At 45.1% G+C, this 70,619-nt stretch overlaps 4 long non-coding RNA genes across 4 annotated transcripts; all 4 read left to right on the top strand.

Annotated features, from left to right (window-relative positions):
- Positions 1-12,617: 12,617 nt before the first annotated feature.
- On the top strand, positions 12,618-13,345 carry LOC132071421 (uncharacterized). Its single transcript, XR_009418110.1, has 2 exons — positions 12,618-13,159; positions 13,294-13,345. It is a non-coding gene; the product is annotated as an uncharacterized LOC132071421 (long non-coding RNA).
- Positions 13,346-33,619: 20,274 nt separating this feature from the next.
- Positions 33,620-36,226, top strand: LOC132071647 (uncharacterized). The gene is made up of 5 exons (XR_009418160.1): positions 33,620-33,799; positions 34,328-34,392; positions 35,014-35,077; positions 35,770-35,845; positions 35,963-36,226. It is a non-coding gene; the product is annotated as an uncharacterized LOC132071647 (long non-coding RNA).
- A 13,512-nt stretch (positions 36,227-49,738) lies between these two features.
- Positions 49,739-52,487, top strand: LOC132071417 (uncharacterized). The gene is made up of 5 exons (XR_009418106.1): positions 49,739-49,921; positions 50,450-50,514; positions 51,136-51,199; positions 51,892-51,967; positions 52,085-52,487. It is a non-coding gene; the product is annotated as an uncharacterized LOC132071417 (long non-coding RNA).
- Positions 52,488-65,857: 13,370 nt separating this feature from the next.
- On the top strand, positions 65,858-68,419 carry LOC132071849 (uncharacterized). The gene is made up of 5 exons (XR_009418214.1): positions 65,858-66,040; positions 66,569-66,633; positions 67,255-67,318; positions 68,010-68,085; positions 68,203-68,419. It is a non-coding gene; the product is annotated as an uncharacterized LOC132071849 (long non-coding RNA).
- Positions 68,420-70,619: the final 2,200 nt, after the last annotated feature.

Below are 70,619 nucleotides of genomic sequence, written 5' to 3'. Positions count from 1 at the left end.
GGAGGGGGTTTGCAGGCAGCAGGGTGAGTAAGGGTGTTTATTTGTTTATTTGAGGGCCCCCCCCCAAGGCTGTTCAGAAGCCTAGCAGAGGCATTGCCATGTCTTAGAGCACACAAGGTGATCCACTGCACTCACAGGAATGCCATTTAACTTTGCCTTTCTCTAAGCCAGGTGCCACTCCTAATGAAGGCCACAGCCTTGGAATCAGGATGAAGCTGGAGCCTGAAGGAGCCAGGCACACTCAGGGGAGGGCAAGTAGCTGCCTTGGTGGAATTTGGCCCACATAACTCTGGACTCACACTTTGGTTTTCGTTTTCTTTATTGCAGCTGACCGAGAGGCTCCCAGGCCATCACGAGGCCCTCCGAGGCAGACTCATTTCAGGTGCAATGTGGATTCCTCTCACCGATCATCCAAAAGATAAGTCGGGGGCCCTTGGCCTGGAGATGGTGGAGTATCAGGTTGGGCGTTCTTGCGCCAGGTGTAAAAATTGGCAGTGGGAAAAGCAATCTTCTGCAAGGGCCTCTTAGGACAGCTAAAGGGAGAGGCTCTACTTTTGATGGCAGCTTTGAGGCGGGCAGTGCAGAACAGCTCCGGTCTGTCTGGTGTTGTCTCGTGTGCCATGTTACCTGGTGTGTCTTTGGGGTCCCTTTTCCCTTCTCCCCTCGAGACCCTCACCACAAGCATGCTGTGTCGTGTTTCATGTCCCCCTGTTTGCCACGTTCTGTGTCACGGGTGTGTGCACACATTTTTTGCCGCAGCTGTTCTGCCCTGCTGCATGGCCTGCTGCAATAGGACAAGCCTTGGGGAGTTGAAATTTGTAATGTGGGCTGTACTTGGGCTCTAGATGCTGTTCCTAGATTGACATCAGGTGTTTGCAGCTTGTGAGTTACCCTGGTGGTGTTTGGCATATGTTCTAACTTTCTTTCAGGTGCAGATGCATTCCATTTGTGGCAGAGGGTCAGGGTTAGGAGGTGCCGGGCCTTCTTAGGAGCGCGGTGAGTAGCAGAGTGGTGGGGTTTTGGCCGATGCGGTGCCAAGATCAGGCACTGATGTTTGGTTCTCTTTACTCTAGCTGTCTGAGAGACACCAGCCCGGTGCCAGCAGGACCTTCCCAGCTGACGAGGGGCCTTTCTTTGCTCCTGACAGGGACCAGCATCCCCAGATGTCTGCGAGATAAGTAGACGGCTGTGACCCACAGAGGGGATGAAGGCATGGTGCTGGTTTGGGAATTACTGGGAAGGGTTTTTGAGTCCAGTTTGGAGGTGGGGGTGTGTTCATGAAGTGGCCCCTTAGGCCCCACAAAAGCCAAGTCTCACTTTTCCTCACAGTGCTGAGGTGTGCAGCAGGGCAGAGCAGTCCCGGTGTGTCTCGTGTCACTTGTCTGTTGTGCATTATGTGTTGTTTGTGTTTCTCCTGTCTTTTACCTTAGGACTTTGAGGGCCCTGTCAGTACCCCTGGCATCATCGTTAGCATCAGTGATCTCTGCATTCCCTGGTCTGGCACACGGGCCACAGAATTTTTGACTCGGGAGCTCAGACAGGCATCAGACTCTCTTCTCTCTTTGGAAGCATCCAGTCAGGTGTCTTGTCAGGTCTTCTTGTGAGCTGTATGGACAGCTGTGCCCCACCTGGATCCATTATGGTGGATTAGGACTTGCAATAATATGAGGTTAGGTGCAGCATTCTGACCGTAGGATTCCTAGGCATCCATCTTTGCTGTCCTTGGAATTAATCATTCAGTTATCATCTTCTTCTTCCAGGGTTCTCTGAGCCTCATCAGCTCACCATCGGTCTCAGCTCGGTCATCTCCTTTTGCATTCTCTCAGTCCTTGCAGCCATTTTCCTTGCCAAGAGATTTCTGTCTGTGTCTTGTGCCCATTGTTTGTCACGTCCTGTCCTGTGTCACGGGTGTCTGCACACATTTGGGACGGGGCTGCTCTGCCGTGCTGCACAGCCTGGTGCGTCAGGAGAAGTCTTGGAGACTTGGAATTTGTAATGTGGGGTGTAGTTGGACTCTAGATGGGATTTGTAGATGGACACGAGATATCTGGAGCTCTTCAGTTATCCTGCAACAGTGTGACTGTTGTCCTCACTTTTTTTTCAGATTGAGATGGATTAAATCTGTGCCAGAGGGCCCCATCCTGGGTGAGGGTATTCCCCCGAGCAGGTGAGGCCCCATTTGTCTCTGCAGCAGAAGTGTGTATGGTGACGGTGTTACAGCTCTGGTCTTTGTCTTTCTTTTAGAAAGTAAATCTGGATGTCAGCAGTCAAGGTGAGCAGCGGGGAGAAGTGGTTGTTATTGCTCATCTCTCAAGCACAACAATTTTTCAGCAGATTTATCGTGTCACAAGAGGGATCTGCCCAGTGTCAAGGATGATGTTTGAGATTGAGGCTTCAGGTGAGTTGAGGATTGTGACTGGGAGAGGGAGGGTGAGCAGGTATCCAGTTAGGAGTTCTTAGGAGGGGGTTTGCAGGCAGCAGGGTGAGTAAGGGTGTTTATTTGTTTATTTGAGGGCCCCCCCCCAAGGCTGTTCAGAAGCCTAGCAGAGGCATTGCCATGTCTTAGAGCACACAAGGTGATCCACTGCACTCACAGGAATGCCATTTAACTTTGCCTTTCTCTAAGCCAGGTGCCACTCCTAATGAAGGCCACAGCCTTGGAATCAGGATGAAGCTGGAGCCTGAAGGAGCCAGGCACACTCAGGAGAGGGCAAGTAGCTGCCTTGCAGGGATTTGGCCCACATAACTCTGGACTCACACTTTGGTTTTCGTTTTCTTTATTGCAGCTGACCGAGAGGCTCCCAGGCCATCACGAGGCCCTCCGAGGCAGACTCATTTCAGGTGCAATGTGGATTCCTCTCACCGATCATCCAAAAGATAAGTCGGGGGCCCTTGGCCTGGAGATGGTGGAGTATCAGGTTGGGCGTTCTTGCGCCAGGTGTAAAAATTGGCAGTGGGAAAAGCAATCTTCTGCAAGGGCCTCTTAGGACAGCTAAAGGGAGAGGCTCTACTTTTGATGGCAGCTTTGAGGCGGGCAGTGCAGAACAGCTCCGGTCTGTCTGGTGTTGTCTCGTGTGCCATGTTACCTGGTGTGTCTTTGGGGTCCCTTTTCCCTTCTCCCCTCGAGACCCTCACCACAAGCATGCTGTGTCGTGTTTCATGTCCCCCTGTTTGCCACGTTCTGTGTCACGGGTGTGTGCACACATTTTTTGCCGGAGCTGTTCTGCCCTGCTGCATGGCCTGCTGCAATAGGACAAGCCTTGGGGAGTTGAAATTTGTAATGTGGGCTGTACTTGGGCTCTAGATGCTGTTCCTAGATTGACATCAGGTGTTTGCAGCTTGTGAGTTACCCTGGTGGTGTTTGGCATATGTTCTAACTTTCTTTCAGGTGCAGATGCATTCCATTTGTGGCAGAGGGTCAGGGTTAGGAGGTGCCGGGCCTTCTTAGGAGCGCGGTGAGTAGCAGAGTGGTGGGGTTTTGGCCGATGCGGTGCCAAGATCAGGCACTGATGTTTGGTTCTCTTTACTCTAGCTGTCTGAGAGACACCAGCCCGGTGCCAGCAGGACCTTCCCAGCTGACGAGGGGCCTTTCTTTGCTCCTGACAGGGACCAGCATCCCCAGATGTCTGCGAGATAAGTAGACGGCTGTGACCCACAGAGGGGATGAAGGCATGGTGCTGGTTTGGGAATTACTGGGAAGGGTTTTTGAGTCCAGTTTGGAGGTGGGGGTGTGTTCATGAAGTGGCCCCTTAGGCCCCACAAAAGCCAAGTCTCACTTTTCCTCACAGTGCTGAGGTGTGCAGCAGGGCAGAGCAGTCCCGGTGTGTCTCGTGTCACTTGTCTGTTGTGCATTATGTGTTGTTTGTGTTTCTCCTGTCTTTTACCTTAGGACTTTGAGGGCCCTGTCAGTACCCCTGGCATCATCGTTAGCATCAGTGATCTCTGCATTCCCTGGTCTGGCACACGGGCCACAGAATTTTTGACTCGGGAGCTCAGACAGGCATCAGACTCTCTTCTCTCTTTGGAAGCATCCAGTCAGGTGTCTTGTCAGGTCTTCTTGTGAGCTGTATGGACAGCTGTGCCCCACCTGGATCCATTATGGTGGATTAGGACTTGCAATAATATGAGGTTAGGTGCAGCATTCTGACCGTAGGATTCCTAGGCATCCATCTTTGCTGTCCTTGGAATTAATCATTCAGTTATCATCTTCTTCTTCCAGGGTTCTCTGAGCCTCATCAGCTCACCATCGGTCTCAGCTCGGTCATCTCCTTTTGCATTCTCTCAGTCCTTGCAGCCATTTTCCTTGCCAAGAGATTTCTGTCTGTGTCTTGTGCCCATTGTTTGTCACGTCCTGTCCTGTGTCACGGGTGTCTGCACACATTTGGGACGGGGCTGCTCTGCCGTGCTGCACAGCCTGGTGCGTCAGGAGAAGTCTTGGAGACTTGGAATTTGTAATGTGGGGTGTAGATGGACTCTAGATGGGATTTGTAGATGGACACAGGATATCTGGAGCTCTTCAGTTATCCTGCAACAGTGTGACTGTTGTCCTCACTTTTTTTTCAGATTGAGATGGATTAAATCTGTGCCAGAGGGCCCCATCCTGGGTGAGGGTATTCCCCCGAGCAGGTGAGGCCCCATTTGTCTCTGCAGCAGAAGTGTGTATGGTGACGGTGTTACAGCTCTGGTCTTTGTCTTTCTTTTAGAAAGTAAATCTGGATGTCAGCAGTCAAGGTGAGCAGCGGGGAGAAGTGGTTGTTATTGCTCATCTCTCAAGCACAACAATTTTTCAGCAGATTTATCGTGTCACAAGAGGGATCTGCCCAGTGTCCAAGATGATGTTTGAGATTGAGGCTTCAGGTGAGTTGAGGATTGTGACTGGGAGAGGGAGGGTGAGCAGGTATCCAGTTAGGAGTTCTTAGGAGGGGGTTTGCAGGCAGCAGGGTGAGTAAGGGTGTTTATTTGTTTATTTGAGGGCCCCCCCCCCCAAGGCTGTTCAGAAGCCTAGCAGAGGCATTGCCATGTCTTAGAGCACACAAGGTGATCCACTGCACTCACAGGAATGCCATTTAACTTTGCCTTTCTCTAAGCCAGGTGCCACTCCTAATGAAGGCCACAGCCTTGGAATCAGGATGAAGCTGGAGCCTGAAGGAGCCAGGCACACTCAGGAGAGGGCAAGTAGCTGCCTTGCAGGGATTTGGCCCACATAACTCTGGACTCACACTTTGGTTTTCGTTTTCTTTATTGCAGCTGACCGAGAGGCTCCCAGGCCATCACGAGGCCCTCTGAGGCAGACTCATTTCAGGTGCAATGTGGATTCCTCTCACCGATCATCCAAAAGATAAGTCGGGGGCCCTTGGCCTGGAGATGGTGGAGTATCAGGTTGGGCGTTCTTGCGCCAGGTGTAAAAATTGGCAGTGGGAAAAGCAATCTTCTGCAAGGGCCTCTTAGGACAGCTAAAGGGAGAGGCTCTACTTTTGATGGCAGCTTTGAGGCGGGCAGTGCAGAACAGCTCCGGTCTGTCTGGTGTTGTCTCGTGTGCCATGTTACCTGGTGTGTCTTTGGGGTCCCTTTTCCCTTCTCCCCTCGAGACCCTCACCACAAGCATGCTGTGTCGTGTTTCATGTCCCCCTGTTTGCCACGTTCTGTGTCACGGGTGTGTGCACACATTTTTTGCCGGAGCTGTTCTGCCCTGCTGCATGGCCTGCTGCAATAGGACAAGCCTTGGGGAGTTGAAATTTGTAATGTGGGCTGTACTTGGGCTCTAGATGCTGTTCCTAGATTGACATCAGGTGTTTGCAGCTTGTGAGTTACCCTGGTGGTGTTTGGCATATGTTCTAACTTTCTTTCAGGTGCAGATGCATTCCATTTGTGGCAGAGGGTCAGGGTTAGGAGGTGCCGGGCCTTCTTAGGAGCGCGGTGAGTAGCAGAGTGGTGGGGTTTTGGCCGATGCGGTGCCAAGATCAGGCACTGATGTTTGGTTCTCTTTACTCTAGCTGTCTGAGAGACACCAGCCCGGTGCCAGCAGGACCTTCCCAGCTGACGAGGGGCCTTTCTTTGCTCCTGACAGGGACCAGCATCCCCAGATGTCTGCGAGATAAGTAGACGGCTGTGACCCACAGAGGGGATGAAGGCATGGTGCTGGTTTGGGAATTACTGGGAAGGGTTTTTGAGTCCAGTTTGGAGGTGGGGGTGTGTTCATGAAGTGGCCCCTTAGGCCCCACAAAAGCCAAGTCTCACTTTTCCTCACAGTGCTGAGGTGTGCAGCAGGGCAGAGCAGTCCCGGTGTGTCTCGTGTCACTTGTCTGTTGTGCATTATGTGTTGTTTGTGTTTCTCCTGTCTTTTACCTTAGGACTTTGAGGGCCCTGTCAGTACCCCTGGCATCATCGTTAGCATCAGTGATCTCTGCATTCCCTGGTCTGGCACACGGGCCACAGAATTTTTGACTCGGGAGCTCAGACAGGCATCAGACTCTCTTCTCTCTTTGGAAGCATCCAGTCAGGTGTCTTGTCAGGTCTTCTTGTGAGCTGTATGGACAGCTGTGCCCCACCTGGATCCATTATGGTGGATTAGGACTTGCAATAATATGAGGTTAGGTGCAGCATTCTGACCGTAGGATTCCTAGGCATCCATCTTTGCTGTCCTTGGAATTAATCATTCAGTTATCATCTTCTTCTTCCAGGGTTCTCTGAGCCTCATCAGCTCACCATCGGTCTCAGCTCGGTCATCTCCTTTTGCATTCTCTCAGTCCTTGCAGCCATTTTCCTTGCCAAGAGATTTCTGTCTGTGTCTTGTGCCCATTGTTTGTCACGTCCTGTCCTGTGTCACGGGTGTCTGCACACATTTGGGACGGGGCTGCTCTGCCGTGCTGCACAGCCTGGTGCGTCAGGAGAAGTCTTGGAGACTTGGAATTTGTAATGTGGGGTGTAGTTGGACTCTAGATGGGATTTGTAGATGGACACGAGATATCTGGAGCTCTTCAGTTATCCTGCAACAGTGTGACTGTTGTCCTCACTTTTTTTTCAGATTGAGATGGATTAAATCTGTGCCAGAGGGCCCCATCCTGGGTGAGGGTATTCCCCCGAGCAGGTGAGGCCCCATTTGTCTCTGCAGCAGAAGTGTGTATGGTGACGGTGTTACAGCTCTGGTCTTTGTCTTTCTTTTAGAAAGTAAATCTGGATGTCAGCAGTCAAGGTGAGCAGCGGGGAGAAGTGGTTGTTATTGCTCAGCCCTCAAGCACAACAATTTTTCAGCAGATTCATCGTGTCACAAGAGGGATCTGCCCAGTGTCCAAGATGATGTTTGAGATTGAGGCTTCAGGTGAGTTGAGGATTGTGACTGGGAGAGGGAGGGTGATCAGGTATCCAGTTAGGAGTTCTTGGGAGGGGGTTTGCAGGCAGCAGGGTGAGTAAGGGTGTTTATTTGTTTATTTGAGGGCCCCCCCCCCCAAGGCTGTTCAGAAGCCTAGCAGAGGCATTGCCATGTCTTAGAGCACACAAGGTGATCCACTGCACTCACAGGAATGCCATTTAACTTTGCCTTTCTCTAAGCCAGGTGCCACTCCTAATGAAGGCCACAGCCTTGGAATCAGGATGAAGCTGGAGCCTGAAGGAGCCAGGCACACTCAGGAGAGGGCAAGTAGCTGCCTTGCAGGGATTTGGCCCACATAACTCTGGACTCACACTTTGGTTTTCGTTTTCTTTATTGCAGCTGACCGAGAGGCTCCCAGGCCATCACGAGGCCCTCTGAGGCAGACTCATTTCAGGTGCAATGTGGATTCCTCTCACCGATCATCCAAAAGATAAGTCGGGGGCCCTTGGCCTGGAGATGGTGGAGTATCAGGTTGGGCGTTCTTGCGCCAGGTGTAAAAATTGGCAGTGGGAAAAGCAATCTTCTGCAAGGGCCTCTTAGGACAGCTAAAGGGAGAGGCTCTACTTTTGATGGCAGCTTTGAGGCGGGCAGTGCAGAACAGCTCCGGTCTGTCTGGTGTTGTCTCGTGTGCCATGTTACCTGGTGCGTCTTTGGGGTCCCTTTTCCCTTCTCCCCTCGAGACCCTCACCACAAGCATGCTGTGTCGTGTTTCATGTCCCCCTGTTTGCCACGTTCTGTGTCACGGGTGTGTGCACACATTTTTTGCCGGAGCTGTTCTGCCCTGCTGCATGGCCTGCTGCAATAGGACAAGCCTTGGGGAGTTGAAATTTGTAATGTGGGCTGTACTTGGGCTCTAGATGCTGTTCCTAGATTGACATCAGGTGTTTGCAGCTTGTGAGTTACCCTGGTGGTGTTTGGCATATGTTCTAACTTTCTTTCAGGTGCAGATGCATTCCATTTGTGGCAGAGGGTCAGGGTTAGGAGGTGCCGGGCCTTCTTAGGAGCGCGGTGAGTAGCAGAGTGGTGGGGTTTTGGCCGATGCGGTGCCAAGATCAGGCACTGATGTTTGGTTCTCTTTACTCTAGCTGTCTGAGAGACACCAGCCCGGTGCCAGCAGGACCTTCCCAGCTGACGAGGTGGCCTTTCTTTGCTCCTGACAGGGACCAGCATCCCCAGATGTCTGCGAGATAAGTAGACGGCTGTGACCCACAGAGGGGATGAAGGCATGGTGCTGGTTTGGGAATTACTGGGAAGGGTTTTTGAGTCCAGTTTGGAGGTGGGGGTGTGTTCATGAAGTGGCCCCTTAGGCCCCACAAAAGCCAAGTCTCACTTTTCCTCACAGTGCTGAGGTGTGCAGCAGGGCAGAGCAGTCCCGGTGTGTCTCGTGTCACTTGTCTGTTGTGCATTATGTGTTGTTTGTGTTTCTCCTGTCTTTTACCTTAGGACTTTGAGGGCCCTGTCAGTACCCCTGGCATCATCGTTAGCATCAGTGATCTCTGCATTCCCTGGTCTGGCACACGGGCCACAGAATTTTTGACTCGGGAGCTCAGACAGGCATCAGACTCTCTTCTCTCTTTGGAAGCATCCAGTCAGGTGTCTTGTCAGGTCTTCTTGTGAGCTGTATGGACAGCTGTGCCCCACCTGGATCCATTATGGTGGATTAGGACTTGCAATAATATGAGGTTAGGTGCAGCATTCTGACCGTAGGATTCCTAGGCATCCATCTTTGCTGTCCTTGGAATTAATCATTCAGTTATCATCTTCTTCTTCCAGGGTTCTCTGAGCCTCATCAGCTCACCATCGGTCTCAGCTCGGTCATCTCCTTTTGCATTCTCTCAGTCCTTGCAGCCATTTTCCTTGCCAAGAGATTTCTGTCTGTGTCTTGTGCCCATTGTTTGTCACGTCCTGTCCTGTGTCACGGGTGTCTGCACACATTTGGGACGGGGCTGCTCTGCCGTGCTGCACAGCCTGGTGCGTCAGGAGAAGTCTTGGAGACTTGGAATTTGTAATGTGGGGTGTAGATGGACTCTAGATGGGATTTGTAGATGGACACAGGATATCTGGAGCTCTTCAGTTATCCTGCAACAGTGTGACTGTTGTCCTCACTTTTTTTTCAGATTGAGATGGATTAAATCTGTGCCAGAGGGCCCCATCCTGGGTGAGGGTATTCCCCCGAGCAGGTGAGGCCCCATTTGTCTCTGCAGCAGAAGTGTGTATGGTGACGGTGTTACAGCTCTGGTCTTTGTCTTTCTTTTAGAAAGTAAACCTGGATGTCAGCAGTCAAGGTGAGCAGCGGGGAGAAGTGGTTGTTATTGCTCATCTCTCAAGCACAACAATTTTTCAGCAGATTTATCGTGTCACAAGAGGGATCTGCCCAGTGTCAAGGATGATGTTTGAGATTGAGGCTTCAGGTGAGTTGAGGATTGTGACTGGGAGAGGGAGGGTGAGCAGGTATCCAGTTAGGAGTTCTTAGGAGGGGGTTTGCAGGCAGCAGGGTGAGTAAGGGTGTTTATTTGTTTATTTGAGGGCCCCCCCCCCCAAGGCTGTTCAGAAGCCTAGCAGAGGCATTGCCATGTCTTAGAGCACACAAGGTGATCCACTGCACTCACAGGAATGCCATTTAACTTTGCCTTTCTCTAAGCCAGGTGCCACTCCTAATGAAGGCCACAGCCTTGGAATCAGGATGAAGCTGGAGCCTGAAGGAGCCAGGCACACTCAGGAGAGGGCAAGTAGCTGCCTTGCAGGGATTTGGCCCACATAACTCTGGACTCACACTTTGGTTTTCGTTTTCTTTATTGCAGCTGACCGAGAGGCTCCCAGGCCATCACGAGGCCCTCTGAGGCAGACTCATTTCAGGTGCAATGTGGATTCCTCTCACCGATCATCCAAAAGATAAGTCGGGGGCCCTTGGCCTGGAGATGGTGGAGTATCAGGTTGGGCGTTCTTGCGCCAGGTGTAAAAATTGGCAGTGGGAAAAGCAATCTTCTGCAAGGGCCTCTTAGGACAGCTAAAGGGAGAGGCTCTACTTTTGATGGCAGCTTTGAGGCGGGCAGTGCAGAACAGCTCCGGTCTGTCTGGTTTTGTCTCGTGTGCCATGTTACCTGGTGCGTCTTTGGGGTCCCTTTTCCCTTCTCCCCTCGAGACCCTCACCACAAGCATGCTGTGTCGTGTTTCATGTCCCCCTGTTTGCCACGTTCTGTGTCACGGGTGTGTGCACACATTTTTTGCCGGAGCTGTTCTGCCCTGCTGCATGGCCTGCTGCAATAGGACAAGCCTTGGGGAGTTGAAATTTGTAATGTGGGCTGTACTTGGGCTCTAGATGCTGTTCCTAGATTGACATCAGGTGTTTGCAGCTTGTGAGTTACCCTGGTGGTGTTTGGCATATGTTCTAACTTTCTTTCAGGTGCAGATGCATTCCATTTGTGGCAGAGGGTCAGGGTTAGGAGGTGCCGGGCCTTCTTAGGAGCGCGGTGAGTAGCAGAGTGGTGGGGTTTTGGCCGATGCGGTGCCAAGATCAGGCACTGATGTTTGGTTCTCTTTACTCTAGCTGTCTGAGAGACACCAGCCCGGTGCCAGCAGGACCTTCCCAGCTGACGAGGGGCCTTTCTTTGCTCCTGACAGGGACCAGCATCCCCAGATGTCTGCGAGATAAGTAGACGGCTGTGACCCACAGAGGGGATGAAGGCATGGTGCTGGTTTGGGAATTACTGGGAAGGGTTTTTGAGTCCAGTTTGGAGGTGGGGGTGTGTTCATGAAGTGGCCCCTTAGGCCCCACAAAAGCCAAGTCTCACTTTTCCTCACAGTGCTGAGGTGTGCAGCAGGGCAGAGCAGTCCCGGTGTGTCTCGTGTCACTTGTCTGTTGTGCATTATGTGTTGTTTGTGTTTCTCCTGTCTTTTACCTTAGGACTTTGAGGGCCCTGTCAGTACCCCTGGCATCATCGTTAGCATCAGTGATCTCTGCATTCCCTGGTCTGGCACACGGGCCACAGAATTTTTGACTCGGGAGCTCAGACAGGCATCAGACTCTCTTCTCTCTTTGGAAGCATCCAGTCAGGTGTCTTGTCAGGTCTTCTTGTGAGCTGTATGGACAGCTGTGCCCCACCTGGATCCATTATGGTGGATTAGGACTTGCAATAATATGAGGTTAGGTGCAGCATTCTGACCGTAGGATTCCTAGGCATCCATCTTTGCTGTCCTTGGAATTAATCATTCAGTTATCATCTTCTTCTTCCAGGGTTCTCTGAGCCTCATCAGCTCACCATCGGTCTCAGCTCGGTCATCTCCTTTTGCATTCTCTCAGTCCTTGCAGCCATTTTCCTTGCCAAGAGATTTCTGTCTGTGTCTTGTGCCCATTGTTTGTCACGTCCTGTCCTGTGTCACGGGTGTCTGCACACATTTGGGACGGGGCTGCTCTGCCGTGCTGCACAGCCTGGTGCGTCAGGAGAAGTCTTGGAGACTTGGAATTTGTAATGTGGGGTGTAGTTGGACTCTAGATGGGATTTGTAGATGGACACGAGATATCTGGAGCTCTTCAGTTATCCTGCAACAGTGTGACTGTTGTCCTCACTTTTTTTTCAGATTGAGATGGATTAAATCTGTGCCAGAGGGCCCCATCCTGGGTGAGGGTATTCCCCCGAGCAGGTGAGGCCCCATTTGTCTCTGCAGCAGAAGTGTGTATGGTGACGGTGTTACAGCTCTGGTCTTTGTCTTTCTTTTAGAAAGTCAATCTGGATGTCAGCAGTCAAGGTGAGCAGCGGGGAGAAGTGGTTGTTATTGCTCAGCCCTCAAGCACAACAATTTTTCAGCAGATTCATCATGTCACAAGAGGGATCTGCCCATTGTCCAAGATGATGTTTGAGATTGAGGCTTCAGGTGAGTTGAGGATGGTGACTGGGAGAGGGAGGGTGATCAGGTATCCAGTTAGGAGTTCTTGGGAGGGGGTTTGCAGGCAGCAGGGTGAGTAAGGGTGTTTATTTGTTTATTTGAGGGCCCCCCCCCCAAGGCTGTTCAGAAGCCTAGCAGAGGCATTGCCATGTCTTAGAGCACACAAGGTGATCCACTGCACTCACAGCAATGCCATTTAACTTTGCCTTTCTCTAAGCCAGGTGCCACTCCTAATGAAGGCCACAGCCTTGGAATCAGGATGAAGCTGGAGCCTGAAGGAGCCAGGCACACTCAGGAGAGGGCAAGTAGCTGCCTTGCAGGGATTTGGCCCACATAACTCTGGACTCACACTTTGGTTTTGGTTTTCTTTATTGTAGCTGACCAGAGGCTAACAGGTGATCATGGGGCCCTCCGAGGCAGACTCATTGCTGGTGCAACATGGATTCCCATCACCTATCATCCAAAAGATAAGTCGGGGGCCACGGCCTGGAGATGGGAGAGTAGCAGGTTGGGAATCCCTGGGACAGATTTAAAAATTGGCATGTATGTAAGCATGTTGCCTTATATTGTGTGTACTTACACTCTATGTGGACTTGCACTGTATGCATCAGCTTATATTGTGTGTACTTACACTGTACCACTAATGATCGCAGCTGCCCTGCCCTGGCACGTAGTCACAGTTAGGTAGAACAGTTATAACAACTTTACTGTTCATCTGTCTTTTGTGGGATTTTGGGTAGAAAATTTATCAGTCCAGAGTGGGGACAAGTCCTAGCTGTCAGCCACCTGTTGACCCTTCCTGTTGTCTCACAGGTCCTCATGGCTGCTGTTTTCCCCAGGATCTGCCATTTACCTCAAGGAGCGGCAGCCAGAAGATGTGTCAAAGCACCTTCTTCATCATTTCAGGTAAGGGCCACAGTGAGCATGTAAGTGGAAGGAGTATGTGTGAGAGCACGTGGCTGTGTCTGTCTGCTCGTCTCTATGTGTGTGAGCGCATGCTGACTGGATTTAACCTTGTGTGTGTGACTTTTGCTTTCCAGGTTTTGCAACTCCTTGTTAAATTTAGAATAAAAAATCCCCAGCTGCCTTCCACCCTGGCTGATTTTTTTTTTTGGTCCTGGCCAAGTAAAAACCCAGAAAAATACCACAAGATAGGCTAGAAAAGAACCAAAAAACCAAGGAAAAAAACCCAATATGGGTGAGAATACCGAGAAAAAAACCCCCAAGATGGGCAAGAAAAAAATGCAGAAAACACCCACAGAAAACCAAGAAAAAAACCCCAGGATGGGCAAGAAGAATCCCAGAAAAACAATGCTACATGGACCAGAAAAAACCCAGGAAAAACCGGAAAAAAATCCGGAAAAAAAAGGGAAAAAAATCCCAAGATGGGCAAGGAAAAAAACCCCCCCAAAAAAAACCACAAGATGGGCAAGGAGAAGATCCACAAAAAACCCAGAAAAATCACAGAAAAACCCCCAAGAAGGGCAAGAAAAAAGCCAGAAAACACCCACAGAAAACCAAGGAAAAAACCCCAAGATGGGTGAGAAAACTCCCAGGAAAAAAAACCAAGATGGACCAGAAAAAACCCTTAAAAAACCAAGGAAAAAAAAAAAAAAAAAAAAACCGGAAAAAAACCCAAGGATAGGCAAGAATACTCCAGAAAAAACCTCAGAAAAAATCCGCAAGCTGGGCAAGAAAAAACAAGAAAAAAACACAAAAAAAACCCCCAAGATGGGCAAGAAGAAATCTGGAACAAACACCCCAAGACTGGCAAGAAAAAACGCCAAGATGGGCAAGAAAAAACTGACGTAAAACCGGCCGCAAAGCGCGACTGTCGTAAAACCGGCCGTAAAGCACGACTGTCGTAAAATCAGCCGTAAAGCGCGACTGTCGTAAAATCGGCCGTAAAGCGCGACTGTCGTAAAAGGTGCCGTAAAGCGCGACTGTCGTAAAAGGTGCCGTAAAGCGCGACTGTCGTAAAAGGTGCCGTAAAGCGCGACTGTCGTAAAGACGGCCGTAAAGCGCGACTGTCGTAAAATCGGCCGTAAAGCGCGACTGTCGTAAAGACGGCCGTAAAGCACGACTGTCGTAAAATCGGCCGTAAAGCGCGACTGTCGTAAAGACGGCCGTAAAGCGCGACTGTCGTAAAAGGTGCCGTAAAGCGCGACTGTCGTAAAATCGGCCGTAAAGCGCGACTGTCGTAAAAGTTGCCGTAAAGCGCGACTGTCGTAAAAGGTGCCGTAAAGCGCGACTGTCGTAAAACCGGCCGTAAAGCGCGACTGTCGTAAAAGGTGCCGTAAAGCGCGACTGTCGTAAAAGGTGCCGTAAAGCGCGACTGTCGTAAAACCGGCCGTAAAGCGCGACTGTCGTAAAATCGGCCGTAAACGCGACTGTCGTAAAACCGGCCGTAAAGCGCGACTGTCGTAAAAGGTGCCGTAAAGCGCGACTGTCGTAAAAGGTGCCGTAAAGCGCGACTGTCGTAAAAGGTGCCGTAAAGCGCGACTGTCGTAAAATCGGCCGTAAAGCGCGACGGTCGTAAAAGGTGCCGTAAAGCGCGACTGTCGTAAAAGGTGCCGTAAAGCGCGACTGTCGTAAAATCGGCCGTAAAGCGCGACTGTCGTAAAAGGTGCCGTAAAGCGCGACTGTCGTAAAAGGTGCCGTAAAGCGCGACTGTCGTAAAGACGGCCGTAAAGCGCGACTGTCGTAAAAGGTGCCGTAAAGCGCGACTGTCGTAAAACCGGCCGTAAAGCGCGACTGTCGTAAAAGGTGCCGTAAAGCGCGACTGTCGTAAAATCGGCCGTAAAGCGCGACTGTCGTAAAAGGTGCCGTAAAGCGCGACTGTCGTAAAACCGGCCGTAAAGCGCGACTGTCGTAAAATCGGCCGTAAAGCGCGACTGTCGTAAAAGGTGCCGTAAAGCGCGACTGTCGTAAAAGGTGCCGTAAAGCGCGACTGTCGTAAAACCGGCCGTAAAGCGCGACTGTCGTAAAATCGGCCGTAAACGCGACTGTCGTAAAAGGTGCCGTAAAGCGCGACTGTCGTAAAACCGGCCGTAAAGCGCGACTGTCGTAAAAGGTGCCGTAAAGCGCGACTGTCGTAAAAGGTGCCGTAAAGCGCGACTGTCGTAAAAGGTGCCGTAAAGCGCGACTGTCGTAAAACCGGCCGTAAAGCGCGACTGTCGTAAAACCGGCCGTAAAGCGCGACTGTCGTAAAAGGTGCCGTAAAGCGCGACTGTCGTAAAATCGGCCGTAAAGCGCGACTGTCGTAAAATCGGCCGTAAAGCGCGACTGTCGTAAAAGGTGCCGTAAAGCGCGACTGTCGTAAAATCGGCCGTAAAGCGCGACTGTCGTAAAAGGTGCCGTAAAGCGCGACTGTCGTAAAAGGTGCCGTAAAGCGCGACTGTCGTAAAACCGGCCGTAAAGCGCGACTGTCGTAAAACCGGCCGTAAAGCGCGACTGTCGTAAAAGGTGCCGTAAAGCGCGACTGTCGTAAAAGGTGCCGTAAAGCGCGACTGTCGTAAAATCGGCCGTAAAGCGCGACTGTCGTAAAAGGTGCCGTAAAGCGCGACTGTCGTAAAACCGGCCGTAAAGCGCGACTGTCGTAAAACCGGCCGTAAAGCGCGACTGTCGTAAAAGGTGCCGTAAAGCGCGACTGTCGTAAAAGGTGCCGTAAAGCGCGACTGTCGTAAAACCGGCCGTAAAGCGCGACTGTCGTAAAAGGTGCCGTAAAGCGCGACTGTCGTAAAATCGGCCGTAAAGCGCGACTGTCGTAAAATCGGCCGTAAAGCGCGACTGTCGTAAAAGGTGCCGTAAAGCGCGACTGTCGTAAAAGGTGCCGTAAAGCGCGACTGTCGTAAAAGGTGCCGTAAAGCGCGACTGTCGTAAAATCGGCCGTAAAGCGCGACTGTCGTAAAAGGTGCCGTAAAGCGCGACTGTCGTAAAAGGTGCCGTAAAGCGCGACTGTCGTAAAATCGGCCGTAAAGCGCGACTGTCGTAAAAGGTGCCGTAAAGCGCGACTGTCGTAAAATCGGCCGTAAAGCGCGACTGTCGTAAAACCGGCCGTAAAGCGCGACTGTCGTAAAAGGTGCCGTAAAGCGCGACTGTCGTAAAAGGTGCCGTAAAGCGCGACTGTCGTAAAACCGGCCGTAAAGCGCGACTGTCGTAAAAGGTGCCGTAAAGCGCGACTGTCGTAAAAGGTGCCGTAAAGCGCGACTGTCGTAAAACCGGCCGTAAAGCGCGACTGTCGTAAAAGGTGCCGTAAAGCGCGACTGTCGTAAAAGGTGCCGTAAAGCGCGACTGTCGTAAAATCGGCCGTAAAGCGCGACTGTCGTAAAATCGGCCGTAAAGCGCGACTGTCGTAAAATCGGCCGTAAAGCGCGACTGTCGTAAAAGGTGCCGTAAAGCGCGACTGTCGTAAAACCGGCCGTAAAGCGCGACTGTCGTAAAATCGGCCGTAAAGCGCGACTGTCGTAAAAGGTGCCGTAAAGCGCGACTGTCGTAAAATCGGCCGTAAAGCGCGACTGTCGTAAAAGGTGCCGTAAAGCGCGACTGTCGTAAAAGGTGCCGTAAAGCGCGACTGTCGTAAAACCGGCCGTAAAGCGCGACTGTCGTAAAACCGGCCGTAAAGCGCGACTGTCGTAAAAGGTGCCGTAAAGCGCGACTGTCGTAAAATCGGCCGTAAAGCGCGACTGTCGTAAAATCGGCCGTAAAGCGCGACTGTCGTAAAAGGTGCCGTAAAGCGCGACTGTCGTAAAAGGTGCCGTAAAGCGCGACTGTCGTAAAAGGTGCCGTAAAGCGCGACTGTCGTAAAATCGGCCGTAAAGCGCGACTGTCGTAAAAGGTGCCGTAAAGCGCGACTGTCGTAAAAGGTGCCGTAAAGCGCGACTGTCGTAAAAGGTGCCATAAAGCGCGACTGTCGTAAAACCGGCCGTAAAGCGCGACTGTCTTAAAAGGCCCTAGGTAGGTTCTAGATACAGTTCTAGGTCTAGTTCTAGGTGCGTTCTAGGTACGTTCTAGATGTAGTTCCGTACACTGAATATGGTCTGGGTGTGGTCTAGATTACGTTATAGGTGCATTCTAGACTGCGTTCTAGACTGCGTTCTAGACTGCGTTCTAGGCATGTTCTGGGTTACGCTCTAAGTTTGTCCTAGAGCGCGTTCTAGGTACGTTCTAGATTGCGTTCTAGGTGTGTTCTAGATTGCGTTCTAGGCATGTTCTAGATTGCGGTCTAGGTGTGTTCTAGATTGCGTTCTAGGTGAGCGCTAGGTTGCGTTTTAGGCACGTTCTAGACTCTAAATTGCGTTCTAGATTGCTTTGTATTGGCCTCTAGATTTGCGTTCTAGGTGCATTCTAGACATGTTCTAGACTCTACGGATCGTTGTAGATTGTGTTCTAGGTATGTTCTGGGTTCCGTTCTAGGTACAGTTCTAGGTACGTTCCAGAATGTTATGTTCTGTATATGTACTAGATATGTATTAAGTATGCTTCCGGATATGATTCTAGGTATTACTCTATGTTATATAGAATTATGTATAATATATATTAATAATATATAATACATACAATATATAATTCTATATAATCTATATAATATAATATATAAAGTATATATTCTATTTACAAATATTAATTGGTTTCACTCCAAGTATGAATTGAATTTGGCTGCTCAGTCATGCAACAAGCTGGTCCTTCATCTGAATGGATGTGCTTGCTTGAATGCTGGCCAGTGCCTGATGGCTGGAAGGCAAATGAAACTTTCCCTCACAAAATTGTGCAGTGGTATCATGGGTTGACTGGGAAAAAATAATGTATTTTCCTATGCCCGTTTCAGTTACTGTTGATTATTTTCAGATTCAGAATAGAAGCATAAATTGTCAAAGCAAAATACCAGGTGAGAATTCTCTGAGGAAGAAGGAAAAGCCAGGCGTTTTTATAATCCCTAAAAGTTTGTTCTTTAGAAGAATCCAAACATAAACTTAACTCTTGAGCATTTATGTTTATACAATTCATTGTACTCACAGGAAATAACATTAGGAATTGATTACTGCTGGTATCACCCCCTTCATAGCTGTGTGGACTAAGTTGATTCCAGTCATGTACAGAACTTGTGGGATTTTACTTCTTCAATTGTAATTGTTGTCCCAACCTCAATTTGAACCTGAAATGTCACCAGACTATCCTTTTTAGGTTAAAATAGAAAATAAAATATTGGAGCCTTTTGACTTCAGTAGTCTAACTCTGCTGAGTTTCCAGGATCCATCTGTAAATTAGTTTGGCTTTCAGCTTCCACTGTCCATAACATGTTCACTGTTCATAATTTTAACTTCAGACAGGGAACTGATGTTCAGGCAAAAATGGATGGTTTAACACATAGCTCTAGATATAGCTCTAGATATAGCTCTAGATATATAGAATTAGATATAATATATAATAATAATATATAATATATAAAATATATAATTATATATAACAATAGATATAATATTATCTATAAAGTATATATTCTATATAAGATATATTTCTATGAATACTATATATTTATATACATATTTTCAACTGCTTCTCAGATGAAAATGATTCAAGAACACTCCTCTTTCCAGACCAGTGACAAAATTGGATTTTCAGCAGAACAAAACACGTGTGAGCTCTCAGGTGGGGAGCTCCAGAGTCCTGAGCCCCCAGCTGATTCCAGTGCTGCCTTCTGTCTAATCCCAGCCTGTGTTGGCAACCTGCCCTCCCATTTCAGCAGAAATTCAGAGAGGTGAGCTGGAGTCACTGGGCACAGCACAGTGGCTGGAGCTCATCAGCCTGTTCCATACAGAAACCAGCTCTAGCAGAGTTATTCTGCTCCTGTGGTGTGCTCAGCTGGGCTGAGGTGAATCAGTCTGTTTGAATGGATTGCCTGGGAGCATCATGCAGTAATAGTCTCAAAGTGCATTGTCACCATATCCTTACCTGCTCAAGGAAAATTCCCTGGAGCTTTGAGTGCTAAGAACATGGAGTGCATGGAGGAATGGTTTCCTTCAGGCTCTCTGGTTTCCCAATATGTTTTTGGTGGCGACTGGTTCATGGAGAGGATGAGAAACAAGTATGATGTTCTGTAGAAGAAGGTTTATTAGTTCTGTTGGTCTCTGACTATATTTCTGTTATTAATCTGTTTTAGTTAGTAATTGGACAGGTCACCTGTGCATAGGACTGGGAGTTGTTATAACTCCTCTAGGTGAGGCTGTAGCATGTTTCTTCAATCCTTGGCATAGAGAGGAGTCAATACCATGTTATTTAATGGAGGCTGAAGAGTGTTTGTGCTCCTAAAATATTTGAGACAAGGAAGATCCTGTCCATAGTGATTTGATAAAGGACAGGGATCCTACCCTTTCTGTCTGTCAGTGCTGACTCACACATGTTTGTTATTTGCACCATACCACTGCCTGTGTAGCTCTTAAGACCCCCTTAGGCATCCAGACACAGTCTGTATCTCAAACAGCCTAAAAATTCAATGATGGGATGAATTCTTTTGGAGACTATTTTTCTCTTATTAGGTTCCTATCTCAAGTGAACAAACTGCTTGATTTACAGCACTGTTGTTTGAGACGTACCCTTGTGTAGCTGAAGATTCGTGTAATTGCTACTTTGCAGCAAATAAAAAACATTTCTCTGGTTCAAACTGCAATTTGACTATTTCTGCTGTGTAGAGCCCATTATCAGAGCCTTGATGAGGCGCAGAACAGATTTGGATGAAAATGATGAGATTTGGATGAAATGGCCCTCCATCAGGGCAGGCTACAAAGATCCTCCTCTTTGAGGTATTGGCCCTTTTGATGCATAAAATGCATGAAAATTTGCTTGAAAAGTGCAAGTTGATGAGTAAAAGAGAATTCACAGTAATTGTAGTGAAATGAAAAAAGAAAACAAGGCAAAAGCATTGGAAAGAATATGTTTAATTGCATGTAATTACTTGATGTGGGTTTCAGTCAGGGAAAAAAGGAGAAAGGAACATGCTAAATAGCACTGGTGTGGCAATTACTCTTTGATGATTTTCTCAAATGACTGAACTTTGTGTATTATTAAAAAAAATAAAGATACAGCAACAACAAAAACAAAAACAAAAAAAAAACCCAACCAGGAAAACCACACACACTACTTTATGTTGTAAGAACTTTGCTGTATCAGTCAAAATGCTCTGCCACGTCTTTCACCTCATGATTTTTGCATGTATAGACAAAATGAACTTTGTTTCCTGGTAATGCTGTGTCAACATGCTAGGTGGGATGCAAGTTTAATAGTTTTAACTATCAGGGTGTGAGTAAAACATTGCCTGGGTTATCTGATAGCCTAAGCACTTTGAGATGGAGCTTCTCAGTTGAACAATTTTTTGACATGCCAGGTTTGCTGACAAACAAATCTGAACAAGTTGCAGTCTGGTGAAATAAAAATACAAGAGAAGCAGAAATAGAGGTCCAATAGAGGTGGGACAAGGTTCCTAGCACTAATTCAAATGGTTTTGTCTCTAAACAAGTAATCAGACTGTGGTGGTGTTTGAGGGTCCCCAGGACAAGGGAAGAAATGACATCTGATAATGCCTCATCTTCCCTGAGGAGGCTTCCAGTAAGGAAAGGACAAATGCGGGAGTCTGGGGCTTCCCTTCTGGGAAATTGAAAATCGAGGAAGAAAACTAGATAGGGACAAAGAAAACTGATGCTATCCTTCTGATAACAGAACTGAACTCATAAATGAATTTAGGACTGGTTCTCAGCATCTTTTAGGATTCTGTCAATGCACCTGTGACTGAGACTGGCAGTGATTTTCCCAGGTACAAAAGTACAACTTCATTTCAATGTGAAGGATCAGTCAAGGTCCAGCTGTATTTTGCTTGGGAAAAAATTCTGCCTGCTATATCTGCACCAGAACAGGCTTATTGGTGGAATTCTTTTCTGCAGATGTGGCAATTTTTGGGGGGGCTGTTTTTGGTCCTAATCTGGATTATTTCTTCTGGTTTTTGTGATAACTTTCACAGATAGGCAGGTAACTGGTAGTATTCTCCCAGTCTAAGTAGGTTTCTAGGAAAATGGAGTAGTAATAAAAAAGTAGGCATAGCAAGCTAAGGAAAGAAAAGACCTGTAGCCTTTTTTTTTTATTTCACTGTGATGGAACACCACTCAGCTGAGTAGGGAAATATTGTCCAGTTCAGACTGTAATTGAGTAGAATCTGGCTTATTTGGGGCTGAACACAAAAGTGAGGATAAATCAAGGAATTAACAAGACCAAGAGAACAGACTCTACTTTCCAAATCCCAGAGTGCCAGTGCTGGAAAGTTTATTGTAATGGAATTTCAAGCCAGGATTTCCAGGCTCAGGAGGTTTGGTTATTTTGGATGCATTTCAGATCAGCAGTGCCTGCTTGGCATGCTGTCTGCTCCTGTTGCAGCATTTAGTTTTGTGACAGGTTCTGTGTGAGAAACAAGAATGGCCCATATCAGCACACCTTGGCAGCTTTATTTCAGCTGTAGCATTTTCAAGGAGAAGTTCCACAGCTGTTATTCCTTGTAACCCTGGGCCAGTGTCTTTGCTTGAAATGGTTGAAAAGGACGTGCAAACTGAAGGCTCTTCCCCATAGAAAGGTGTCAGCTCAGCTGCTGTCGCTCCCAACGTGTGCAGAGTTACAAACACAGAGCCCTGGGGCAGCAATGCCATCAGCTGGCAGTTCAGCAGTTATAATTTACCACAGGGGATGGAATGGTTTTTTTGTGAGGGTTATCTTAGCAAGGCGCTCACTGGGGGACCCATCTGTTTCTGCTCATGTGCTTCCAAGGGTGACGTTTGCTAGCAGGGCCAAAAACCCCCCGGGAAACTGCATGTGAGCACAGTTCTCATGCGTAACCCATTGTAACTACATTTCCTCCTGTCTGTGATCTGCAGAACTCATCTGATAGGGAGTTTCTTTCCCAGTACTTTGGGTGAGTAGACTCACTAAATCCTGCTTCCTCTGTTTCTGCACTAGGGTTCATCCAGCACTGAGTACTGTGGGAATGCGTAAAATCAGAGGGGTTTGGGAAAGCTGCAAAAGGCAGGCCTCAGAGACAGCAGAACTGTGATCAGAGCTGAGCAGCAGCCATGAGATTGGTCAGCAGAAAAACTATTTAAACTGTGGAAAAGCAAGAACAAATAGAACAATGGTCTGTGTATTAACACTTGCCTAGAATAACTCCCTAAGCTACAGAAAGTTTATCTAGCAAGATATTAGGAAGTTCTAGGCTTAATACTGGAGCTCTGTGCATTGTGTTTAAGGCTCACAAGCAGGTATTGTATTTGAAATAAGCAAGCATTGTTTAACCAAAGGTACCTGTGCTTACAGTGGTTGGATAGAGCTACTGTCAATGTGCTTTTGCTTTGTGTGATTGGGCAAAAAACTGATAAAGTGAGTTGTGACATTGAGTTCTCGGTCTGCTGCCTGGGATGTGAGCTGGTGGCATCTTCCCATTGCCGTAACCATGGAATGAGGCTGATGCTGGAAAATCAAACGGCTCAAGGCAGTTCCCAGCAGCCCTGCCCTGTTTGTGATTTGTGCACAGACCCCTGCCAGTGTCAAGTACTTGGCACAGAGCTATGGTGAGAGGCACTGTGAAACTCCTGATCTCCTGCCTTCCTGCTTCCTCCCCATTTCCCTGATCCCTGAAAGCATTTAGCCATGACAGCACTTCACTTTAGCCATGACAGCACTGCACTTCATGTTCTAACAAGTGTTGGTTGCACAGAGGTAGTGCTGAAACTGTTGATGGTGCTGTTATTAGATGACCCCTGACACCAACTAACTGAGAAACTGGACACCATGAATTTCCCATTTCTCCTGAAATCACTTTCTTTCAGAAACCGCTGCACAGTCTTCCACACAACGCATTACTTAAAGGCAGAGATGAGAATTCAGGGAGTGGGGTCTGACTTCCAGCTGAGGTAATTGTGCAAGGCTACTGCCAGGGAAGAAGCGAGGCAATCCTCACTGGATTGAAAGCTGCCTCACTGTGAGCAACCCCTGAACCTGGAGAGAACATCTGAGTGCTTGTTAGGCTGCTGAGAGGTGGGTCTGACAGCTGCTCCTTGTGTGCATAAAGACACAGAAAGCACACAGTCCTGAGGAAGGGAAAGTTGGATGTTAATTGGCTCCGAGTGACTTCTGGTGCCAGGAATGCTCAGTATGGGATGATGCTGGGGATGTAAATGGCAGGAGAGAATTAATTGCATATTGTGAGTGAGGAAGGACTATGGTGCTCAGAAATGAGTTTAGCTTGTTTTGTTGGTTTTCTGGTAATTTTTCTACTTTGGGTTAATTTTGTGGTAGTGATTACGCCTAAATATTTTTCTAAGTCTGAAATTAGTACTGTGGTTATCTGTTGAAAAAGTTCTTAGTCTCTTATCAGGTTGTTTTTGTATATATATATATTTGTATATATTTATTTAAATTAAATAAATATAAGTAAAAAAATATGATACAGAAAATATATATCTATTATTATATTAGAAGGTATTCTCTCTAATATATATAATATCTATGAATAAAATAAATAAAAATATCCATATAAATATCATTAAATTTTGAAAAATAAATTTACTTCCTAAATTTTAAATCTGGTTCAAATAAAGGGGTGTCCTTGGTTTTTATTTGGTTAGAGGCAGGAGTTTTATTTTAAATAATATAAGTAATATAGAAATGTGGATCTTAAGATAGAAATATATAATAAATATATAAAGAGAAATTGCTAAAGTATGAATATAAATTTATATATAAATATATGTAAGTAATATGAAGAGTTGTATTATAGAATATAAATAACATTATATGGGAATATAAATATAAAAATAGGTAAATATAGTTTAAAAGAAAGGGAATGTTTTGGCTTTTATTTAAGTAGAGGCAGGGGTTTTATTTTGAATATTATAAGTGTTAGAGAAGTAAACATCTTGACGCAGAAATATTTAATCAGTGCATAAAAATATGTATAAAAATATATAAGTAACTACTAGCATCAGATGTAATATAGAATATAAATTTATTTATAACTTGACATTGGTAAAGATAAATGTATAAGTAAGCAATAGACATTAATATACATTATAAATACAAATATGAATATAAAAATCAGACATAAGGATAAAACCTATTTAAATATTTTTTAAAAGAAAGGGTTGGGGTCTTTTTTATTATTTGTTTAGAGGCAGGGTTTTTATTTTAAATAATATTAATATAGATATTATTGTTATATATTTCTAAATATTGAGATATAAATACAAGATATAAATATATAAAGATATATATAAACACAAAATTTAAGTAAATATAAATAATAGGAAGAGATGTAATGGAGAATACAAATAAGAGTATACATTAGTATACATTTTAAATGTAAAAGTGAATATGAACCTGAAAAACAGAATTTTAAAAAATATTTAAATACAGTTGAGAAGACTGAGGTTCTTTTTGGCTTTAATGTGGGTAGAGGCAGGGGTTTTATTTTAAATAATGTAAGTGTTACAGATGTAAAAATCCTAACACAGAAAGATACAATAAATATATAAAGATATGAATAAAAGTATATAAAAATATAAGTAATAGGAACACATATAACATAGAATATAAATTTATAAACAAATCGCTAAATATAAATACAAAATCGATCATACATCAGTAAACATTTTAAATATAAATTTGAAAAATGTTTTTCTAAAAAATTTAAATACAGTTGAGATGAAAGGGGGTTTTATTTGCCATGTATGGGGTAGAGGCAGGGGTTTTATTTTGAGTACTGTGAGTGTTACAGAAGTAAAAATCCTAACAGAAATATATACTTACTATGTAAAAATATGTATAAACATATAAAAATAAATTGAAGTTTTAGGGATATATGCAATATGGAATAGAAATGTATTCATAAAAACAAATGTATAAATGGACAGTGTACATCAATATACATTGTAAATAGAAATGTGAATATTAATATGAAAAAAATATTTTTAAAAATATTTAATTTTTTTTTTTAAGAAATTGTTGGGGTTTTGTTTTGTTTTATCCTATTAGATTAGAGGCAGAAGTTTTTTTTTCCTCTTTCCGGTTGTTTTGGGGCATTTATTTCCGAGCAGTGTTTGTCGGGGGTCGCCCCTGTTCTTTTTTGCCGCCTTCGCTGCCCGCAGCCCCGAGGCGCGCTGCGGCCCCGGCTGGGGCGGGCGGCAGTGCTGCCACCTTGTGGGCAGAGCGCAGTACTGCAGCCCTGCACCGAGAGGCCGCCACCTTGGGAGTGGCGAGTCGCGGGTGTCGCGGACTTTTGGTTGACCTTCTCAACAGGGCGGCGAAAAGGGCGGGGAAGTGGAGGACCGGGGTGGGTGTCAGTGGACTGCCTGCATGGAATACCGACCCCGGCGCGGCCCCGGTGGTATTTTCTGTGGCGTTTCATGTGTACCCGACATATGCTGTGGTCTCAGCGGCGCCGCGGGCGGGCGTATTTCGGCGGGTTTGTGACAGGCATCTGGGTTAAACGCCTCGCTGTGCTGGGGTCCTCTCACGGGCGCCTTCCCGCCCTGAGGGAGCCGAGCCGGGCCGAATAGTTCCGAAGAGCCGAAGAGCCGAGTGTGGCCAGAAACAGCCGAGTTTAACCGAAGAGCCCAGTGCGGCCGAAAACAGCCGAGTTGAGCCGAAGAGCCGAGTGTGGCCGAAAACAGCCGACTTGAGCCGAAGAGCCGAGTGTGGCCGAAAACAGCCGAGTTGAGCCGAAGAGCCGAGTGTGGCCGAACACAGCCGACTTGAGACGAAGAGCCGAGTGTAGCCGAGTGTAACCGATAACCGAGTGTAGCCGGCATTGGCCGCATTTAGACAAAGAGCCGAATATGACCGACTTTAGCCCAACCGAGCCGAGTTCAGCCGAAGAGCCGGAAAAGCCGAATTTAGACGAAAAGCCGAACCGAAACGATTTTAGACCTAAGCCGAACCAAGCCTAATTTAGCCGAGTTTATTTAAACAGAACCGAACGACGCCGCAGCGCTCTGCCCGCAGTGCGCCGGTGCAGACGGCAGGGGGCGCTGTATAAAGTGAGTATCAAATATCAACTATCTATAAGAAGGAATAAAAAGCTCTGTGTCACGTGCAGCAGTAGAAAATTTCAGGCTCCCAGGGAATAAATAGTTTTCTTTCAATCATTTTCGTTTTGGAGTTTTTTTACTCCCAGGTAGCCTGAAAGTTACTACTGCTGCTTTTTTATTCTAAAGCTAGAAAGGAAAACCAAGATTAGAAATACAGGGAAAGAAAGGAAGAAAAAGAAAAAAAGATAATAAGGAAAGGAACTGAAAGGAAGAAAGAAGGAAGGACAGGCAGGGAGGAAGGAAGGAAGACTTAAAAAAAAAAAAAAAAAAGAAAAAACAAACCCACAGAAAAAAACCTCGAGATGGGCGAGAAAACCGCCCCCCCCCAAAAAAAAAACCCCAAGATGGGCAAGAAAAATCCCAGAAATACCACAGAAAAAAAAAAATAGGAAAAAAAAAAAACCAAAACCAAACAAACAAAAAACCCCAAACAACAACAACAACAAGATGGGCAAGAAAAAAACGCAGAAGAAAACCCCAAGATGGGCAAGAAAAAGCCCAGAATAGAACCCCAAGATGGGCGAGAAAAATCCCAGAAAAAAAACCGGAAAAAAACCCTAAGAAAAACCCAGGAAAAAAAAAAAAAAAAAAAAAAAAAAAAAAAACAACAGAAAAGAACCCAAAATGGGCAAGAAAAATCCCTGAAAACAGACCAGGGAAAAACCCCAAGATGGGCAAGAAATAAAACCAGAACAAAAAACCAAGATGGGGAAGAAAAAATCCAAGAAAAAAAAAAAAAAAAAAAGAAACAAAAGAAAATGGCAAAGAAAAATCCAGAAAAACAGAAAAAAAACCCAAGGGGGCAAGATAAAACCAGAAAAAACACCAAGATGGGCAAGAAGAAACGAAGAAAAAACCCCAACAAATGCCAGAAAAAAATCAAGGAAAAAGGGAGTAAAAGCCCCAAGAAACAAGGCAAGAAAGAGAGGCAATAAAGGCCACAAAAACTCGAGAAAAAAAAAAAACAAAAACAAGAAATGCCAGAAAAAGGTACGAAAATGGTTCTGCCAGGTGCGATCAAGGTGAGCGGGTTCAGATTCAGGTCCAGGAGATGAACAAGTGTCAGATTAGCTTGGGGCACTGCTGTGCAATGCAGCTGTGACAGGATTTATGTTTAAATATACTTTAAATGCATTGGGGATTGTTTGGCTTTTATTGGGGTATAGGCTGGAGATTTAATAAAAAATATAGAAATAGAAATCCAAATATATCGTATATATGTCGATATCAATAAATATTTAATATATATAAATATAAGTAAAAGAAATATATTGTGTCAAAAGAATATATCTATTATTCTATAAAAAGGTATTCTCTCCAATATATATAATATCTACAAATATAACAAATGAAAATTACAAATCTAGATGTGAATAGAATTATGACAAACAAAATTATTTTTAAAATTTTAAATGTGTTTTAAATAAAGGGGTGTCTTTGCTTTTTATTTCGTTTTATTTTAAATAATATAAGTACTATAGAAATGTAAATCGACATACAGAAATATATAATAAATATATAGAGATAAAAAGATATAATGCCAAACTATGAATAGAAATAGAAATCTATGTAAGTAACATGAAGAGATGCAATATATAATACAATGCTTATTATACAGTAATATAAATTCTAAATATAAATGCGAATATAAATATGAAAAATATATGATGGGGGCTCGGAGCAGCCCAGGTGTGAGTGCGAGGATGATGGGGGCTCGGAGCAGCCCAGGTGTGAGTGCGAGGATGAGGAGGGGCCGGCTCCTGCCGGGGCCAGGCTGCTTTAGGGGGAGGCTTTGCCTCGGCTCCCTTTTGCACGGAGCTGCTCAGTGGAGGGGTTTATGGGGCGCTGCCGGCGCTGTCTCGTGGAAGGGCTGCGGGAGCTTCTCACAGGGTCGGGGGGACACCTGGATCCGCGCCTGGATCCGCGGAGCATCGCTTAAAGGAGGCGCCGAGGGACGAATCTTTGTGCCGGGGAGCAGCAGCCGAACAGGTGAGCCCGTGTGGGTTTGGAGCGGGGAATTTTCTCCTTCCCCTTTGCAATTTCATCTTGCCGGTCCCTCCCCGGATCCCCAGGAACAAAAATGGAGCTTATGAAGACAAAAGGGATTAAGGAGAAGGAAGCAGCTCCTCTTCTCTTTTTGTCTGCGTTTGAACTGAGGTGATCCCTCTTGACTTGTGGTTTTAAGGGTGTTGATTGCGGGAAAAGCTGCCTTTTCCAGGCTGTTAGGGGTATCCCTGGGGTGACAGGGAATCCCTGCGTTCTATTCTAAGGGGAATGGGGAAAGTATTCTTGTGGTATTCTGGGTTTGATTTGAAGGCAGCCACCACATTTTCATCACCCTCGGGTTTAAATGGAGGGGCCAGCCCTTGTGTCCCTCCTTTTGAAGGGTTTGAATGGAGGTCGAAATCGCCCTTTGCCATCAGTCGAAGGCTTTCATTTGAGGAGCGCCCCTTCTTTTCTGCTGTCGTAGGGGGTGAAATTGGAGGGGAGAACACATTTCTTTGCCCTTGTTGGAGTGAGGTGCGCCCCGCCTGCGGCGTCGGTTTCGGGGTTGCGTTGCGGGGAGCCGCAGCTCCGGCAGCGTTTGCAGGGCTGCAATGGGGCTGTGCCGCTGCATCGGAGGGCGCTCGTCGTGCCCGCGGCCCGGCCCGGAACGTTCCCGCTCGGGAGCGCTGCCGGCACGGCCCGGGCGGCTGCCGGGGCGCACGGGGGATTCGGCGCGGCCGGGCCGGCCGAGGGCGGCGGTGGCGGAGCCGCGCCGGTGCGAGCCGAGGGGAGCCGGGCCGGGCCGGCCGAGGGCGGCGGAGGCGGCGCGGGCGCTGCTGCGCCGGCCCGGGCGGTGCCGGCCGCTCCGTCCGCTCCGGGCGCGGGGCCGGGGCGCCGCCGGGAGCGCCGGGCCCGGTGCCGGCCCCGCCGGGCAGGGGCAGCGGGCGGGGCTCCCCGGGACGGCGCCGGCCCCGCGTGCCGGAGCAGCCGCCGCAGGAGCCGCTTCCCTGCCGGGAGCCGCGCTCCGTCCGGGGCCGGCAGCGAGCGCGGGGTTCGGCCGCTCAAAGCTCGGCGGTGCCGCGGCTCGGAGGCGCTTTGGAGGCGTTGATTGCGTGGCTGGGTTCGGTTTGCAGCGGGCGTACGCTAAGGGATGCGGTGTTCTTCCCGAGCGGCACGGTTCTCGGTGCCGGTAGGGCTGGTAAAGGTTTGTTTTGGATTGGGTTTTGTAGTCGGATTTTTTTTTTTTTTCCTGGGTATTATGTTTAGAAGGGCGCGCAATGGTTTTTACGGGTCGTAGCGCGAAGCAGCGGTTCGCATTTTAATTCTGTTGCGGCGGCTTTTATTAGCGTGAGTGTGTAGTGTTTGTTTTGGGGGGCTTGGGGTAGCGTCGTGTCGTTCGTAGCCGCGGGTTTTTAATCTCGGTAATTGCATGTGTGTTTATCGTCTTCCAGGGCTTTTATGTGTTTGGTTTGTTCGATTGTAGTGTATGTTTTATGGTTACGGGTAATTTGGGGGACATGGTTTATGGTTACGTATGTCTTTAGTCTTTGTGTTTGTCTCTAGGTGGTATTTTTATTTTGATCGCTTGAGGCACTATGGGTTTATTCAGTTGGGAGTGATTTTTTTGTTGCAGATTTAAGTTTATCTGTTTTTTGGTATTATTCTTGTTGTTGGTTTCTTTATTTTCTTTTGTTGTTGTTGTTGTCTTTTAATGTATTTGAGTATTGTTTATCAGGTTTTTTTTTGGGGAACATGGATATTTATATGGTGGGTTTTTAAAGTATTTCTTTATTTGGGTAGTTAATTTCTTAGTTTTTAGTGGTTGAGATGTTTTTCCATTTTGTTAATTAGTTCAGGTTTTAACGTTATTTTTACAGAGGATTGTTTATTCTTTGAGTTAGTGTAGAGGTAGAATTTTGGAGAATTTTGGGGTTTTTTTTGTTTTTTTTTTAGTAACGTTGAGGATGAGTGGCACTGTCTTGAGTTTAGTAGATTGGTTTGACTTTTTTTAAGTACTTTTTGTAATTTGCTGTGTGTGTTTCTATAGGATTTTCTTTTATTTTGGTTCCATTTTTCTGTCGTGATGAGAATTGTTATTGTAAAGAGTGTTCTTTGTTTTTTCGCTGACACTTGTTTGGCTGTTGGAGATTCCTTGATGTTTTTGGAAGATATTGGTGGGAATTTGGTGCTGTTTGTTCTGTCATTTCATTTAGGAATTGGATTTTAAATATACAATTATGACTCTAACTCTATTGAAACAAAAGAAATAGATGTGTAGCAATGGGAATGAGCCAATTTTATTTTTATATATTCGATCAATTTTTAAAATTTAACATGTAACTTAAGTCATTATATGTTTCAATAAGTTATTCTAATTATAGTAGAGTATTGTGTCTGTTTATAGATATATGAATTGAGAATATAAATGTAAATACGACCCAAACAAAAATACAAATATATAAATGTATTGCAACTATATGCAGATATATAAAAAATTTAATAATAAATTGTAAATGTAAAATAACATAAATTGATACATTATATAATACAAGTAATACTGTATATATCTTATTAAAAATATTATAGGAAATGGATATAAAATAGATATAAATATGGATGTGATCTATCTATCTATCTATATCTATCATTTGTTGTATATTATGATAAATATAAATATTAAAAAAATTTAGGTAGTTTAAAATAATGAATGGTTTTGCTTTTTCTATGCCAAAGCAGGGGTTTTAGTATAAAAATTACAAATACAAATAATATAAAGGTAGAAATATAAGTATAGAAATATATAGTAAACACATTAAAGATTTATATAAAAATTAGAAATATAAGGAAAAAAGAAGTTGTAGCAGTAGATATGGTAAATAATTTAAAAAATAATTCCCGTATAGTTTTGAATAAGGTGCATATTATATATAGTTATTAATGTAATGCATCAATATAAACTATAAATATGAATTTGAATATAGTCATGCAAGCTATAACTATAAAAATATTTCAATATAGTGTAAAAGAAAGGGTTTTTTGTATGTATTGAGTTAGAAAGGGATTTTAATTTTAAATAATAAAAGTGTTATAGAAATAGAATTTAAAAAATATAAATATAGAATCAATACATAAAGATATTTATAAAACCACAAAAGATAAATAAATATTATTAGTAGGAATAGACATAATATAGTATAAGGAATAGACATAATATAGTGTATAAATGACATACTGCGTCCATGTCCACTATAAATATGCATGTGAATATAAATACGAAAAATAGAAATATCAAATGTATTTAAATCTAATTTAAAACAACGGGGCTTGTTTGGGTCATGTCGGGTAAGCGGCGGGTTTTTGGCATTTATTTCCGAGCAGTTTTTGTCGGGGGTCGCCCCTGTTGTTTTTTGCCGCCTTCGCTGCCCGCAGCCCCGAGGCGCGCTGCGGCCCCGGCTGGGGCGGGCGGCAGTGCTGCCGCCTTGTGGGCAGAGCGCGGTACTGCAGCCCTGCGCCGAGAGGCCGCCACGTTGGGAGTGGCGAGTCGCGGGTGTCGCGGACTTTTGGTTGACCTTCTCGAGATGGGGGCAGAAATGGCGCGTAAATTGAAGGCCCCAGTCCGTCTTCAGGGCTGCCTGCGTGTAAGACCGAAGCCGGCGCGGCCCCAGTGGGATTTTCTGTGGCGTTTTAGCTGTACCCGACACGCGCTGTGGTCTCAGCGGCGCCGCGGGCGAGCGTATTTCGGCGGGTTTGTGACAGGCATGTGGGTAAACGGGTCTCTGTGCCGGGGTCCTGTCACGGCCGCTTTCCCGCCCTGAGGGAGCCGAGCCGGGGCGAATAGTTCCGAAGAGCCGAAGAGCCGAGTGTGGCCGGAAAGAGCCGAGTTTCACCGAAGAGTCGAGTGTGGCCGGAAAGAGCCGACTTTCACCGAAGAGCCGAGTGTGGCCGAAAAGAGCCGAGTTTCCCCGAGGAGCGCAGTGGAGCCGGAAACAGCCGAGTTTCACCGAAGAGCCGAGTGTGGCCAAAACAGCCGAGTTTACACCAAGAGCCGATGATAGCCGAGTGTAGCCGACACTGGCCGCTTTTAGACAATGTGCCGAATATGACCGAGTTTAGCCCAATCGTGCCGAGTTCGGCCGAAGAGCCGAACTGAAACGAGTTTAGACCAAGAGCCGAACCAAGCCGAATTCAGCCGAGTTTCATTCAACAGAACCGAACGCCGCCGCAGCGCTGTGCCTGCAGTGCGCCTGTGCAGACGGCAGGAGGCGCTGTGCCTGCAGTGCGCCGGGACAGACGACAGGGAGCGCTGGGGCTGCAGTGCGCCGGGACAGACGGCAGGGGGCGCTGTATAGAGTAAGTATCAAATATCAACTATCTATAAGAAGGGATTAAAAGCTCTATGTCACGTGCAGCAGTAGAAAATTTCAGGCTCCCAGGGAATAAATAGTTTTCTTTAAATCATTTTCGTTTTGGAGTTTGTTTTTTACTCCCAGGTATCCTGACAGTTTCTACTGCTGCTGTTTTATTCTAAAGCTAGAAAGATAAACCAAGATCAGAAATACAAGAAAGGGAAAGGGATAGGAAAGGAAAGGAAAGGAAGCAGGAGAGCAAGAGGGAAGGGAAGGGTTGAAAACCAGAGTGAAAAAAGAAAAAAGAGTTGGAGGGAAAAAGAGTGGGCATTCGGGAGGAGCGGTGCTGCCTCGGGTCCTTCCCCGCCCTGGGGCGAAGGAGCCGTTTGATGCCCGGGAGGGAGTGCAGCTCCCGGTGGCGCGGGAGGGCGCCGTGGCTGTCAGCCCGAGACTACAAGTCCCGGCAGGCCGTGCTGCCGGCGCGGCGTGTGACGCAACGGCTGACGCGGCCCGTGAGTGGCTGGCGTGCCAGGCGGCCGCGCGGGGCTGTGCGCGGGCAGCTGGCGGCGCCTCTCCCGCGCGGGACGGCGACGCTGGAGGGGCGAAGGCTCCGTGTGGGCGCCCGCGTGGAGCTGAGGAGCGCGGAAGGAGCGTCCGCCCGGTTCGTCGGCCTCACTCAGCGGTGCCGGGGGCGGGGGCGCTGCCGCCCGCCGATGGCGGAGGGCGAGGCGGTGCTTTGCTGCCGCGGGCCGGGAGCTGCAGGAGCCGCCGCGGGCGAGCGGCGCCGGGCGCTCCCGCGGTCCCGGTGGGCCGTCCGCCCTCGGGCTGGCGGAGGCGCCGGAGGAGCCCCCGAGCCGCAGCCGTCTCCCTCGGGCTGCTGCCGGTGCTGCGGGCGGAGGCGGCTCCGCCGCGTGTCGGGCGTTGCGAGCAGGGAGCGCTGCGACATCGGCGGCGTGACGGGGCTGCTGCCCGCGTTAGTGCTCGTGGCTCTTTGCGCCGTGGAAACGGACGGAGCGGCGCTGAGCGGTAAAGCCCGAGATGGCCGGGAGAATGCCCAGCGCGGGGAGCCGGCGGGCTGTACCCTTCGGATGGCCCAGGTGCGAGCTGCAAACTCATCGCCGCTTCCGCCCCTGCCCTCCCGAGCCCCAGGGAAAATGCTTTCCAGCATTGTCGAGCTTCTGAAAGACAAAACTTGTGATTTGACACTAGCATCCAGAAAAGGTTTCTGTCTAGATTAGCAAATGCCTAAATTGTTCTTGGTTACATCCCATGACCGGTTTTAGGCAGTGACTTTATACTGCTTTTAGGATGTTCTTGTACAATGGTGAGAAAAGTGGCAGGTCTGATAGTGGTTTCACTTTTTTCTACTTCACGTTCCATAAGATTCTTTTATCCAAGCACTTGTTTTAAAATTCTACTGTAGGCGTTTATGGTTCACTTTTTTTTTCTTTGCAGCACCCGTGACTTTTTTTTTGCTCTAAATCGGGAGTAAATATAGCTGAGTAAAATCACCTTGGTTTTCTTCCTTCTTTTATTAACTGAATTGTTTTTATTAAAAATCCTATTTGAATATGTAGAAAAAGTGGGGATGTCCTGTAATATATTCTAGCTTTTCTTGTTTCCAGGGTACCCAGAAAATATGTCTCCCTTAGAGTCCCACAGAAACGTTCTCAGTGCGATCTCTATCAAGGTATGTATTTCCAAGTAAGTGATCCCTTTAGATATTTGCCTGTGAATTACCTTTTCCTGTAATTGAGAGCTTGCGTTCTGTGGGTTTTATGATAAAGCTGTAAAACATGTAAAAATGGTTTTGCAAGTCTTAATCGTTGAAGGCAGCAAGAAGTGGATTTAGAGCCTGTTCTTGAGCAGACAAAGGGAAAAAGTGTGACTTTGATGCTGAACTTGTCATTTTTCATTGGACTTGTCTGGAATGATTTAAGAATAGAGAGAGCTAGAAAAAGAGAGAAATAGAATTGGTTCTTGAGCCCTCCTCAAATGCTCACCATGATGCAGCGTAGAGCCGAAGGGAAGGGTGATGGAACAGAGCTCTGTGCTTTAGAAGGAAATAAATTTAAACCTGATCTCCACACAGAGTCTCACTAACTTCTGTTGTTTTAAAATACCAAATACGTTTAGGAAGTGTTGGAAGTTAGTATTTTGGGAAAGAAATGGCAGTTCCACAGAACATTCCATGGAACAGAGGCTCTGGGAACAATTCGTGTTGTAACTGCTGTCACTTCAATCAGTTGGTGGCTCAGCCCTGCAACGTGCACTTGGCCTTCTATAAAGCACTGTTTTGTTTGCCTTTCAGTGCTGTGAGTCTTGATAAATTGGAGAAGAGCCCAAGAGAAATTTTTCATCCCTTGATATAAAAGGTAGGAAGTGACTTGTTTTGGTTTGGTTCTTTTTCTTTATTATTTTCTGGAAATAAAAGTAATTAAGTATAGGTACTACTGGTTTGTTTCTTCCAGTAGCAGGTGATAATAATAGTAGTAGTACTAGTAAAAATAATAATAGACATAATAATAATAGTAATGTAATACTACTTACACTGTCTTTATCCATTGGTCTGGCCATTTCAAATCAAAACTTCTAAACACAAATCAAGCCATCATCCTTGTAGAATCTTTCACAGCAGTGGGCTAAAGATCCTGGTTTTGTTGACAGGATTTATTGGTTCTGGAAGAACAAGAGGGAAGTAGAAGCCTAACTACTTCTAGCTCACAGAGCCGTCCAGTGAACAGAGCTTTGTGTTTTGATGGGCTTGTGATGACTTTGAAATCAATTGCTCCTTACAGTAAAAAAAAAATTCATGTTTTTTTGAACGTGACAGCAGAAATACTTTTAGGCACCAACTGAATAATAATAGATCACCAATTTAAGTAAAAAATTCATGCTATACTATCAAAATTTAAAGGTAAATTATTATGTATTAGGTGATGGTATAAAGTGTATGTTCTCATGTGTAATGCAAAGATACATACGTACCTGAAAGTCCTTAGAGGAAACAAATTTTTATGTCTGCTGTTTGACTGTTTATCATACGATATTTGGTTTTCTTTCCCAGGGATGGGTGAATTTTAACTTTGGAGTCCTCTCTGCTAAGGATGCTCAGCTTACAGGTGATGAAATGTTCAGTAATGGTGAGTTTTTCACCTTCTCTTTAATTGCTGTGCTGATCTGAATAAGAAAAAAACAAAAGCAAGAGAAAAAAGAAGGATGGTTTATTATTTTTGATGCTGTTTTGTTTGTTTCCTCAGTATTTGCTGCAGCTCTGCGAACCCAAGCTTTGGGTTCCTTCTGTCCCACTGGGAGTTGCCCAATTTGGTTGCATCTGGTGAAATTCCCCCTGAGACCTTACAGAACTAGCTCAAACTGCGTGAGAGCCATTTGCAGTTCTCTCCAGACACCTGGAGAATGGGCGACGTTTCTGAGGATCCGGCGAGCGCGCTTCTGTCCAAACTCAGTCTGTGAAATTCCTGGGGAAAACCCTTCTGTGTCCTGAAGGGCTCAAACTCTGGTGAGGATGCAGTTATCAGGTGCTCACCTGGATGGTTCCAGCTCCCAAAGGTAACACTTGTACTCTTGCCCTGTAGTTTACATCTATTGTATTTTTGTTATTTTGCAAGATTTTTTGTCTTTGCAAAATATTGTGCATTTCACTCTTTGGAACCTCTCAGATGGTTCTTTGGTGCAGCACCACCCCATGGGACACTTGGCTGCTGTCCTGAAGGGGTTGGTCGCTGGAATTGTAAATCCTGGAGAGTTTATATGTCTTCTGTCCCCAGGCAGGTATCGTGGTTTGTTTCCTTTTGTTCTGTTGGTTAGGCGCTGCTTCTCGTTGCAAGTATGAATTTCAAACTGCCCTGTTCTTACTTTAACTGTTTTCCTGGTTCTCTCCGCACAGCAGGGAAAGACTCTCGTCTCCTTGCCGTCGGGCTCGGTGCTGTCCAAGAAGATGCAGAGACTAAAAAAATCCTAAGAAGCAAAATAGGACTGCAGGGAAAAGAAGCTGGAGAGAACAGGAGGTGATATTGTTATCCTTACCCTGTATTAGAAACATCCGCTGTGCTTTGATGCTGGCAGCTGCCAGGGGCTTGTTAGCTCTTTGTAGGCAGGTGTAGGTGTTCACTTGTAGGTTTTTTCTCTGGACAAGTCAATTCAAACTTTGCTAAGCTTATATTTGCAGATTACTCTGTAGCACAGTCCAGCATGACATTTTTGAATGTTGTAAAAATCCCATGTTACTTGGAAATTGCTAATGAAGAGAAGCTTTAGGGGAAAATAAGATTTCAGGGTTGGAAGATGTGAGAAGAATTTTGTGGGGATGTTAGACTGAAGTAAAGCACACTTGAAGCTGGACTGGCACGCTGGCAGGTCCCCTATTAAACAGTAGTGCTGAGATTAGCCTGGGGGTTGCCCGTTGTTTCTGTAGAAATCAGTGTTTGCTGGTCTTCAGAGGTAAGCTGCTTTGAAAAGCTGGAAGGTGCAGCGTGCTGACAAGCCCCGTGCTTTGGATTAAAAGTAGATTTCGGAAGGGTCCTAAGCTTTTGTCTTTTCCTAGAAGTCGATGTAATCCTGTCGAGGGGTTTTTAATATAAATCTGTGTTGCCACGTCATCCATCAGAGCCCTGTTGTACTAATCATCATACAGATACAAAAGAGAAAATCAGACCCTGTCCCAACCACTTAGAGCCCAGAAGACGATTTCCTCGGGCTGCCATTTGCGTGCCATCGGTACTCACCACGAATTGACCCCTGTGGCTGTGACACAGCACCGGGACGCTGACGGAAGGAGGCTGGTGGCAGAGCCTGGAGGTCCCTGTCCCACGGGGAGGGAGAGGACGAGGCAGCGTCGCCTGCAGGGAGGGTCTCGTCCCCAGAGAGCAGCCGGCGACTCCATCCCTGCCCGGGGCTCCGGGTGCACCCTCGGGGAGGACGCCTGCCCTCAGGTTTCCCCCCCTGGGCACCCGGGGAGGGAACCAGGTCCATCCGTGTGGCAGCTGCAGGGCCTGCGGGCTCTGGGGCTCTGCAGCCGTGTGCCTTGTCACAGGGTGGCAGGGACGTGGCACTGCCCGGCCGCGCCGCTGGCCTCGGATCCTTGCTGCTTTCCTCCTGATCCCACATGGATGTACCAGCAGTCTTCTGTCTTTTCTTTAAAAGTGTCCTTGGGAGACTTCAAAGAGAGGGTAATCAGTGATGTCAAAGCCGACATATTTGACCCGTTGGCACTCCGGAGAAAAGACAAAAAGCTGCTTTGCATCCTTGTGCCTGCAAGTCATGAAGGGGCTGGGCGAGGTCACTGAGGCTCTGAGATGGAGGTGAGTTTGCATTCCAGTTTATTGGAACGGAGGCTCATCAGAAGTTTCCTCGGCTATCCAAGGCACAGAGCCCCGGAGCCGAGCGAGCCTGAGCTGCTGCGTGCTTGCTGTGAGCTTTGGGGTGAGCGTGCATCGTTGCAGGCCTGGGATGGATTGAAATGCGCTGAGGAAAGCAGAGGCAGGGAGGGAGGGAAATGCTCTGTTAACTTGTGCCAATTCTTCTGTCAGACTCATCACGGCGGGACAGCGTGAGGACTGAAAGTGTAAGAAGATGTGGAGGGAAACAGAGAACCTGACAGGAGCATCGGACGCACGAGTGCACGAATTTTGCTTTTTGCTTGGATGTAAACTCAGGAGTTGAAAGGAATTTGGGAGTGAGAAGGGACATTTTAGAAGGAGAAGGAAAAAAAGAAGTTGTTGTTGTTGCAGTCCTGGCAAAAGCTTTTGTTCTAGCTAATAAAAGAAGTTAGTTTAAAAAACAAAAAGGAAAAAATGTAGTGTTTTTTTTTACTTCACTATGATATTCATTGGTGGTATATGGTGTGTTGTTTTATTTCTTGGTATTATTAACTCTGTGTAAATTGTTTTCTGAGTGAAGCTGTCTTTCTGGATTGGTTGGTTTGTATTTGAGGCAGGATTAATTTCAATAGGATTCTTTCATAGATTTCTGATGGGTATTACTGGGATTTTGGTTTTGTTTGTTGTATGCATAAACATAGAGCTTTGGTAGGGCCAGCTGGGCTGCTGGAGTTTTGGGTGTGAATTTATTAGATGGCTTTTGTTAGATGCAGTTTTTACTTTTTGAAATGTTTTTCAATGTAGTGGTCTTAAGGTGGTTTTTAAGAATTCCTTGTATTGTTTTCTGTTGTTTGTAGTTGGTGTATGATAAGGGATGTGGTGTGACTTCTTGAACGCTATGGTTTTAGTGTTCCTAAGTTGTGATTTCTTTCTGGTTCGATAGTTTTTTTTGTTTTTATTTTTTGGGACAGGGGCATTTATATGGTGGGTTTTTATAGGCAATACGTTTTTTAATTTAGGCAGTGATATTTTTTAGTATTTTAATAGTTTAGATTTTTTATTTTCATGGTTTTAATTATTTTTTTTAATTTTTTCAAATAACTTGTATAGATGATAGGTTGTTATTTGTGCATGAGCATAAAGGTAGAGCTTTGGGGACTTTTTTTAGTAATGTTCAGGGTCAGTTGTACAGTTTTGAGTCTCGTGAGTTGGTTTGATTTAATTTTTAATGGGTGTTTGTTTTTATTAGCAGTTGTGTCATTTTCAAGGTGTATTTGAGTTTTTTTGGGGTTTTTGAGATACTGGTTTAGGAGGAAGTTTATGATGAGCATGTGCAGAGGTTTTGGGCTACTTTATAGTGGGATTTAAAGTTGATTTACAGTTAGGTTTATTTGAGTTTTTATTGGGGTTCAGTGACGTTGTGGGATGTTTGTTCCGTTAGTGATAGAAATAGGTTTTGTTCTGATGTGCTGCGACGGGACGGGCGTGTGCTGCGTGCCGGCGCTGACAAAGGTACGGTATCGTTGTGGCTCCGGTGTGTCGGGTTAGTGAACTTGTATGGTTTAATATAGAGATGAAAATAGCAATAAATATGAATTTAAAAATAAATCTAAAATTAGAGTGGTAAACATAAATATAGATAACAGATACATACATAACACTATAATACATGATATATAATTGGAACATATTATCATATCGGTAAATGATAGTCTATTTTTTATATTTATATATATATATATATATACAAAGATATATAAATATAGATTGTAAAAATAAAAATATTTAAATAGAGTAAAAGTAAATTGGGGGTTTTATTAGGTTATAGGCTGGGGTTTTTAAATAAATGATAGAAATAAAATATAAATTCAGATATACAAATATATATAGAAATACAAATATCTATACATATTTAATTTAAATAAATATAAGTAAAAAAATATATATAATACAGAAAATATATATCTATGATTCTATTAGAAGGTATTCTCTCTAATATATATAATATCTATGAATAAAATAAATAAAAATATCCATATAAATATCATTCTAATTTTGAAAAATAAATTTACTTCCTAAATTTTAAATCTGGTTCAAATAAAGGGGTGTCGTTGGTTTTTATTTGGTTAGAGGCAGGAGTTTTATTTTAAATAATATAAGTAATATAGAAATGTGGATCTTAAGATAGAAATATATAATAAATATATAAAGAGAAATTGCTAAAGCATGAATATAAATGTATATATAAATATATGTAAGTAATATGAAGAGTTGTAGTACAGAATATAAATAACATTATACGGGAATATAAATATAAAAATCTGTAAATATAGTTTAAAAGAAAGGGAATGTTTTGGCTTTTATTGAAGTAGAGGCAGGGGTTTGATTTTGAATATTATAAGTGTTAGAGAAGTAAAAATCTTGACGCAGAAATATTTAATCAATGTATAAAAATATATAAATAACTACTCGCATCAGATGTAGTATAGAATGTAAATTTATTTATAACTTGACATTGGTAAAGATAAATGTATAAGTAAGCAATAGACATTAATATACATTATTATAAATAGAAATACGAATATAAAAATCAGACATAAGGATAAAACCTATTTAAATATTTTTTAAAAGAAAGGGTTGGGGTCTTTTTTATTATTGGGTTAGAGGCAGGGTTTTCATTTTAAATAATAAGAATGTAGATATTATTGTTACATATTTCTTAATATTGAGATATTAAATCGAGATAGAAATATATATATAAACACAAAATATAAGTAAATATAAATAATAGGAAGAGATGTAATGGAGAATACAAATAAGAGTATACATTAGTATACATTTTAAATGTAAAAGTGAATATCAACCTGGAAAATTGAATTTTAAAAAATATTTAAATACAGTTGAGAAGACTGAGGTTCTTTTTGGCTTTAATGTGGGTAGAGGCAGGGTTTTTATTTTAAATAATGTAAGTGTTACAGATGTAAAAATCCTAACACAGAAAGATATAATAAATATATAAAGATATGAGTAAAAGTATATAAAAATATAAGTAATAGGAACACATGTAACATAGAATATAAATTTATAAATAAATCGCTAAATATGAATGCAAAATCGATCATACATCAGTAAACATTTTAAATATAAATTTGAATTTTTTTTTTTTTAATTCAAATACAGTTGAAATGAAAGGGGTTTTTTTTTGCCATGTATGGGGTAGAGGTAGGGGTTTTATTTTGAGTACTGTGAGTGTTACAGAAGTAAAAATCCTAACAGAAATATATACTTACTATGTAAAAATATGTATAAAAATATAACAATAAATTTAAGTTTTAGGGATATATGCAATATGGAATAGAAATGTATTCATAAAAACAAATGTATAAATGGACAGTGTACATCAATATACCTTATTAAATAGAAATGTGAATATTAATATGAAAAAAAAATTTTTTAAAAGATTTAATTTTTTTTTTTTAAAGAAATTGTTGGGGTTTTGTTTTGTTTTATCCTATTAGACTAGAGGCAGAAGTTTTTTTTTCCTCTTCCCGGTTGTTTTGGGGCATTTATTTCAGAGCAGTTTTTGTCGGGGGTCGCCCCTGTTGTTTTTTGCCGCCTTCGCTGCCCGCAGCCCCGAGGCGCGCTGCGGCCCCGGCTGGGGCGGGCGGCAGTGCTGCCGCCTTGTGGGCAGAGCGCGGTACTGCAGCCCTGCGCCGAGAGGCCGCCACCTTGGGAGTGGCGCGTGGCGGATGTCGCGGACTTTTAATTGACCTTCTCAACAGGGCGGCGAAAAGGGCGGGGAAGTGGAGGACCGGGGTGGGTGTCAGTGGACTGCCTGCATGGAATACCGACCCCGGCGCGGCCCCGGTGGTATTTTCTGTGGCGTTTCAAGTGTACCCGACACATGCTGTGGTCTCAGCGGCGCCGCGGGCGGGCGTATTTCGGCGGGTTTGTGACAGGCATGTGGGTTAAACGCCTCGCTGTGCCGGGGTCCTGTCACGTCCGCCTTCCCGCCCTGAGGGAGCCGAGCCGGGGCGAATAGTTCCGAAGAGCCGAAGAGCCGAGTGTAGGCGAACACAGCCGACTTGAGACGAAGAGCCGAGTGTAGCCGAACGCAGCCGACTTGAGACGAAGAGCCGAGTGTAGCCGAACACAGCCGACTTGAGACGAAGAGCCGATGATAGCCGAGTGTAGCCGACATTGGCCGCATTTAGACAAAGAGCCGAATATGACCGACTTTAGCCCAACCGGGCCGAGTTCAGCCGAAGAGCCGGAAAAGCCGAATTTAGACGAAAAGCCGAACCGAAACGATTTTAGACCTAAGCCGAACCAAGCCTAATTTAGCCGAGTTTATTTAAACAGAACCGAACGACGCCGCAGCGCTCTGCCCGCAGTGCGCCGGTGCAGACGGCAGGGGGCGCTGTATAAAGTGAGTATCAAATATCAACTATCTATAAGAAGGAATAAAAAGCTCTGTGTCACGTGCAGCAGTAGAAAATTTCAGGCTCCCAGGGAATAAATAGTTTTCTTTCAATCATTTTCGTTTTGGAGTTTTTTTACTCCCAGGTAGCCTGAAAGTTACTACTGCTGCTTTTTTATTCTAAAGCTAGAAAGGAAAACCAAGATTAGAAATACAGGGAAAGAAAGGAAGAAAAAGAAAAAAAGATAATAAGGAAAGGAACTGAAAGGAAGAAAGAAGGAAGGACAGGCAGGGAGGAAGGAAGGAAGACATAAAAAAAAAAAAAAAAAAACCAACAAAAAACAAACCCACAGAAAAAAAACTCGAGATGGGCGAGAAAACCGCCCCCCCCCAAAAAAAAAACCCCAAGATGGGCAAGAAAAATCCCAGAAATACCACAGGAAAAAAAAAATAGGAAAAAAAAAACCAAAACCAAAAACAAACAAAAAACCCCAAACAACAACAACAACAAGATGGGCAAGAAAAAAACGCAGAAGAAAACCCCAAGATGGGCAAGAAAAAGCCCAGAATAGAACCCCAAGATGGGCGAGAAAAATCCCAGAAAAAAAAACGGAAAAAAACCCTACGAAAAACCCAGAAAAAAAACAACAGAAAAGAACCCAAAATGGGCAAGAAAAATCCCTGAAAACAGACCAGGGAAAAACCCCAAGATGGGCAAGAAATAAAATCAGAACAAAAAACCAAGATGGGGAAGAAAAAATCCAAGAAAAAAAAAAAAAAGAAACAAAAGAAAATGGCAAAGAAAAATCCAGAAAAACAGAAAAAAAACCCAAGGGGGCAAGATAAAACCAGAAAAAACACCAAGATGGGCAAGAAGAAATGAAGAAAAAACCCCAACAAATGCCAGAAAAAAATCAAGGAAAAAGGGAGTAAAAGCCCCAAGAAACAAGGCAAGAAAGAGAGGCAATAAAGGCCACAAAAACTCAAGAAAAAAAAAAAAAACAAAAACAAGAAATGCCAGAAAAAGGTACGAAAATGGTTCTGCCAGGTGCGATCAAGGTGAGCGGGTTCAGATTCAGGTCCAGGAGATGAACAAGTGTCAGATTAGCTTGGGGCACTGCTGTGCAATGCAGCTGTGACAGGATTTATGTTTAAATATACTTTAAATACATTGGGGATTGTTTGGCTTTTATTGGGGTATAGGCTGGAGATTTAATAAAAAATATAGAAATAGAAATCCAAATATATCGTATATATGTCGATATCAATAAATATTTAATATATATAAATATAAGTAAAAGAAATATATTGTGTCAAAAGAATATATCTATTATTCTATAAAAAGGTATTCTCTCCAATATATATAATATCTACAAATATAACAAATGAAAATTACAAATCTAGATGTGAATAGAATTATGACAAAATTATTTTTAAAATTTTAAATGTGTTTTAAATAAAGGGGTGTCTTTGCTTTTTATTTCGTTTTATTTTAAATAATATAAGTACTATAGAAATGTAAATCGACATACAGAAATATATAATAAATATATAGAGATAAAAAGATATAATGCCAAACTATGAATAGAAATAGAAATCTATGTAAGTAACATGAAGAGATGCAATATATAATACAATGCTTATTATACAGTAATATAAATTCTAAATATAAATGCGAATATAAATATGAAAAATATATGATGGGGGCTCGGAGCAGCCCAGGTGTGAGTGCGAGGATGATGGGGGCTCGGAGCAGCCCAGGTGTGAGTGCGAGGATGAGGAGGGGCCGGCTCCTGCCGGGGCCAGGCTGCTTTAGGGGGAGGCTTTGCCTCGGCTCCCTTTTGCACGGAGCTGCTCAGTGGAGGGGTTTATGGGGCGCTGCCGGCGCTGTCTCGTGGAAGGGCTGCGGGAGCTTCTCACAGGGTCGGGGGGACACCTGGATCCGCGCCTGGATCCGCGGAGCATCGCTTAAAGGAGGCGCCGAGGGACGAATCTTTGTGCCGGGGAGCAGCAGCCGAACAGGTGAGCCCGTGTGGGTTTGGAGCGGGGAATTTTCTCCTTCCCCTTTGCAATTTCATCTTGCCGGTCCCTCCCCGGATCCCCAGGAACAAAAATGGAGCTTATGAAGACAAAAGGGATTAAGGAGAAGGAAGCAGCTCCTCTTCTCTTTTTGTCTGCGTTTGAACTGAGGGGATCCCTCTTGACTTGTGGTTTTAAGGGTGTTGATTGCGGGAAAAGCTGCCTTTTCCAGGCTGTTAGGGGTATCCCTGGGGTGACAGGGAATCCCTGCGTTCTATTCTAAGGGGAATGGGGAAAGTATTCTTGTGGTATTCTGGGTTTGATTTGAAGGCAGCCACCACATTTTCATCACCCTCGGGTTTAAATGGAGGGGCCAGCCCTTGTGTCCCTCCTTTTGAAGGGTTTGAATGGAGGTCGAAATCGCCCTTTGCCATCAGTCGAAGGCTTTCATTTGAGGAGCGCCCCTTCTTTTCTGCTGTCGTAGGGGGTGAAATTGGAGGGGAGAACACATTTCTTTGCCCTTGTTGGAGTGAGGTGCGCCCCGCCTGCGGCGTCGGTTTCGGGGTTGCGTTGCGGGGAGCCGCAGCTCCGGCAGCGTTTGCAGGGCTGCAATGGGGCTGTGCCGCTGCATCGGAGGGCGCTCGTCGTGCCCGCGGCCCGGCCCGGAACGTTCCCGCTCGGGAGCGCTGCCGGCACGGCCCGGGCGGCTGCCGGGGCGCACGGGGGATTCGGCGCGGCCGGGCCGGCCGAGGGCGGCGGTGGCGGAGCCGCGCCGGTGCGAGCCGAGGGGAGCCGGGCCGGGCCGGCCGAGGGCGGCGGAGGCGGCGCGGGCGCTGCTGCGCCGGCCCGGGCGGTGCCGGCCGCTCCGTCCGCTCCGGGCGCGGGGCCGGGGCGCCGCCGGGAGCCCCGGGCCCGGTGCCGGCCCCGCCGGGCAGGGGCAGCGGGCGGGGCTCCCCGGGACGGCGCCGGCCCCGCGTGCCGGAGCAGCCGCCGCAGGAGCCGCTTCCCTGCCGGGAGCCGCGCTCCGTCCGGGGCCGGCAGCGAGCGCGGGGTTCGGCCGCTTAAAGCTCGGCGGTGCCGCGGCTCGGAGGCGCTTTGGAGGCGTTGATTGCGTGGCTGGGTTCGGTTTGCAGCGGGCGTACGCTAAGGGATGCGGTGTTCTTCCCGAGCGGCACGGTTCTCGGTGCCGGTAGGGCTGGTAAAGGTTTGTTTTGGATTGGGTTTTGTAGTCGGATTTTTTTTTTTTTTTCCTGGGTATTATGTTTAGAAGGGCGCGCAATGGTTTTTACGGGTCGTAGCGCGAAGCAGCGGTTCGCATTTTAATTCTGTTGCGGCGGCTTTTATTAGCGTGAGTGTGTAGTGTTTGTTTTGGGGGGCTTGGGGTAGCGTCGTGTCGTTCGTAGCCGCGGGTTTTTAATCTCGGTAATTGCATGTGTGTTTATCGTCTTCCAGGGCTTTTATGTGTTTGGTTTGTTCGATTGTAGTGTATGTTTTATGGTTACGGGTAATTTGGGGGACATGGTTTATGGTTACGTATGTCTTTAGTCTTTGTGTTTGTCTCTAGGTGGTATTTTTATTTTGATCGCTTGAGGCACTATGGGTTTATTCAGTTGGGAGTGATTTTTTTGTTGCAGATTTAAGTTTATCTGTTTTTTGGTATTATTCTTGTTGTTGGTTTCTTTATTTTCTTTTGTTGTTGTTGTTGTCTTTTAATGTATTTGAGTATTGTTTATCAGGGTTTTTTTTGGGAACATGGATATTTATATGGTGGGTTTTTAAAGTATTTCTTTATTTGGGTAGTTAATTTCTTAGTTTTTAGTGGTTGAGATGTTTTTCCATTTTGTTAATTAGTTCAGGTTTTAACGTTATTTTTACAGAGGATTGTTTATTCTTTGAGTTAGTGTAGAGGTAGAATTTTGGAGAATTTTGGGGTTTTTTTTGTTTTTTTTTAGTAACGTTGAGGATGAGTGGCACTGTCTTGAGTTTAGTAGATTGGTTTGACTTTTTTTAAGTACTTTTTGTAATTTGCTGTGTGTGTTTCTATAGGATTTTCTTTTATTTTGGTTCCATTTTTCTGTCGTGATGAGAATTGTTATTGTAAAGAGTGTTCTTTGTTTTTTCGCTGACACTTGTTTGGCTGTTGGAGATTCCTTGATGTTTTTGGAAGATATTGGTGGGAATTTGGTGCTGTTTGTTCTGTCATTTCATTTAGGAATTGGATTTTAAATATACAATTATGACTCTAACTCTATTGAAACAAAAGAAATAGATGTGTAGCAATGGGAATGAGCCAATTTTATTTTTATATATTCGATCAATTTTTAAAATTTAACATGTAACTTAAGTCATTATATGTTTCAATAAGTTATTCTAATTATAGTAGAGTATTGTGTCTGTTTATAGATATATGAATTGAGAATATAAATGTAAATACGACCCAAACAAAAATACAAATATATAAATGTATTGCAACTATATGCAGATATATAAAAAATTTAATAATAAATTGTAAATGTAAAATAACATAAATTGATACATTATATAATACAAGTAATACTGTATATATCTTATTAAAAATATTATAGGAAATGGATATAAAATAGATATAAATATGGATGTGATCTATCTATCTATATATATCTATCATTTGTTGTATATTATGATAAATATAAATATTAAAAAAATTTAGGTAGTTTAAAATAATGAATGGTTTTGCTTTTTCTATGCCAAAGCAGGGGTTTTAGTATAAAAATGACAAATACAAATAATATAAAGGTAGAAATATAAGTATAGAAATATATAGTAAACACAGTAAAGATTTATATAAAAATTAGAAATATAAGGAAAAAGAAGTTGTAGCAGTAGATATGGTAAATAATTTAAAAAATAATTCCCGTATAGTTTTGAATAAGGTGCATATTATATATAGTTATTAATGTAATGCATCAATATAAACTATAAATATGAATTTGAATATAGTCATGCAAGCTATAACTATAAAAATATTTCAATATAGTGTAAAAGAAAGGGTTTTTTGTATGTATTGAGTTAGAAAGGGATTTTAATTTTAAATAATAAAAGTGTTATAGAAATAGAATTTAAAAAATATAAATATAGAATCAATACATAAAGATATTTATAAAACCACAAAAGATAAATAAATATTATTAGTAGGAATAGACATAATATAGTATAAGGAATAGACATAATATAGTGTATAAATGACATACTGCGTCCATGTCCACTATAAATATGCATGTGAATATAAATACGAAAAATAGAAATATCAAATGTATTTAAATCTAATTTAAAACAACGGGGCTTGTTTGGGTCATGTCGGGTAAGCGGCGGGTTTTTGGCATTTATTTCCGAGCAGTTTTTGTCGGGGGTCGCCCCTGTTGTTTTTTGCCGCCTTCGCTGCCCGCAGCCCCGAGGCGCGCTGCGGCCCCGGCTGGGGCGGGCGGCAGTGCTGCCGCCTTGTGGGCAGAGCGCGGTACTGCAGCCCTGCGCCGAGAGGCCGCCACGTTGGGAGTGGCGAGTCGCGGGTGTCGCGGACTTTTGGTTGACCTTCTCGAGATGGGGGCAGAAATGGCGCGTAAATTGAAGGCCCCAGTCCGTCTTCAGGGCTGCCTGCGTGTAAGACCGAAGCCGGCGCGGCCCCAGTGGGATTTTCTGTGGCGTTTTAGCTGTACCCGACACGCGCTGTGGTCTCAGCGGCGCCGCGGGCGAGCGTATTTCGGCGGGTTTGTGACAGGCATGTGGGTAAACGGGTCTCTGTGCCGGGGTCCTGTCACGGCCGCTTTCCCGCCCTGAGGGAGCCGAGCCGGGGCGAATAGTTCCGAAGAGCCGAAGAGCCGAGTGTGGCCGGAAAGAGCCGAGTTTCACCGAAGAGTCGAGTGTGGCCGGAAAGAGCCGACTTTCACCGAAGAGCCGAGTGTGGCCGAAAAGAGCCGAGTTTCCCCGAGGAGCGCAGTGGAGCCGGAAACAGCCGAGTTTCACCGAAGAGCCGAGTGTGGCCAAAACAGCCGAGTTTACACCAAGAGCCGATGATAGCCGAGTGTAGCCGACACTGGCCGCTTTTAGACAATGTGCCGAATATGACCGAGTTTAGCCCAATCGTGCCGAGTTCGGCCGAAGAGCCGAACTGAAACGAGTTTAGACCAAGAGCCGAACCAAGCCGAATTCAGCCGAGTTTCATTCAACAGAACCGAACGCCGCCGCAGCGCTGTGCCTGCAGTGCGCCTGTGTAGACGGCAGGAGGCGCTGTGCCTGCAGTGCGCCGGGACAGACGACAGGGAGCGCTGGGGCTGCAGTGCGCCGGGACAGACGGCAGGGGGCGCTGTATAGAGTAAGTATCAAATATCAACTATCTATAAGAAGGGATTAAAAGCTCTATGTCACGTGCAGCAGTAGAAAATTTCAGGCTCCCAGGGAATAAATAGTTTTCTTTAAATCATTTTCGTTTTGGAGTTTGTTTTTTACTCCCAGGTATCCTGACAGTTTCTACTGCTGCTGTTTTATTCTAAAGCTAGAAAGATAAACCAAGATCAGAAATACAAGAAAGGGAAAGGGATAGGAAAGGAAAGGAAAGGAAGCAGGAGAGCAAGAGGGAAGGGAAGGGTTGAAAACCAGAGTGAAAAAAGAAAAAAGAGTTGGAGGGAAAAAGAGAGGGCATTCGGGAGGAGCGGTGCTGCCTCGGGTCCTTCCCCGCCCTGGGGCGAAGGAGCCGTTTGATGCCCGGGAGGGAGTGCAGCTCCCGGTGGCGCGGGAGGGCGCCGTGGCTGTCAGCCCGAGACTACAAGTCCCGGCAGGCCGTGCTGCCGGCGCGGCGTGTGACGCAACGGCTGACGCGGCCCGTGAGTGGCTGGCGTGCCAGGCGGCCGCGCGGGGCTGTGCGCGGGCAGCTGGCGGCGCCTCTCCCGCGCGGGACGGCGACGCTGGAGGGGCGAAGGCTCCGTGTGGGCGCCCGCGTGGAGCTGAGGAGCGCGGAAGGAGCGTCCGCCCGGTTCGTCGGCCTCACTCAGCGGTGCCGGGGGCGGGGGCGCTGCCGCCCGCCGATGGCGGAGGGCGAGGCGGTGCTTTGCTGCCGCGGGCCGGGAGCTGCGGGAGCCGCCGCGGGCGAGCGGCGCCGGGCGCTGCCGCGGTCCCGGTGGGGCGGCCGCCCTCGGGCTGGCGGAGGCGCCGGAGGAGCCCCCGAGCCGCAGCCGTCTCCCTCGGGCTGCTGCCGGTGCTGCGGGCGGAGGCGGCTCCGCCGCGTGTCGGGCGTTGCGAGCAGGGAGCGCTGCGACATCGGCGGCGTGACGGGGCTGCTGCCCGCGTTAGTGCTCGTGGCTCTTTGCGCCGTGGAAACGGACGGAGCGGCGCTGAGCGGTAAAGCCCGAGATGGCCGGGAGAATGCCCAGCGCGGGGAGCCGGCGGGCTGTACCCTTCGGATGGCCCAGGTGCGAGCTGCAAACTCATCGCCGCTTCCGCCCCTGCCCTCCCGAGCCCCAGGGAAAATGCTTTCCAGCATTGTCGAGCTTCTGAAAGACAAAACTTGTGATTTGACACTAGCATCCAGAAAAGGTTTCTGTCTAGATTAGCAAATGCCTAAATTGTTCTTGGTTACATCCCATGACCGGTTTTAGGCAGTGACTTTATACTGCTTTTAGGATGTTCTTGTACAATGGTGAGAAAAGTGGCAGGTCTGATAGTGGTTTCACTTTTTTCTACTTCACGTTCCATAAGATTCTTTTATCCAAGCACTTGTTTTAAAATTCTACTGTAGGCGTTTATGGTTCACTTTTTTTTTCTTTGCAGCACCCGTGACTTTTTTTTTGCTCTAAATCGGGAGTAAATATAGCTGAGTAAAATCACCTTGGTTTTCTTCCTTCTTTTATTAACTGAATTGTTTTTATTAAAAATCCTATTTGAATATGTAGAAAAAGTGGGGATGTCCTGTAATATATTCTAGCTTTTCTTGTTTCCAGGGTACCCAGAAAATATGTCTCCCTTAGAGTCCCACAGAAACGTTCTCAGTGCGATCTCTATCAAGGTATGTATTTCCAAGTAAGTGATCCCTTTAGATATTTGCCTGTGAATTACCTTTTCCTGTAATTGAGAGCTTGCGTTCTGTGGGTTTTATGATAAAGCTGTAAAACATGTAAAAATGGTTTTGCAAGTCTTAATCGTTGAAGGCAGCAAGAAGTGGATTTAGAGCCTGTTCTTGAGCAGACAAAGGGAAAAAGTGTGACTTTGATGCTGAACTTGTCATTTTTCATTGGACTTGTCTGGAATGATTTAAGAATAGAGAGAGCTAGAAAAAGAGAGAAATAGAATTGGTTCTTGAGCCCTCCTCAAATGCTCACCATGATGCAGCGTAGAGCCGAAGGGAAGGGTGATGGAACAGAGCTCTGTGCTTTAGAAGGAAATAAATTTAAACCTGACCTCCACACAGAGTCTCACTAACTTCTGTTGTTTTAAAATACCAAATACGTTTAGGAAGTGTTGGAAGTTAGTATTTTGGGAAAGAAATGGCAGTTCCACAGAACATTCCATGGAACAGAGGCTCTGGGAACAATTCGTGTTGTAACTGCTGTCACTTCAATCAGTTGGTGGCTCAGCCTTGCAACGTGCACTTGGCCTTCTATAAAGCACTGTTTTGTTTGCCTTTCAGTGCTGTGAGTCTTGATAAATTGGAGAAGAGCCCAAGAGAAATTTTTCATCCCTTGATATAAAAGGTAGGAAGTGACTTGTTTTGGTTTGGTTCTTTTTCTTTATTATTTTCTGGAAATAAAAGTAATTAAGTATAGGTACTACTGGTTTGTTTCTTCCAGTAGCAGGTGATAATAATAGTAGTAGTACTAGTAAAAATAATAATAGACATAATAATAATAGTAATGTAATACTACTTACACTGTCTTTATCCATTGGTCTGGCCATTTCAAATCAAAACTTCTAAACACAAATCAAGCCATCATCCTTGTAGAATCTTTCACAGCAGTGGGCTAAAGATCCTGGTTTTGTTGACAGGATTTATTGGTTCTGGAAGAACAAGAGGGAAGTAGAAGCCTAACTACTTCTAGCTCACAGAGCCGTCCAGTGAACAGAGCTTTGTGTTTTGATGGGCTTGTGATGACTTTGAAATCAATTGCTCCTTACAGTAAAAAAAAAATTCATGTTTTTTTGAACGTGACAGCAGAAATACTTTTAGGCACCAACTGAATAATAATAGATCACCAATTTAAGTAAAAAATTCATGCTATACTATCAAAATTTAAAGGTAAATTATTATGTATTAGGTGATGGTATAAAGTGTATGTTCTCATGTGTAATGCAAAGATACATACGTACCTGAAAGTCCTTAGAGGAAACAAATTTTTATGTCTGCTGTTTGACTGTTTATCATACGATATTTGGTTTTCTTTCCCAGGGATGGGTGAATTTTAACTTTGGAGTCCTCTCTGCTAAGGATGCTCAGCTTACAGGTGATGAAATGTTCAGTAATGGTGAGTTTTTCACCTTCTCTTTAATTGCTGTGCTGATCTGAATAAGAAAAAAACAAAAGCAAGAGAAAAAAGAAGGATGGTTTATTATTTTTGATGCTGTTTTGTTTGTTTCCTCAGTATTTGCTGCAGCTCTGCGAACCCAAGCTTTGGGTTCCTTCTGTCCCACTGGGAGTTGCCCAATTTGGTTGCATCTGGTGAAATTCCCCCTGAGACCTTACAGAACTAGCTCAAACTGCGTGAGAGCCATTTGCAGTTCTCTCCAGACACCTGGAGAATGGGCGACGTTTCTGAGGATCCGGCGAGCGCGCTTCTGTCAAAACTCAGTCTGTGAAATTCCTGGGGAAAACCCTTCTGTGTCCTGAAGGGCTCAAACTCTGGTGAGGATGCAGTTATCAGGTGCTCACCTGGATGGTTCCAGCTCCCAAAGGTAACACTTGTACTCTTGCCCTGTAGTTTACATCTATTGTATTTTTGTTATTTTGCAAGATTTTTTGTCTTTGCAAAATATTGTGCATTTCACTCTTTGGAACCTCTCAGATGGTTCTTTGGTGCAGCACCACCCCATGGGACACTTGGCTGCTGTCCTGAAGGGGTTGGTCGCTGGAATTGTAAATCCTGGAGAGTTTATATGTCTTCTGTCCCCAGGCAGGTATCGTGGTTTGTTTCCTTTTGTTCTGTTGGTTAGGCGCTGCTTCTCGTTGCAAGTATGAATTTCAAACTGCCCTGTTCTTACTTTAACTGTTTTCCTGGTTCTCTCCGCACGGCAGGGAAAGGCTCTCGTCTCCTTGTCGTCGGGCTCGGTGCTGTCTAAGAAGATGCAGAGACTAAAAAATCCTAAGAAGCAAAATACGACTGCAGGGAAAAGAAGCTGGAGAGAACAGGAGGTGATATTGTTATCCTTACCCTGTATTAGAAACATCCGCTGTGCTTTGATGCTGGCAGCTGCCAGGGGCTTGTTAGCTCTTTGTAGGCAGGTGTAGGTGTTCACTTGTAGGTTTTTTCTCTGGACAAGTCAATTCAAACTTTGCTAAGCTTATATTTGCAGATTACTCTGTAGCACAGTCCAGCATGACATTTTTGAATGTTGTAAAAATCCCATGTTACTTGGAAATTGCTAATGAAGAGAAGCTTTAGGGGAAAATAAGATTTCAGGGTTGGAAGATGTGAGAAGAATTTTGTGGGGATGTTAGACTGAAGTAAAGCACACTTGAAGCTGGACTGGCACGCTGGCAGGTCCCCTATTAAACAGTAGTGCTGAGATTAGCCTGGGGGTTGCCCGTTGTTTCTGTAGAAATCAGTGTTTGCTGGTCTTCAGAGGTAAGCTGCTTTGAAAAGCTGGAAGGTGCAGCGTGCTGACAAGCCCCGTGCTTTGGATTAAAAGTAGATTTCGGAAGGGTCCTAAGCTTTTGTCTTTTCCTAGAAGTCGATGTAATCCTGTCGAGGGGTTTTTAATATAAATCTGTGTTGCCACGTCATCCATCAGAGCCCTGTTGTACTAATCATCATACAGATACAAAAGAGAAAATCAGACCCTGTCCCAACCACTCGGAGCCCAGAAGACGATTTCCTCGGGCTGCCATTTGCGTGCCATCGGTACTCACCACGAATTGACCCCTGTGGCTGTGACACAGCACCGGGACGCTGACGGAAGGAGGCTGGTGGCAGAGCCTGGAGGTCCCTGTCCCACGGGGAGGGAGAGGACGAGGCAGCGTCGCCTGCAGGGAGGGTCTCGTCCCCAGAGAGCAGCCGGCGACTCCATCCCTGCCCGGGGCTCCGGGTGCACCCTCGGGGAGGACGCCTGCCCTCAGGTTTCCCCCTGGGCACCCGGGGAGGGAACCAGGTCCATCCGTGTGGCAGCTGCAGGGCCTGCGGGCTCTGGGGCTCTGCAGCCGTGTGCCTTGTCACAGGGTGGCAGGGATGTGGCACTGCCCGGCCGCGCCGCTGGCCTCGGATCCTTGCTGCTTTCCTCCTGATCCCACATGGATGTACCAGCAGTCTTCTGTCTTTTCTTTAAAAGTGTCCTTGGGAGACTTCAAAGAGAGGGTAATCAGTGATGTCAAAGCCGACATATTTGACCCGTTGGCACTCCGGAGAAAAGACAAAAAGCTGCTTTGCATCCTTGTGCCTGCAAGTCATGAAGGGGCTGGGCGAGGTCACTGAGGCTCTGAGATGGAGGTGAGTTTGCATTCCAGTTTATTGGAACGGAGGCTCATCAGAAGTTTCCTCGGCTATCCAAGGCACAGAGCCCCGGAGCCGAGCGAGCCTGAGCTGCTGCGTGCTTGCTGTGAGCTTTGGGGTGAGCGGGCATCGTTGCAGGCCTGGGATGGATTGAAATGCGCTGAGGAAAGCAGAGGCAGGGAGGGAGGGAAATGCTCTGTTAACTTGTGCCAATTCTTCTGTCAGACTCATCACGGCGGGACAGCGTGAGGACTGAAAGTGTAAGAAGATGTGGAGGGAAACAGAGAACCTGACAGGAGCATCGGACGCACGAGTGCACGAATTTTGCTTTTTGCTTGGATGTAAACTCAGGAGTTGAAAGGAATTTGGGAGTGAGAAGGGACATTTTAGAAGGAGAAGGAAAAAAAGAAGTTGTTGTTGTTGCAGTCCTGGCAAAAGCTTTTGTTCTAGCTAATAAAAGAAGTTAGTTTAAAAAACAAAAAGGAAAAAATGTAGTGTTTTTTTTTACTTCACTATGATATTCATTGGTGGTATATGGTGTGTTGTTTTATTTCTTGGTATTATTAACTCTGTGTAAATTGTTTTCTGAGTGAAGCTGTCTTTCTGGATTGGTTGGTTTGTATTTGAGGCAGGATTAATTTCAATAGGATTCTTTCATAGATTTCTGATGGGTATTACTGGGATTTTGGTTTTGTTTGTTGTATGCATAAACATAGAGCTTTGGTAGGGCCAGCTGGGCTGCTGGAGTTTTGGGTGTGAATTTATTAGATGGCTTTTGTTAGATGCAGTTTTTACTTTTTGAAATGTTTTTCAATGTAGTGGTCTTAAGGTGGTTTTTAAGAATTCCTTGTATTGTTTTCTGTTGTTTGTAGTTGGTGTATGATAAGGGATGTGGTGTGACTTCTTGAACGCTATGGTTTTAGTGTTCCTAAGTTGTGATTTCTTTCTGGTTCGATAGTTTTTTTTGTTTTTATTTTTTGGGACAGGGGCATTTATATGGTGGGTTTTTATAGGCAATACGTTTTTTAATTTAGGCAGTGATATTTTTTAGTATTTTAATAGTTTAGATTTTTTATTTTCATGGTTTTAATTATTTTTTTTAATTTTTTCAAATAACTTGTATAGATGATAGGTTGTTATTTGTGCATGAGCATAAAGGTAGAGCTTTGGGGACTTTTTTTAGTAATGTTCAGGGTCAGTTGTACAGTTTTGAGTCTCGTGAGTTGGTTTGATTTAATTTTTAATGGGTGTTTGTTTTTATTAGCAGTTGTGTCATTTTCAAGGTGTATTTGAGTTTTTTTGGGGTTTTTGAGATACTGGTTTAGGAGGAAGTTTATGATGAGCATGTGCAGAGGTTTTGGGCTACTTTATAGTGGGATTTAAAGTTGATTTACAGTTAGGTTTATTTGAGTTTTTATTGGGGTTCAGTGACGTTGTGGGATGTTTGTTCCGTTAGTGATAGAAACAGGTTTTGTTTTGATGTGCTGCGACGGGACGGGCGTGTGCTGCGTGCCGGCGCTGACAAAGGTACGGTATCGTTGTGGCTCCGGTGTGTCGGGTTAGTGAACTTGTATGGTTTAATATAGAGATGAAAATAGCAATAAATATGAATTTAAAAATAAATCTAAAATTAGAGTGGTAAACATAAATATAGATAACAGATACATACATAACACTATAATACATGGTATATAATTGGAACATATTATCATATCGGTAAATGATAGTCTATTTTTTATATATATATATATATATATATACAAAGATATATAAATATAGATTGTAAAAATAAAAATATTTAAATAGAGTAAAAGTAAATTGGGGGTTTTATTAGGTTATAGGCTGGGGTTTTTAAATAAATGATAGAAATAAAATATAAATTCAGATATACAAATATATATAGAAATACAAATATCTATACATATTTAATTTAAATAAATATAAGTAAAAAAATATATATAATACAGAAAATATATATCTATGATTCTATTAGAAGGTATTCTCTCTAATATATATAATATCTATGAATAAAATAAATAAAAATATCCATATAAATATCATTCTAATTTTGAAAAATAAATTTACTTCCTAAATTTTAAATCTGGTTCAAATAAAGGGGTGTCGTTGGTTTTTATTTGGTTAGAGGCAGGAGTTTTATTTTAAATAATATAAGTAATATAGAAATGTGGATCTGAAGATAGAAATATATAATAAATATATAAAGAGAAATTGCTAAAGCATGAATATAAATGTATATATAAATATATGTAATATGAAGAGTTGTAGTACAGAATATAAATAACATTATACGGGAATATAAATATAAAAATCTGTAAATATAGTTTAAAAGAAAGGGAATGTTTTGGCTTTTATTGAAGTAGAGGCAGGGGTTTGATTTTGAATATTATAAGTGTTAGAGAAGTAAAAATCTTGACGCAGAAATATTTAATCAATGTATAAAAATATATAAATAACTACTCGCATCAGATGTAGTATAGAATGTAAATTTATTTATAACTTGACATTGGTAAAGATAAATGTATAAGTAAGCAATAGACATTAATATACATTATTATAAATAGAAATACGAATATAAAAATCAGACATAAGGATAAAACCTATTTAAATATTTTTTAAAAGAAAGGGTTGGGGTCTTTTTTATTATTGGGTTAGAGGCAGGGTTTTCATTTTAAATAATATGAATGTAGATATTATTGTTACATATTTCTTAATATTGAGATATTAAATCGAGATAGAAATATATATATAAACACAAAATATAAGTAAATATAAATAATAGGAAGAGATGTAATGGAGAATACAAATAAGAGTATACATTAGTATACATTTTAAATGTAAAAGTGAATATCAACCTGGAAAATTGAATTTTAAAAAATATTTAAATACAGTTGAGAAGACTGAGGTTCTTTTTGGCTTTAATGTGGGTAGAGGCAGGGTTTTTATTTTAAATAATGTAAGTGTTACAGATGTAAAAATCCTAACACAGAAAGATATAATAAATATATAAAGATATGAGTAAAAGTATATAAAAATATAAGTAATAGGAACACATGTAACATAGAATATAAATTTATAAATAAATCGCTAAATATGAATGCAAAATCGATCATACATCAGTAAACATTTTAAATATAAATTTGAATTTATTTTTTTTTTAATTTAAATACAGTTGAAATGAAAGGGGTTTTTTTTTGCCATGTATGGGGTAGAGGTAGGGGTTTTATTTTGAGTACTGTGAGTGTTACAGAAGTAAAAATCCTAACAGAAATATATACTTACTATGTAAAAATATGTATAAAAATATAACAATAAATTTAAGTTTTAGGGATATATGCAATATGGAATAGAAATGTATTCATAAAAACAAATGTATAAATGGACAGTTTACATCAATATACCTTATTAAATAGAAATGTGAATATGAATATGAAAAAAAATTTTTTAAAAAGATTTAATTTTTTTTTTTTAAAGAAATTGTTGGGGTTTTGTTTTGTTTTATCCTATTAGACTAGAGGCAGAAGTTTTTTTTTCCTCTTCCCGGTTGTTTTGGGGCATTTATTTCAGAGCAGTTTTCGGCGGGGGTCGCCCCTGTTGTTTTTTGCCGCCTTCGCTGCCCGCAGCCCCGAGGCGCGCTGCGCCCCCGGCTGGGGCGGGCGGCAGTGCTGCCGCCTTGTGGGCGGAGCGCGGTACTGCAGCCCTGCGCCGAGAGGCCGCCACCTTGGGAGTGGCGCGTGGCGGATGTCGCGGACTTTCAATTGACCTTCTCAACAGGGCGGCGAAAAGGGCGGGGAAGTGGAGGACCGGGGTGGGTGTCAGTGGACTGCCTGCATGGAATACCGACCCCGGCGCGGCCCCGGTGGTATTTTCTGTGGCGTTTCAAGTGTACCCGACACATGCTGTGGTCTCAGCGGCGCCGCGGGCGGGCGTATTTCGGCGGGTTTGTGACAGGCATGTGGGTTAAACGCCTCGCTGTGCCGGGGTCCTGTCACGTCCGCCTTCCCGCCCTGAGGGAGCCGAGCCGGGGCGAATAGTTCCGAAGAGCCGAAGAGCCGAGTGTAGGCGAACACAGCCGACTTGAGACGAAGAGCCGAGTGTAGGCGAACGCAGCCGACTTGAGACGAAGAGCCGAGTGTAGCCGAACGCAGCCGACTTGAGACGAAGAGCCGATGATAGCCGAGTGTAGCCGACATTGGCCGCATTTAGACAAAGAGCCGAATATGACCGACTTTAGCCCAACCGGGCCGAGTTCAGCCGAAGAGCCGGAAAAGCCGAATTTAGACGAAAAGCCGAACCGAAACGATTTTAGACCTAAGCCGAACCAAGCCTAATTTAGCCGAGTTTATTTAAACAGAACCGAACGACGCCGCAGCGCTCTGCCCGCAGTGCGCCGGTGCAGACGGCAGGGGGCGCTGTATAAAGTGAGTATCAAATATCAACTATCTATAAGAAGGAATAAAAAGCTCTGTGTCACGTGCAGCAGTAGAAAATTTCAGGCTCCCAGGGAATAAATAGTTTTCTTTCAATCATTTTCGTTTTGGAGTTTTTTTACTCCCAGGTAGCCTGAAAGTTACTACTGCTGCTTTTTTATTCTAAAGCTAGAAAGGAAAACCAAGATTAGAAATACAGGGAAAGAAAGGAAGAAAAAGAAAAAAAGATAATAAGGAAAGGAACTGAAAGGAAGAAAGAAGGAAGGACAGGCAGGGAGGAAGGAAGGAAGACATAAAAAAAAAAAAAAAAAAACCAACAAAAAACAAACCCACAGAAAAAAAACTCGAGATGGGCGAGAAAACCGCCCCCCCCCCCAAAAAAAAACCCCAAGATGGGCAAGAAAAATCCCAGAAATACCACAGGAAAAAAAAAATAGGAAAAAAAAAACCAAAACCAAAAACAAACAAAAAACCCCAAACAACAACAACAACAAGATGGGCAAGAAAAAAACGCAGAAGAAAACCCCAAGATGGGCAAGAAAAAGCCCAGAATAGAACCCCAAGATGGGCGAGAAAAATCCCAGAAAAAAAAACGGAAAAAAACCCTAAGAAAAACCCAGAAAAAAAACAACAGAAAAGAACCCAAAATGGGCAAGAAAAATCCCTGAAAACAGACCAGGGAAAAACCCCAAGATGGGCAAGAAATAAAATCAGAACAAAAAACCAAGATGGGGAAGAAAAAATCCAAGAAAAAAAAAAAAAAGAAACAAAAGAAAATGGCAAAGAAAAATCCAGAAAAACAGAAAAAAAAACCAAGGGGGCAAGATAAAACCAGAAAAAAACACCAAGATGGGCAAGAAGAAACGAAGAAAAAACCCCAACAAATGCCAGAAAAAAATCAAGGAAAAAGGGAGTAAAAGCCCCAAGAAACAAGGCAAGAAAGAGAGGCAATAAAGGCCACAAAAACTCAAGAAAAAAAAAAAAAAAACAAAAACAAGAAATGCCAGAAAAAGGTACGAAAATGGTTCTGCCAGGTGCAATCAAGGTGAGCGGGTTCAGATTCAGGTCCAGGAGATGAACAAGTGTCAGATTAGCTTGGGGCACTGCTGTGCAATGCAGCTGTGACAGGATTTATGTTTAAATATACTTTAAATACATTGGGGATTGTTTGGCTTTTATTGGGGTATAGGCTGGAGATTTAATAAAAAATATAGAAATAGAAATCCAAATATATCGTATATATGTCGATATCAATAAATATTTAATATATATAAATATAAGTAAAAGAAATATATTGTGTCAAAAGAATATATCTATTATTCTATAAAAAGGTATTCTCTCCAATATATATAATATCTACAAATATAACAAATGAAAATTACAAATCTAGATGTGAATAGAATTATGACAAAATTATTTTTAAAATTTTAAATGTGTTTTAAATAAAGGGGTGTCTTTGCTTTTTATTTCGTTTTATTTTAAATAATATAAGTACTATAGAAATGTAAATCGACATACAGAAATATATAATAAATATATAGAGATAAAAAGATATAATGCCAAACTATGAATAGAAATAGAAATCTATGTAAGTAACATGAAGAGATGCAATATATAATACAATGCTTATTATACAGTAATATAAATTCTAAATATAAATGCGAATATAAATATGAAAAATATATGATGGGGGCTCGGAGCAGCCCAGGTGTGAGTGCGAGGATGATGGGGGCTCGGAGCAGCCCAGGTGTGAGTGCGAGGATGAGGAGGGGCCGGCTCCTGCCGGGGCCAGGCTGCTTTAGGGGGAGGCTTTGCCTCGGCTCCCTTTTGCACGGAGCTGCTCAGTGGAGGGGTTTATGGGGCGCTGCCGGCGCTGTCTCGTGGAAGGGCTGCGGGAGCTTCTCACAGGGTCGGGGGGACACCTGGATCCGCGCCTGGATCCGCGGAGCATCGCTTAAAGGAGGCGCCGAGGGACGAATCTTTGTGCCGGGGAGCAGCAGCCGAACAGGTGAGCCCGTGTGGGTTTGGAGCGGGGAATTTTCTCCTTCCCCTTTGCAATTTCATCTTGCCGGTCCCTCCCCGGATCCCCAGGAACAAAAATGGAGCTTATGAAGACAAAAGGGATTAAGGAGAAGGAAGCAGCTCCTCTTCTCTTTTTGTCTGCGTTTGAACTGAGGGGATCCCTCTTGACTTGTGGTTTTAAGGGTGTTGATTGCGGGAAAAGCTGCCTTTTCCAGGCTGTTAGGGGTATCCCTGGGGTGACAGGGAATCCCTGCGTTCTATTCTAAGGGGAATGGGGAAAGTATTCTTGTGGTATTCTGGGTTTGATTTGAAGGCAGCCACCACATTTTCATCACCCTCGGGTTTAAATGGAGGGGCCAGCCCTTGTGTCCCTCCTTTTGAAGGGTTTGAATGGAGGTCGAAATCGCCCTTTGCCATCAGTCGAAGGCTTTCATTTGAGGAGCGCCCCTTCTTTTCTGCTGTCGTAGGGGGTGAAATTGGAGGGGAGAACACATTTCTTTGCCCTTGTTGGAGTGAGGTGCGCCCCGCCTGCGGCGTCGGTTTCGGGGTTGCGTTGCGGGGAGCCGCAGCTCCGGCAGCGTTTGCAGGGCTGCAATGGGGCTGTGCCGCTGCATCGGAGGGCGCTCGTCGTGCCCGCGGCCCGGCCCGGAACGTTCCCGCTCGGGAGCGCTGCCGGCACGGCCCGGGCGGCTGCCGGGGCGCACGGGGGATTCGGCGCGGCCGGGCCGGCCGAGGGCGGCGGTGGCGGAGCCGCGCCGGTGCGAGCCGAGGGGAGCCGGGCCGGGCCGGCCGAGGGCGGCGGAGGCGGCGCGGGCGCTGCTGCGCCGGCCCGGGCGGTGCCGGCCGCTCCGTCCGCTCCGGGCGCGGGGCCGGGGCGCCGCCGGGAGCGCCGGGCCCGGTGCCGGCCCCGCCGGGCAGGGGCAGCGGGCGGGGCTCCCCGGGACGGCGCCGGCCCCGCGTGCCGGAGCAGCCGCCGCAGGAGCCGCTTCCCTGCCGGGAGCCGCGCTCCGTCCGGGGCCGGCAGCGAGCGCGGGGTTCGGCCGCTCAAAGCTCGGCGGTGCCGCGGCTCGGAGGCGCTTTGGAGGCGTTGATTGCGTGGCTGGGTTCGGTTTGCAGCGGGCGTACGCTAAGGGATGCGGTGTTCTTCCCGAGCGGCACGGTTCTCGGTGCCGGTAGGGCTGGTAAAGGTTTGTTTTGGATTGGGTTTTGTAGTCGGATTTTTTTTTTTTTTCCTGGGTATTATGTTTAGAAGGGCGCGCAATGGTTTTTACGGGTCGTAGCGCGAAGCAGCGGTTCGCATTTTAATTCTGTTGCGGCGGCTTTTATTAGCGTGAGTGTGTAGTGTTTGTTTTGGGGGGCTTGGGGGAGCGTCGTGTCGTTCGTAGCCGCGGGTTTTTAATCTCGGTAATTGCATGTGTGTTTATCGTCTTCCAGGGCTTTTATGTGTTTGGTTTGTTCGATTGTAGTGTATGTTTTATGGTTACGGGTAATTTGGGGGACATGGTTTATGGTTACGTATGTCTTTAGTCTTTGTGTTTGTCTCTAGGTGGTATTTTTATTTTGATCGCTTGAGGCACTATGGGTTTATTCAGTTGGGAGTGATTTTTTTGTTGCAGATTTAAGTTTATCTGTTTTTTGGTATTATTCTTGTTGTTGGTTTCTTTATTTTCTTTTGTTGTTGTTGTTGTCTTTTAATGTATTTGAGTATTGTTTATCAGGTTTTTTTTGGGGAACATGGATATTTATATGGTGGGTTTTTAAAGTATTTCTTTATTTGGGTAGTTAATTTCTTAGTTTTTAGTGGTTGAGATGTTTTTCCATTTTGTTAATTAGTTCAGGTTTTAACGTTATTTTTACAGAGGATTGTTTATTCTTTGAGTTAGTGTAGAGGTAGAATTTTGGAGAATTTTGGGGTTTTTTTTGTTTTTTTTTTAGTAACGTTGAGGATGAGTGGCACTGTCTTGAGTTTAGTAGATTGGTTTGACTTTTTTTAAGTACTTTTTGTAATTTGCTGTGTGTGTTTCTATAGGATTTTCTTTTATTTTGGTTCCATTTTTCTGTCGTGATGAGAATTGTTATTGTAAAGAGTGTTCTTTGTTTTTTCGCTGACACTTGTTTGGCTGTTGGAGATTCCTTGATGTTTTTGGAAGATATTGGTGGGAATTTGGTGCTGTTTGTTCTGTCATTTCATTTAGGAATTGGATTTTAAATATACAATTATGACTCTAACTCTATTGAAACAAAAGAAATAGATGTGTAGCAATGGGAATGAGCCAATTTTATTTTTATATATTCGATCAATTTTTAAAATTTAACATGTAACTTAAGTCATTATATGTTTCAATAAGTTATTCTAATTATAGTAGAGTATTGTGTCTGTTTATAGATATATGAATTGAGAATATAAATGTAAATACGACCCAAACAAAAATACAAATATATAAATGTATTGCAACTATATGCAGATATATAAAAAATTTAATAATAAATTGTAAATGTAAAATAACATAAATTGATACATTATATAATACAAGTAATACTGTATATATCTTATTAAAAATATTATAGGAAATGGATATAAAATAGATATAAATATGGATGTGATCTATCTATCTATCTATATCTATCATTTGTTGTATATTATGATAAATATAAATATTAAAAAAATTTAGGTAGTTTAAAATAATGAATGGTTTTGCTTTTTCTATGCCAAAGCAGGGGTTTTAGTATAAAAATTACAAATACAAATAATATAAAGGTAGAAATATAAGTATAGAAATATATAGTAAACACATTAAAGATTTATATAAAAATTAGAAATATAAGGAAAAAAGAAGTTGTAGCAGTAGATATGGTAAATAATTTAAAAAATAATTCCCGTATAGTTTTGAATAAGGTGCATATTATATATAGTTATTAATGTAATGCATCAATATAAACTATAAATATGAATTTGAATATAGTCATGCAAGCTATAACTATAAAAATATTTCAATATAGTGTAAAAGAAAGGGTTTTTTGTATGTATTGAGTTAGAAAGGGATTTTAATTTTAAATAATAAAAGTGTTATAGAAATAGAATTTAAAAAATATAAATATAGAATCAATACATAAAGATATTTATAAAACCACAAAAGATAAATAAATATTATTAGTAGGAATAGACATAATATAGTATAAGGAATAGACATAATATAGTGTATAAATGACATACTGCGTCCATGTCCACTATAAATATGCATGTGAATATAAATACGAAAAATAGAAATATCAAATGTATTTAAATCTAATTTAAAACAACGGGGCTTGTTTGGGTCATGTCGGGTAAGCGGCGGGTTTTTGGCATTTATTTCCGAGCAGTTTTTGTCGGGGGTCGCCCCTGTTGTTTTTTGCCGCCTTCGCTGCCCGCAGCCCCGAGGCGCGCTGCGGCCCCGGCTGGGGCGGGCGGCAGTGCTGCCGCCTTGTGGGCAGAGCGCGGTACTGCAGCCCTGCGCCGAGAGGCCGCCACGTTGGGAGTGGCGAGTCGCGGGTGTCGCGGACTTTTGGTTGACCTTCTCGAGATGGGGGCAGAAATGGCGCGTAAATTGAAGGCCCCAGTCCGTCTTCAGGGCTGCCTGCGTGTAAGACCGAAGCCGGCGCGGCCCCAGTGGGATTTTCTGTGGCGTTTTAGCTGTACCCGACACGCGCTGTGGTCTCAGCGGCGCCGCGGGCGAGCGTATTTCGGCGGGTTTGTGACAGGCATGTGGGTAAACGGGTCTCTGTGCCGGGGTCCTGTCACGGCCGCTTTCCCGCCCTGAGGGAGCCGAGCCGGGGCGAATAGTTCCGAAGAGCCGAAGAGCCGAGTGTGGCCGGAAAGAGCCGAGTTTCACCGAAGAGTCGAGTGTGGCCGGAAAGAGCCGACTTTCCCCGAAGAGCCGAGTGTGGCCGAAAAGAGCCGAGTTTCCCCGAGGAGCGCAGTGGAGCCGGAAACAGCCGAGTTTCACCGAAGAGCCGAGTGTGGCCAAAACAGCCGAGTTTACACCAAGAGCCGATGATAGCCGAGTGTAGCCGACACTGGCCGCTTTTAGACAATGTGCCGAATATGACCGAGTTTAGCCCAATCGTGCCGAGTTCGGCCGAAGAGCCGAACTGAAACGAGTTTAGACCAAGAGCCGAACCAAGCCGAATTCAGCCGAGTTTCATTCAACAGAACCGAACGCCGCCGCAGCGCTGTGCCTGCAGTGCGCCTGTGCAGACGGCAGGAGGCGCTGTGCCTGCAGTGCGCCGGGACAGACGACAGGGAGCGCTGGGGCTGCAGTGCGCCGGGACAGACGGCAGGGGGCGCTGTATAGAGTAAGTATCAAATATCAACTATCTATAAGAAGGGATTAAAAGCTCTATGTCACGTGCAGCAGTAGAAAATTTCAGGCTCCCAGGGAATAAATAGTTTTCTTTAAATCATTTTCGTTTTGGAGTTTGTTTTTTACTCCCAGGTATCCTGACAGTTTCTACTGCTGCTGTTTTATTCTAAAGCTAGAAAGATAAACCAAGATCAGAAATACAAGAAAGGGAAAGGGATAGGAAAGGAAAGGAAAGGAAGCAGGAGAGCAAGAGGGAAGGGAAGGGTTGAAAACCAGAGTGAAAAAAGAAAAAAGAGTTGGAGGGAAAAAGAGTGGGCATTCGGGAGGAGCGGTGCTGCCTCGGGTCCTTCCCCGCCCTGGGGCGAAGGAGCCGTTTGATGCCCGGGAGGGAGTGCAGCTCCCGGTGGCGCGGGAGGGCGCCGTGGCTGTCAGCCCGAGACTACAAGTCCCGGCAGGCCGTGCTGCCGGCGCGGCGTGTGACGCAACGGCTGACGCGGCCCGTGAGTGGCTGGCGTGCCAGGCGGCCGCGCGGGGCTGTGCGCGGGCAGCTGGCGGCGCCTCTCCCGCGCGGGACGGCGACGCTGGAGGGGCGAAGGCTCCGTGTGGGCGCCCGCGTGGAGCTGAGGAGCGCGGAAGGAGCGTCCGCCCGGTTCGTCGGCCTCACTCAGCGGTGCCGGGGGCGGGGGCGCTGCCGCCCGCCGATGGCGGAGGGCGAGGCGGTGCTTTGCTGCCGCGGGCCGGGAGCTGCGGGAGCCGCCGCGGGCGAGCGGCGCCGGGCGCTGCCGCGGTCCCGGTGGGGCGGCCGCCCTCGGGCTGGCGGAGGCGCCGGAGGAGCCCCCGAGCCGCAGCCGTCTCCCTCGGGCTGCTGCCGGTGCTGCGGGCGGAGGCGGCTCCGCCGCGTGTCGGGCGTTGCGAGCAGGGAGCGCTGCGACATCGGCGGCGTGACGGGGCTGCTGCCCGCGTTAGTGCTCGTGGCTCTTTGCGCCGTGGAAACGGACGGAGCGGCGCTGAGCGGTAAAGCCCGAGATGGCCGGGAGAATGCCCAGCGCGGGGAGCCGGCGGGCTGTACCCTTCGGATGGCCCAGGTGCGAGCTGCAAACTCATCGCCGCTTCCGCCCCTGCCCTCCCGAGCCCCAGGGAAAATGCTTTCCAGCATTGTCGAGCTTCTGAAAGACAAAACTTGTGATTTGACACTAGCATCCAGAAAAGGTTTCTGTCTAGATTAGCAAATGCCTAAATTGTTCTTGGTTACATCCCATGACCGGTTTTAGGCAGTGACTTTATACTGCTTTTAGGATGTTCTTGTACAATGGTGAGAAAAGTGGCAGGTCTGATAGTGGTTTCACTTTTTTCTACTTCACGTTCCATAAGATTCTTTTATCCAAGCACTTGTTTTAAAATTCTACTGTAGGCGTTTATGGTTCACTTTTTTTTTCTTTGCAGCACCCGTGACTTTTTTTTTGCTCTAAATCGGGAGTAAATATAGCTGAGTAAAATCACCTTGGTTTTCTTCCTTCTTTTATTAACTGAATTGTTTTTATTAAAAATCCTATTTGAATATGTAGAAAAAGTGGGGATGTCCTGTAATATATTCTAGCTTTTCTTGTTTCCAGGGTACCCAGAAAATATGTCTCCCTTAGAGTCCCACAGAAACGTTCTCAGTGCGATCTCTATCAAGGTATGTATTTCCAAGTAAGTGATCCCTTTAGATATTTGCCTGTGAATTACCTTTTCCTGTAATTGAGAGCTTGCGTTCTGTGGGTTTTATGATAAAGCTGTAAAACATGTAAAAATGGTTTTGCAAGTCTTAATCGTTGAAGGCAGCAAGAAGTGGATTTAGAGCCTGTTCTTGAGCAGACAAAGGGAAAAAGTGTGACTTTGATGCTGAACTTGTCATTTTTCATTGGACTTGTCTGGAATGATTTAAGAATAGAGAGAGCTAGAAAAAGAGAGAAATAGAATTGGTTCTTGAGCCCTCCTCAAATGCTCACCGTGATGCAGCGTAGAGCCGAAGGGAAGGGTGATGGAACAGAGCTCTGTGCTTTAGAAGGAAATAAATTTAAACCTGACCTCCACACAGAGTCTCACTAACTTCTGTTGTTTTAAAATACCAAATACGTTTAGGAAGTGTTGGAAGTTAGTATTTTGGGAAAGAAATGGCAGTTCCACAGAACATTCCATGGAACAGAGGCTCTGGGAACGATTCGTGTTGTAACTGCTGTCACTGCAATCAGTTGGTGGCTCAGCCTTGCAACGTGCACTTGGCCTTCTATAAAGCACTGTTTTGTTTGCCTTTCAGTGCTGTGAGTCTTGATAAATTGGAGAAGAGCCCAAGAGAAATTTTTCATCCCTTGATATAAAAGGTAGGAAGTGACTTGTTTTGGTTTGGTTCTTTTTCTTTATTATTTTCTGGAAATAAAAGTAATTAAGTATAGGTACTACTGGTTTGTTTCTTCCAGTAGCAGGTGATAATAATAGTAGTAGTACTAGTAAAAATAATAATAGACATAATAATAATAGTAATGTAATACTACTTACACTGTCTTTATCCATTGGTCTGGCCATTTCAAATCAAAACTTCTAAACACAAATCAAGCCATCATCCTTGTAGAATCTTTCACAGCAGTGGGCTAAAGATCCTGGTTTTGTTGACAGGATTTATTGGTTCTGGAAGAACAAGAGGGAAGTAGAAGCCTAACTACTTCTAGCTCACAGAGCCGTCCAGTGAACAGAGCTTTGTGTTTTGATGGGCTTGTGATGACTTTGAAATCAATTGCTCCTTACAGTAAAAAAAAATTCATGTTTTTTTGAACGTGACAGCAGAAATACTTTTAGGCACCAACTGAATAATAATAGATCACCAATTTAAGTAAAAAATTCATGCTATACTATCAAAATTTAAAGGTAAATTATTATGTATTAGGTGATGGTATAAAGTGTATGTTCTCATGTGTAATGCAAAGATACATACGTACCTGAAAGTCCTTAGAGGAAACAAATTTTTATGTCTGCTGTTTGACTGTTTATCATACGATATTTGGTTTTCTTTCCCAGGGATGGGTGAATTTTAACTTTGGAGTCCTCTCTGCTAAGGATGCTCAGCTTACAGGTGATGAAATGTTCAGTAATGGTGAGTTTTTCACCTTCTCTTTAATTGCTGTGCTGATCTGAATAAGAAAAAAACAAAAGCAAGAGAAAAAAGAAGGATGGTTTATTATTTTTGATGCTGTTTTGTTTGTTTCCTCAGTATTTGCTGCAGCTCTGCGAACCCAAGCTTTGGGTTCCTTCTGTCCCACTGGGAGTTGCCCAATTTGGTTGCATCTGGTGAAATTCCCCCTGAGACCTTACAGAACTAGCTCAAACTGCGTGAGAGCCATTTGCAGTTCTCTCCAGACACCTGGAGAATGGGCGACGTTTCTGAGGATCCGGCGAGCGCGCTTCTATCCAAACTCAGTCTGTGAAATTCCTGGGGAAAACCCTTCTGTGTCCTGAAGGGCTCAAACTCTGGTGAGGATGCAGTTATCAGGTGCTCACCTGGATGGTTCCAGCTCCCAAAGGTAACACTTGTACTCTTGCCCTGTAGTTTACATCTATTGTATTTTTGTTATTTTGCAAGATTTTTTGTCTTTGCAAAATATTGTGCATTTCACTCTTTGGAACCTCTCAGATGGTTCTTTGGTGCAGCACCACCCCATGGGACACTTGGCTGCTGTCCTGAAGGGGTTGGTCGCTGGAATTGTAAATCCTGGAGAGTTTATATGTCTTCTGTCCCCAGGCAGGTATCGTGGTTTGTTTCCTTTTGTTCTGTTGGTTAGGCGCTGCTTCTCGTTGCAAGTATGAATTTCAAACTGCCCTGTTCTTACTTTAACTGTTTTCCTGGTTCTCTCCGCACGGCAGGGAAAGGCTCTCGTCTCCTTGCCTCGGGCTTGGTGCTGTCCAAGAAGATGCAGAGACTAAAAAAATCCTAAGAAGCAAAATACGACTGCAGGGAAAAGAAGCTGGAGAGAACAGGAGGTGATATTGTTATCCTTACCCTGTATTAGAAACATCCGCTGTGCTTTGATGCTGGCAGCTGCCAGGGGCTTGTTAGCTCTTTGTAGGCAGGTGTAGGTGTTCACTTGTAGGTTTTTTCTCTGGACAAGTCAATTCAAACTTTGCTAAGCTTATATTTGCAGATTACTCTGTAGCACAGTCCAGCATGACATTTTTGAATGTTGTAAAAATCCCATGTTACTTGGAAATTGCTAATGAAGAGAAGCTTTAGGGGAAAATAAGATTTCAGGGTTGGAAGATGTGAGAAGAATTTTGTGGGGATGTTAGACTGAAGTAAAGCACACTTGAAGCTGGACTGGCACGCTGGCAGGTCCCCTATTAAACAGTAGTGCTGAGATTAGCCTGGGGGTTGCCCGTTGTTTCTGTAGAAATCAGTGTTTGCTGGTCTTCAGAGGTAAGCTGCTTTGAAAAGCTGGAAGGTGCAGCGTGCTGACAAGCCCCGTGCTTTGGATTAAAAGTAGATTTCGGAAGGGTCCTAAGCTTTTGTCTTTTCCTAGAAGTCGATGTAATCCTGTCGAGGGGTTTTTAATATAAATCTGTGTTGCCACGTCATCCATCAGAGCCCTGTTGTACTAATCATCATACAGATACAAAAGAGAAAATCAGACCCTGTCCCAACCACTCGGAGCCCAGAAGACGATTTCCTCGGGCTGCCATTTGCGTGCCATCGGTACTCACCACGAATTGACCCCTGTGGCTGTGACACAGCACCGGGACGCTGACGGAAGGAGGCTGGTGGCAGAGCCTGGAGGTCCCTGTCCCACGGGGAGGGAGAGGACGAGGCAGCGTCGCCTGCAGGGAGGGTCTCGTCCCCAGAGAGCAGCCGGCGACTCCATCCCTGCCCGGGGCTCCGGGTGCACCCTCGGGGAGGACGCCTGCCCTCAGGTTTCCCCCTGGGCACCCGGGGAGGGAACCAGGTCCATCCGTGTGGCAGCTGCAGGGCCTGCGGGCTCTGGGGCTCTGCAGCCGTGTGCCTTGTCACAGGGTGGCAGGGACGTGGCACTGCCCGGCCGCGCCGCTGGCCTCGGATCCTTGCTGCTTTCCTCCTGATCCCACATGGATGTACCAGCAGTCTTCTGTCTTTTCTTTAAAAGTGTCCTTGGGAGACTTCAAAGAGAGGGTAATCAGTGATGTCAAAGCCGACATATTTGACCCGTTGGCACTCCGGAGAAAAGACAAAAAGCTGCTTTGCATCCTTGTGCCTGCAAGTCATGAAGGGGCTGGGCGAGGTCACTGAGGCTCTGAGATGGAGGTGAGTTTGCATTCCAGTTTATTGGAACGGAGGCTCATCAGAAGTTTCCTCGGCTATCCAAGGCACAGAGCCCCGGAGCCGAGCGAGCCTGAGCTGCTGCGTGCTTGCTGTGAGCTTTGGGGTGAGCGTGCATCGTTGCAGGCCTGGGATGGATTGAAATGCGCTGAGGAAAGCAGAGGCAGGGAGGGAGGGAAATGCTCTGTTAACTTGTGCCAATTCTTCTGTCAGACTCATCACGGCGGGACAGCGTGAGGACTGAAAGTGTAAGAAGATGTGGAGGGAAACAGAGAACCTGACAGGAGCATCGGACGCACGAGTGCACGAATTTTGCTTTTTGCTTGGATGTAAACTCAGGAGTT

The sequence above is a fragment of the Ammospiza nelsoni genome, chromosome 3 (assembly GCF_027579445.1).
Source record: "Ammospiza nelsoni isolate bAmmNel1 chromosome 3, bAmmNel1.pri, whole genome shotgun sequence".
Classification (NCBI taxonomy): Eukaryota; Metazoa; Chordata; class Aves; order Passeriformes; family Passerellidae; genus Ammospiza; species Ammospiza nelsoni.
This window is presented reverse-complemented; position numbering and strand designations above follow the sequence as displayed.